This window comes from Zea mays, chromosome 4 (assembly GCF_902167145.1).
Source record: "Zea mays cultivar B73 chromosome 4, Zm-B73-REFERENCE-NAM-5.0, whole genome shotgun sequence".
Taxonomy (NCBI): Eukaryota; Viridiplantae; Streptophyta; class Magnoliopsida; order Poales; family Poaceae; genus Zea; species Zea mays.
Genome location: NC_050099.1, coordinates 46,884,548 through 46,956,636, shown reverse-complemented (window position 1 = coordinate 46,956,636; position 72,089 = coordinate 46,884,548). Strand labels below are relative to the sequence as shown.

Here is a 72,089-nt window from a genome sequence, read left to right as displayed (position 1 = left end):
GGTCGTCGTCAGGTCGGCCGGCGCGCGGCGGCCCAACTGATGATGCGATAGATGCATGGTGGTGTGGTGATGAGCTGCATGGTGGCGTACACACAACGACGACGAGTGACGACGCAAAGCTCCAGCTCCAGGGGAAGAAATTAAGACGAGACAGTCATGGACATGGCCAATTCTTGACGCTATGCTATGCACCAGCAGCCATAGCACCACCGCTGCTGGCCTGCTGCACTACCAACCACATACTTTCGCAGTACTGGGGTCTGGGGGGCACGAGCTAGAAGAAAGAAAGAGCTACGCGACAAGCACCACGTCACTCAAGGGTCATGTTCCTGTTTCTTCCCAGAGCTCCCCCATAGCAGTAGACTGTAGTGTGCTGTGTCCCACTCCCACCCAAAACCAATTAAGCGCGCGTGCCATCTTTTTTTTCTCTTCCATTTTTCTTTCCTTGAAGAGAAGGTGTAAATTAACAAATGCGTTTATTTGCAGCAGGTGCAGTTGGACGGTACTCCACAAAAGCCCGTGTTTTTCCTTTTGTTTCTGGGACAGTGTATATAGCGAGCTAGTTCTGCTCTAGCTGACGACGTAGGGATTACTCTAAACTCGGTTGCCTCGTGTCAAGCAACCGACGGTTCCTGGTGCTGCTTATGAACACATCCGTCTGCGGCTCGGACGACGGCACTTGCTGACTTGGCACTGTCACTGTGGTGACACTTTTCCTTTTCTTCCTTCTGAACTCAAACAAAAACTCGAGCTGCAAGCATTGTAATTCTAAAAGACAAAAACGTCAAGTCGGAGCTGGGACGGTGGTAGGGATGAAAACGATCGGAAAACACTAAAAATATTTTCGTTTTCATATTTTTTTTCTCAAAAACGAGATAAAAAACGGTAACTCTGGAAACGAAAACGATATCGATAATTCGAAAACATTGCAAACAAAAGTTTGGTACGAAAATTACATCGGTTACGATCGGAATCTAAAATTCGATCGGTAAAAACTGTAACATGTACCCTCAATTGACTTCAAAAATTCATGTAAGTCATACATTCTTATAAAATTAGTAATAATATATAAGGTAGGAGGTCACAATAAATATATGAAGCAAGAAGTCATACAATAATAAAATCATTATTATGTATTTAAATAAAGTAGAATCAAAATGTGTATAATGATATAACACTTATATTCTATTTGTACTCCTGCTACTTGGCATAGTCAATATAATTAGTGTCCTCTTGGTCTTTCATAAGTTCTCGTGTAAATTATGAATATATGTATCAAGAGTAATAATAGGTAAGAAAACATAAATAAGATTTATAAAAGTTTTAAACGGTTCTAAACTATATACCATTAAATAGATCTTGATTTTAGGAAAATAATAAAATTAGTTTCATAAAGATCAATTTAGATTTAATATTTTTCTGAAAAATACCGAATTTATTACCGACGGTAAAATACTGAATAAAAACGGTAATTTGCGGAAACGGACGGAAGAGACCCAAACCGTTTCTGTTTCCGATTTCGAAATTTTCTACCGATTCCGTATTTTTTGTAACTGTTTATGTTTCCGTTTAGACCTAAATTTCGGTAAAAAATCGAAAACGATTCCCGATATTCGAAAATTACCGTTTTCGTTTTCACCCCTAAACGGTGAGATAGACAACTATTATGTGAGAACCATCGTGATTCGGACCAAACAGACTCGGGCCTAGAAGGTCTAAATAAACTTTCAAGCCAAAGTATAGAAACTGTGATCTGGTCTGGTTCTAAAGCAGGACATGTCTTTGTCGGCTTAAACCTGATTTATATATTTGAACAATGTAAAGTTTAGATATTATAACTATATAAAGTCTATAGCTTGATGTGAATTAAAGATATTAATTTAGTAAGAGGAGTTCGAGAAAATAAACAATACATCAAGATAAATCCAATGATATGGCTGTCGAAATGGGAAAAGAAAAGAAGACCACGAAAACTATAGAGACACACTACTGACTACCCCAATAATTGTGGCGCAGCACATCATAGTCCCTTGCATGGCAGCGTGAACATGGCGGTGGGACCCGGCCCACTGTTCCTCCTTCCGAATACCTGTCAGGAATGGAAAGGTCGCGGCCCCATCATGTTGCCAAGTAATAATGCCCCTATTCGTTTTAGTTTTTTGGAGCTTCTGGCCACCAAAAGCTGATGCGGACTGCCAAACATTCAGCTTTTCAGTTAGCTTCTATAAAATTCATTTGGGTAAAAATCATTCAAAATTAACATAAACACATAATCGGTTGAGTCGTTTCAATAGTAGGAATTCGTCACTTTCTAGATCCTGATTCCTACGGACACCTTTATCTTCCTCCGCACGTAATTCTAATAATACTCAGATTCTCTATACAGCCAGATTTTCTCCATAGCCAGATTCCCAAAAAAACTGGTCAGAAAAAAGCTGAACCAAACAGACCCAATATCGTTGCCCTCGCTTCCACAACGAAATTGATGAGGACTAGAGGGGACTGTGAGGACTCTCCGATTCTCCTCAATTCAATGATCACTAAATCAGTTTATGTACAACTCATATAAATATTCAGTATTTTAAAGGGTATTAAGAGATAAGTGTAAAAAATAAAATATTTTGGTGAATGAACGTCTATAACACTGTTGTCTAAGTCTAGATACGGTTCTATCTATACAACCCACATAAATAAGTTGTATCTTAAAAGTTTCTAGTGAATAAGATATAAAACTTAAATATATTAAGTTATATGAAAGGATTTTTTAAATGTATCTAGTGCTTGGAGAACCACAACATAATATCTAGGTTGTACATGCCCTTAGGTGGTGTTTAATTGTAGAAGTAACATCAATGAAATCAAAAACTATACTTTGTTTGGCTCACGTCACTAACAAAACCAAATAATGTAAGCGAAAACATACTTTGTTTGGTTCCTCTGCACTCTGTGGATCTGAAATGTCCAATATATGACAGCTTAATTAGTCACGTTCACTAGTTGCCGTCAGGTGCTGATCAATCTCCTATGTCCGTAGCAGATTATATAAAATAAAAGATTTATACTATATATGATATTGTTTGGAGAATGAAGTTTTAAATAGAGGACACGAAAGAAAATGAGATAGGAAAGCTATTGGAGACCATCTCACAATCTTGTTTTCTCACTACACCAACTTCGTCCTGAGTTAGGGATGGCAATGAGCCCTATTCTCGATTCCTGCGCGGAAAATCCTTCTACCATGGGACAGCGATAGGACGAAAAATAGCCCGCACGGAAAAAGATACGGAGAAAAACAATTCCCATTAGATCTGCGCGGAAACGGATACGTTCCATTTACCCCATACCCCCATCCCCAAAAGTGCTCCCTCGCCTAGGCTCCTGTGATGCTGATGTTTTGAGTGTTTCTTCAAAGCCGGGCCAGTGCGATGCAAGTGTGAGCTTTGTGGCCACAGTTCACTACATTAAAATCATACACTTCCTACGGTTTTTAACTTCTTACAACTTTTATAATAAATCGTAAGAAATAAATAGCTTTCGAGAGGCAACTGGTAGCTCTAGGAAATAAACCTAACTTCCTACAATATTTTATAAAAGTTGTACGAAGTTAACTTTCACATGCGGACCCGTGTGTTCGGTCAAACGAGCCGCTAACTTACTAAAAGCAGCCGTAGGAAGTTAGCATGGGCATCTAACTTCCTACGGCCTCCTCTAGGAAGTTAGCTTTTAGTTACTGATCCACGGTTGTGGTCAAAAAAAAAGCTAACTTCCTACGGTCGGCTCTAGGAAGTTAGAATGGGTAGCTAACTTCCTACGGCCTCCTCTAGGAAGTTAGATTTCAGCTTTTGACCAGTCAAACAAAAAGCTAACTTCCTACGACCGGCTCTAGGAAGTTAGCTGTCCAGCTAACTTCCTATGGTATCCTCTAGAAAGTTAGATTTCAGCTTTTGACCAGTCAAACAAAAAGCTAACTTCCTATGGTCGGCTCTAGGCTTCCTACGACATCCTCTAGAAAGTTAGATTTTAGCTTTTGACCAGTCAAACGAAAAACTAAGTTCCTACGGCGGCTCTAGGAAGTTACTTAACTTCCTAGAGTACATATACAAACTCTAGGAAGTTATGTAACTTCCTACTGCTTTACTCTAGAAAGTTATATTTTTTATTTTAAACCTCTCATTAACCTTATGTCTTCTCTCACCTTTCTCACCCCGTCTCTCTCTCGCGTCTCTATCTGCCTCGGTCCTGGCCACCCCCTCCACCGGCCGCCCCAGCCCGCACCCGCCGCGGTCGCCCCTGGCCCCGTCTGCCGTGGTCGCCCCTGCCCTCGGGCTTTTCTTTTTGTACATCTTTTATTAGTGCATGCTTTCTGCTAGGGCTCAAGGATTGGAACTCTTTCAGTCTTCCCCATATATTTAGGTTCCTAGAGCTTGGAAATACATGTTGGTTCCTTCTTCCCTACAAAGCTTTTGAGAGCAAATACTTGTTTTCTATTCTCTTTAATTCATTATTTATGATGATGGTCTGAGTCACGTCTATGCATTTTCATTTTTTCTTCGTTTCCTTCATTTTGGACTTATCAATATCTGGGCACATGTGGATGGTCTGTACATACTTAGCTAATTTGATTGTTTGAGATATTAAAGTAAATAAGTAATGATTAGAGCTGAGATTTTATCGCATAGTGTGTTCCATATTTTGTGCATTTGGTCAGCTTGGTTTCATTTTTTATGCAGTGTATGAAAACAACATTATGTATCTTTAGTTTTCCTTTGTTTCCTTCAATTTGGACTTACCAATATCTGGGCACATGTTCATGGTCTGTACCTACTTAGCTAATTTGACTATTAGAGATATTAAGTAAATAAGTAATGATTAGAGCCGAGATTTTATTGCATAGTGTGTTCCATATTTTGTGCATTGGTTCAGCTTGGTTTCATGTGTTATGTAGTGTATGAAAATAACATTTTTTTGCCTTGGATCAATAAATATTTTTCTACATAATTTCTTCTTGCTTATTCTCTTAGGCAGTTTATAGCCGCTTGAATCCGATATTTACCTGTGTTTTGGACCTGTGTCTAAGTTCACTAATGTTTTTACCAATACCAAGATTCTTCATAATCGCTCTCTGATGTATTCTATTCTCTTATCTATATATATGATGTATTCTATTCTCTTATCTATATATAGCACGATATGTATGCACATTTTTCATTTGTAGATGGTCTAATTGTTAAAAATGTGTTAACCTATTAACTTTAGAGACTGGTAGGCTTTTCTATGGTAGCCTTAATTTATTAGATTTTGCTATTCATTAAATCTTACAATTTGTTGCCTTCACTTTTTTGCTTTCATTTACAGTACCAAATTTTCAAGGAGCTTCGTCTGAGAATGATCCTAACAATACCACTGTGTGTTCTTATTCTTTTTTCTGCATACCAGTCATTCATTTTCCCGTTTTTTGTTAACTTTATTCTTTTGTTCACTCTTCAGATATTTGTTGGTGGGCTTGACCCCAATGTCACTGAAAATGTCCTAAAACAAGCTTTTTCTCCTTATGGCGAAGTCATCCATGTTAAGATCCCTGTTGGGAAGAGACATGGTTTTGTTCAGTTTGTTACCAGGTTGGCCATATTTACTTGTTTGTTTCGTTGACATGTATTTGTAAAAGTATTTTTTCCATCTTAGTTACTATGACAATGAATTTCAGACCTTCTGCTGAGCAAGTGCTGCTAATGTTGCAAGGGGCCTTGATTGATGCACAGAATGTTCGGCTTTTGTGGGGTAGAAGCCTGTCAAACAAGCAGACTCATGTCTTTTCTTGCATACAGTTTTTATTCATGTCATGTTGTATGGTGTAGATGAAGTGGTTAATACTGCGATTTATAAATTCTCAGCCTCAGCATGAATCCATGCAATGGGGTGCGGGTGTGGCTGCTAGTGTTGGTGATTACTATGGTGGCTATGGACAAGGTTATGAGGCTTATGGCAGTGGGTCTGCACAATCTCAGAACCCTAACATGTATGGTTATGGCGCTTATGTTGGTTATCCCAATTAGCAATGGCAACCAGCTGCACATCAGCCACAACAACAACAGGTGAAGCTCCTATCTAATTGATGCCCTTTAGAGTTTAATTGGTGAAAAAATTATCTCTACTAATAACAAATGTATGCCAACGTCACAAGGCATTACTTATTCATGGGTTGAGTGCAATACATGTATTCTTAATATGTCGTGATGTTACTTGTTTTGTAGGTACACAATGTTTGCTAACGTCATCGACTCGAGCCAGGTGAAGGTTCAGCGTGGAGGTTCGTCGAGGTCTGCTGCTCGTAGCTCCCGTCGCTCCACTCAAGATCCAGCAGAAGTGGAGCAACTGCGAGAAGAACTTAGGCGACATTAGGATTACTTGAAGCAACAAGCTGCATAATATGAATATTATGGTACACAGATTCAACAACAGCAAACACTCATACAAGTAAGTTCAAAAGATAATAGCTTTCACTTTAAGATATGTATTGATTTAAAACGCTGATGTGAATGAGTTCGACAAATTTGTAGCAACTAGCACAGGCCCAAGGGATACACATCTCGGCGCCCCCACCTCCCGTTCATTATCCTTGGTCTTCACCTCCACCTACACCTACATCTCCATCTACCGAACATCAGGTATGCAAATTTATCATCATTTACTTGTTGTTAGTTATATTATGATGTAACTCAGCAAATATCATTTGTACATGTATATTAGACCCCTCCAGCTACCTTGCCGACGCATGAACGAGAAGACGTGTTAGACTTTGTCGAAACCCTCTTCGCTAGTGGAGGTATCGACCATCACTCATCACTGTAACCCGATGGTGATCGGCGACCGTAAGCTTCCATGTTATTGTGTTCTGATACTTGAGACTTTTATTATGACTATGTATGAGATATTGTCTCTTATTAGTACTGGATGATGAGATGTGTCTTATTATGACTATGGATGAGACTTTTGCGATGTAATTGATGAGACTATGGATTTAAATATTGTTATGTGATTATGTGTGAGATGTTTTATGTGAAAATATGTTGTGCTATATAGTTGTTGATATATTTGTTATGTTATGGAATGTGGTGTAAAATAAAAATAAACAATATTTATAATGCTGGTCAAATTAACTTCCTAGAGGCTTATTGGGTCATAGGAAGTTAGCCAGCTAACTTTCTAAGGGCTACAGTCAGCCGTAGGAAGTTAGCCAGCTAACTTTCTAGGGGCTACGATCAGCTGTAGGAAGTTAGTCGTAGGAAGTTAGTCAGCTGACGGCGCTAACGGCGTGAAGCTACTAACTTTCGAGAATCTACTAACTTCTGAGAGGCTTCTTTGGCTGTAGGAAGTTAGCTAACTTCCTAGAGGGCTCTAGTAAGTTAAGCTAACTTCCGACAAAAAAATTTCGAGAGCCAAACTTCCGACGGGATGACTTAACTTCCGAGAGTTTAGCTAACTTCCTAGAGTTTAGGCCTAACTTCCTAGGGTTTAGGCTCTAGGAAGTTTACTATTTTGGTGTAGTGGTTCATACACAAGCAACCAGTGTTCTCCAAGCAACCAATCATCATCTCCCCTTGAGTCTGGCTACACAGGAACTTGAACCAAACAAGACCTCCTTGCACCGTTGTAGCCTGGCTGATGGGAGCCTACGAGTACGAGCCAGTTTCAGTTTGGTTGGCTGATGGAAGCCTACGAGTACGAGCCAGTTTCAGTTTGGTTGGCTAAGACAACCAATCAGGCACTAGAGTCACCTCTAAAACTAGCAAACGAGCAAACGCCATATTGTAAGGATGACCTAAGATTAGATATCCCTCCTTCCACCACCTCCTGTAATCCCAAGACCTCTCTCTTTTCAGTTTTCGTTCCCGTGAAAATAGAAATGGTAATTTTAGGTTATGGGAATTATTTCACTGAAATTCAGGGCTAAATAGAAATGAAAACTGTTACAAAACACTACTACAGTAAACCTCTGCACAGGCGGTCCGGTTAGCCTCTACACAGGCGGTTCCAGGAATCGCTTGTGGTGCACCGCCTGTGATGTAAAACAACATCACAGGCGGTCAATAAAAAACCGCATGTGATAGACACACATCACAGGCGGTCCAGTTTAAAGAAACCTCCTATGATAGACACACATCACAGACGGTTTCTAATCCTAGCCGCTTGTGTTAGCCACACATCACAGGCGGTTTTAAATATAAGTCCGACTGTATTTCAATATACAGATTCCAGATTCATATTCAGATTCCAGATTCATATACAGAATTAATAACAGATTCAAACACAGATTCAAACACAGATTCAAACATAGATATGTTGCATAACAAGTTCCATACACAAATTCATCCACATATCAAGTTCCATCATACACAGATTTATACACATATCAAGTTGCATAACAACTCAACATCTCAAAGTTCCATAGACAACTAAACATCTAAAGTTCCTAACTAAAGATCTAAACACTGTGTGATATCGTGTACAAACTTAGTTCTGTGAATTGTTGCAAATTTCCATTTGTATTGTAGAATAGCCCTTGTTGATGAAGAACTTCACGGCGCATAAAGTAAAGCAAGTCTTTTACAACCTTAGCCATGCCGACGGAAACCATATCTCTTTCTAACCATTCAGCATTGATCTTAGATTTAGGAACCTGCAATGAAAGCAAAAGGCAAGCAGTGCTAAGAGTAATGTGATGAGCAACAATATAACATAAAAATTGCAACATAGACAATGACAGCGAACTTACGTCCTCACGATTGACCATGTAATGGAAGGTGACACGACACCATTCACATACATAATAACCGCACAGGACAGTACCGGAAGGTTGTTTATCACCATATGGAAATAATGATATTGACAAATTAGGCTTGTCCTCTGGATGTTCGCCGCCAAGATCTTTCCAATAAAAACGGTATGCACTGCATATAAGAATAGCATTGTGAGATTAAGAATACATTTGTTAAGTTGTAATAAGTACAAGTGTGCAATAATAATCATACTTCTCTAAAATCTTCAAGAAGTCATTATACGTAGCCTTTTCCATTCTCAGTGAGTCGAAGACCACGACTTTACCATGCTTTGGAAAGATCATGATACAAATGTAGTGATCACTATATAGACATAGACGAAAACACATGTTAAGATCACGATTGCCATAATTTGTAGTTCAAAACCATGTCGAGAACTTACTTAAAGTGGTGCGGAGCTATTATTAAGTCCTTGCCATGTTGTACATGATTATACATGGCTCGTCCAATGTATGCTGCCATTACCTTCATTTTCTTTCTCTGATTCTGTTTGACGGCTTTCTCAAATTCAGCATCATCCAAGTCTTCGTATTCTTCTCCATGTCTCCGAGCAACTTCTTTGTAGCGAGCTTGGGATATCGTCAACGGGTCAAGAAACCCTGTCTTAAGTTGTTTCTTCTTATCATCCATGTATTGCATCCTACGTGTAAAAGTGTTAATCGTTAGACTCTCGTTTATGTGTGCGTGTACAAAACTAACAAATATGAAAGTTTAGAGGTACTTACAAGCAAAAGAGGGTTAAGTAGTTGGTTTCCATCCTTTGTTGGTGGTACAACAACCAGAGATCGTCAAAGAATAAATGCCGCACAAGATCTATATTATCTTTGCTCCAAAATGCATCTTCTGGCACAACAAATGTGAAGTCCTCGAGTTTGTATTTGTTGCTAGCCACCATGTACCACTCATGCATTCTAATCTCCGGAGTCGACAACTTAGAAAGTTGCACCGTCGTCAAGAACGACCTCCCATTCACAAATTTAGGAGGAACATCCTCCTTCTTGTATATCGGGATATTGATTTTAAGACGTAATGATTCTCGAGTATGAATCATTCCATCTTCTTCCCATACTTCGAAATTGTCTATTTGGGACCGTGTGCGTACTCCACGAGATGCTGATTCCGCTTTTGATTGATTTGTCATAACTCTCCGCAATTTATGCAGGTAGCGTGCCACTGATTCTGACGGTTTCTTGACATCGTCAGTGGCGATTTGCTGATGAATTTTCTTTGAAATAGTTGGCCCTTCAACATTGGTGTCAACCTTTGCTTCCTTTTTGATGTTTGCGTCGACATTCTGAGGAACAATTTTGTCTATGTCCCCCTCGTCGAGTTCCTTCGCAAGAGGTGATATGATTGTTTCAACGATTTTTGTGGAAGTCGGTGCCATATTTTCCTGCACCATGGGGTATGGAATGATCGAACTATCTTTCTGTTGCATTGGTGTTGAATTCGGCGTTGGTGACTTATGACGCAATACACGGCTTAAGATCGGCTCATCACCCAACTTGATGTCGCGTCGATGCCAAAGGACCAACTCGTTCATTGCCTCCTGCAAAGTTATGATCCCCTCAACTGGAAAGTCTATCTCCCAATCTTCACAACCACTGTCTATGATCTCTACAACTTGGACCACAACATAGTGTGGCGGGACAGGATTATCCTTGTAGTTAACAAGTCCTGGTTTTACCAAACCAGTAGCAGCTTGTTTTGTTTTTGTCCCAGATCGATTGATTGGAATATGAAGAAAGCAAGGCTTGTCCTCAACAATATCGTCTACAGGGTACTTGGTGCCCGATACGAATTCTTGCACAGATCCTACGCTGCTAGGGACTATAGGTGGACTCATGTGGCCTGGCTTGAGTTCAAATGATATGCATTCTGTTTTCTTCATTTTGTTCATCACATCATTAATAGCCTTTTGTACCCTTTCATCAATAGTCTCTTCAAGGGTCCTTTTCGACTTCTCGTGTTTCCTATATGACGCCGCATACTCTGGAAACGCCTCTCTCCAGGAAATCTTAGAAGAGATTCCTCGAGCCCGTCTAGTGTGTTCAGGATTGCCTAGTGCTGCAGTTAGTATGTCATTCTCCCTCCGAGGCTTAAATTCGCCCTTCTTTCTCTTATCTGCATATTCTTAATTTTTGTCGAAACTTCGCCTACCAATTCTGGATGCAAAAGTTTGCCGTCCTCACTCAAACCTGCCCGACCTAAGATCCAACGAATAGCTCGCTCATCGATATCTTTTAATATTGGGTCCAAAGTGTCGTTAGCTATAGCTTCCTCGATTATCCTGTTCCACTGCACAACTTTATGGTGATATCCGGTTGACCCCAGGCGATGGGGGTGTTTGTTCATCTTCGCTCTCTGAGAATTAGTTTCGCCCATTTCTTTGGCCTTCAGTTCGGTCTTCTGACGAACAAATTCCTCCCACTGAGCTTGAGTGATTTCCCCCATTTTCTTGGGCGGAGGAACCTTATTCTTCTTAACAAATTCCCTATTCATCTCGGCCTTCCACCCACGAAACATCTTAGCCATAGCAGAGAGCATCGACTTCCTTACTGCATCCTCTATGCCTTTTGGGACCTTGAATGACTCAGACAACTTAGCCCATAGCTTATTGCGGGTGTCTTCATTTAAATCCTTCCATTTTTGAAGTGTGATTGGCACTATATCTCTAACAGTAGACCCGCAGGAATTTCGAAACTTTGTAACCACGTCAAGTGGTTCTTCAGGAAACCCCTCTGCATTTAGTTTTGTTACGTACATACCTGCACCTTCTTTCATCTGATTGGGACCTCGTCGCCCTCATTTTCGCTTATGTGAAACAGATGATTCAGGCATCGGAGCATCCTCCGTGTTTCGTGTAGAACATGCATCCTCTTTCTTCTCTTCATTTGAAATCTATATATTGAAACAATTAATGGCCTTTCATATATGAACATTATTTTAGAATATAGTCGGCATATTTCTATTTACCTCTTCATCGTTGGGAATATAGTCGGCATCAAGCTCATCTGATGTTTTTTTCTTCCTTGGAGGTATAGGAGGACAAGGATTGTCGTCACTAGAACTATCCTCCCCGCTCCCTTCACCGGAGCTGCTCGTTGTCTGCCATTCAAGTTTGGTCGCGTCTTCATCAACTTTGTTAGACGCACCGGTGCAGACCACATCCATCCTAGTAGGTACCTAGTGCACAGTTGGTTCCATCAATAAGGGGGTCGACTGAGGATATACTGTTAGTCTGATATACTGGTTCCATCAATAAGGGAACTTGGAGAAAAGGTGATTCAAAAGAAATTGAGCCCAAACTTGCCTCCGTGTCCCTCCTTTCCTCCCCAAACAGAAAGCCCAAACCCGCCTCCGGAGCAGGATCGGGCCGGGAAGCACGGAGCAGATAGAAGTGCACTTTCCAATGCAGTTAGACAGAGAAGGCATGGCTGTGATGTTATAATGCTGAAGGACCCCAAGAAGAGATTATGGCCTGTCGTTTACCACCACTGCCCGTTATTTGTGGGCTTCACCGAGGGCTGGAAACATTTGGTGACAGCAAACGACCTTCGAACTGGGGACGTCTACGAGCTTGTTAAGGGGCCAAACAATGGTGAGCTGGTGTACTCTGTCCGGATGTGTGGTCACAAAATTTAAAGCCGCCCCGGCTTCATCTGTGCGCTTCTCTTCTCTTATGTCGGCTACTAAGATTACTTAGCAGCCCACCTAAGAGAAGAGAAGCGCACACATGAAGCCGGGGCGACTTTAAATTTTATGACCACACATCCGGACATAGTACACCGACTCACCATCGTCTGGCCCCTTAACAAGCTCGCAGACGTCCCCAGCCCGAAGGTCGTTTGCTGCCACCAAATGTTTCCAGCCCTCGGTGAAGCCCACAAATAACGGGCAGTGGTGGTAAATGACAGGCCATAATCTCTTCTTGGGGTCCTTCAGCATTATAACATCACATCCATGCCTTCTCTGTCTAACTGCATTGGAAAGTGCACTTCTATCTGCTCCGTGCTTCCCGGCCCGATTCAGGCATTCAGCCGATGCCATTCTCCATATAAGTCCCAAACAGAGAATAGGGATGAGGTAGTCAAGATTGTAGGCGCTAGTGCTCAACTACTAGCATCTATAGATATGGACACAAGTCCAAATTTGGTGCTACTCGGCACCATCGATATCACTAGGGAAAACAAATACATCAAAGAGATCCACTTCCCAATAGTACTCGAAGATAGTTCATTGACTTGACACTCTCTAAGAGGTTCATACAAAATACATTATCTCTAAGAGTGAAACCTACGATACTCATATCGTGTTGTTTAGGACTAAACATCAACAACCCCTTGACTGGTCGCTATCATACTCAATTCCAAAATATTTTTCCAATATGTCGGCTAGAGTAAGGAGATCTGGGCTTGGGAGTTCCTCCAAATCATCTGTAGCTTCATCATCTTCAGCATATTGCAGGGCTTCATCTTGAATAATTTTAGCCCTCTTGGAGTCAGCATACTTTTTGATGGACAGAGCACACTTCTCAAGCATGTCGCATACATCTCCAATTTGAAACAAAGTGGTCTTAAGTGTGTACACTGATTCCGGTTCACTAGTATCCACAACCCCATCAGTCACTAGACTGCGAATGATGTCGACATGTGTCTCGATGACTCGAACTGAGCTCTCAACCATGTCAAGTGGCTCTTTTTCCATCTCTGAAACTGAAAATGACCAAGTCTCACAATCAAAATTGAGATTGCAATAAAGGCAGGGATCAGAGGGAAAACAAGGATGTGGCTTATAGGGCAAAAAGAGGGTAGCAGCAGATTATGATCTCCCCATTTAAGATTAATGAGTAACTTTGCTTTAAAAGGATGGAGAAGTTGCTTTTGATATGTGGATTAGAAGTGGTGAAGCACTTAGGGTGGTTGAGTATCTATAAGCAGATTATGATCTCCCTATTGACAGATTTTCTAGTTTTCAGACTTAAAACAGTAGTCTGAACATGAGTTTCAGTATTTTGAGCTGTTTTTGGAGCCCATTTGTACCTAATCCATGAGGTTTTAGGACATAGAGTATATAGAGGAATTCAAGACCACCTAATGGTGAACAACTTTATGAAAGGATGATGGACATGATCGCACATAAAAGTGAAGTATCAGCTTGAAAGTTCCCTTTGACCCGGGAACAGGATCTGGATGACGCCTAGAGGGGGGGGGTGAATAGGCGAATAAAACTTATTACTTTAAAACTTAAATTCTTACTCTACTCGAAGACTTAGTACGCAGTGGAGTGAGAAGACTCCTCAAGTAGGTTGCAGCGGAATAGAAGATCCTGTCTCAAAATGTCCTGCACTTCAAATAAAGCTTATACCACAGATAAGTATTGAAGTGCAGATATAAAGACGAGTAAGACAGAGAGTCAGGATACAATACAGAACAGAGCACACAGACGCAAGGATTTATCCCGAGGTTCGGCCAAGCCTGAAATGCTTGCCTAGTCCTCGTTGGAGTTAGCCACACCTGGGCTTGGAGTCTATTTCAACTCCTTCCTCCGTTTGCTCAGATCTGTCAGTATGACAGATAGAGCCTTTCACTATTGAGTGGGGTTACAACAGAACCGCGGCTGCTTACAAACTTCTTGGCAGAACCCCGGCAGAGTAACTATACGCTCAAGACCTTGCTCTAGCTCTTTGCAGCTCTTCTCCACTTTCTAAAGGCTTATAGTTGTGCCTTCTACACAAACTATAGAGTTACACACAAGAGGGAGAGCGAGAATTGATTCGAGTTAAGTCTATACTTGTTGGCTGCACTTGTTCCTTGCTTGAGGCGCCTAGGGGTCCCTTTTATAGGCACAGGGGTCCTAAGAGCCGTTGGAAGCAAACCAGGAAGGCAAATCTTGCCTTCTGTCGGGTGGCGCACCAGACAGTCCGGTGCACACCGGACACTGTCCGGTGCCCGATTTCTTTCCTTCTATGGCGAAGCCGACCGTTGCAGATGCGGGAGCCGTTGGCGCACCGGACATGTCCGGTGCACACCGGACAGTCCGGTGCCATCTTCTAGCCGTTGGCTCGGCCACGTGTCCCGCGCAGATTGCGCGGCCGACCGTTGGCCCGGCCGACCGTTGGCTCACCGGACAGTCCGGTGCACACCGGACAGTCCGGTGAATTTTAGCCGAACGTCGCCGACGAATTCCCGAGAGCGGTCTTTTCACCAGAGTTAGCCTGGCGCACCGGACACTGTCCGGTGCACCACCGGACACTGTCCGGTGCCCCACCGGACAGTCCGGTGCACTCAGACTGAGCAGAACCTTGGCTGTACACAGCCAAGCCTTTGCACCTCGTTGCTTTTCTTCTTCTTTCTGTTTCTATCACTTAGACAAGTATATTAGTACACTAAAACCAATGTACCAAGTCTAGAAACATACCTTCACTTAATTATTAAATCCATAGCATTTCACAAGCTTGAGCTTTGATGTTGGACTCATAAATCATCAAGTCGGCTTGACTTGATCTAGATTGACATTCCTTAGCTCCAACATCCTGCAAAGGTCACATAGAACATTTCCAAACATAGGAACAACCCAAACTAAAGATCAAGATGAACTTAGCTCTTTTGGGCTGCTTCCAGTTCTGGTTTTGACACTTGTTCTCCTTCTAGTGACCTTGATCTCCTTCTTAGAGCTTGATCTTGAGCCTTATGACTTACACCACATAACTGTAGCTGTTACCTCATTGGTTGTAAGTCACGTCCTTATATAGTGATCCTTGATGTGCCGTAGCTGTTCTCAACTCGATCACCCTTGACTTTGCAAGCCTTCTTCTTCACCCTTGGCTTTGGGTTCCTCAGCCTCCTTGACCTTCTCCCGTGCACTTGGTACCTCGAAGCTCTTCTTGCCTCCGTCCTTGGCTTGATCAGTTGTCTCCGAGCTACGCACCCGAGTCTCACTTTTGCAATGTCCATCTTACTTGTGCTGTCCATTATGTATCCATAATCCAGTTCTTGGACCATCACATTTGTTCACTTGTGTAGAACCCTGTAGGCTTTACTTTAAGCACCTGTTCAACACTTAGTACACTTGTTAGTCCTTTAATTGAGTTGTCATCCAAACACCAAAACTCACAAGAGAGCTTTCAATCTCCCCCTTTTTGGTGATTGATGGCAACACAATTAAAGCTTACATAAGAATAAGATTTGAAGCACAAATTTTCAATTCTAAGTTATAGAATGCTCCCCTAATTATGTGCTTACTTCAAAAACATAGTCTTGGCCTCAGACGCCAATTTGCACATACTTAGGCAATTCGAAACATTTCTACACCTTAGCACTTTTTAGGATGCATTGTGTCAAGAATCAAACCATGATGCTATAATACACAAATGCACATAATCAGAGTTTAAACACCATTCAATTTAGTGGATATATCACAGGAATATCAACCTACCACTATTCATCATTAAGATACCAATTCAAACTAATACCAATTTAAACTAAGACACTAATTTAAGACAATCTTAAAGCACCATTAACCACATGACTATCTATTACACTATAGAAGCCAAATAATTCATCGCAGCGGAAACACTAGTCCATATGAGCAACATTGCAAGAAACATATCACACTTGGCAAAGCTCAAACTAACACATCACCCATTAGGATAAGCTTTCCTCTCAGGTTGAGATAAGCTTTAATACACAAATTCTCCCCCTTTGACATCAAACACCAAAAACCATACTCAAGCAAGAACATATGATGATGTCAAGGGACAGCAGGGTGTTAAGGAGGAAAACGATTATCAAAACTCCCCCTTACTTATTGAGCATATGCACTATCAACATTAAGGAGAGATACATATATGCAAAAAGATTAATACTTCCTTTTGTACCTTTACCATGTTGTAGTGTACTTCTCATCTTGAAAGTATTTAATCTCTTGAGAGCTTCTCCACACTTGTGCCTGATTCATTTTCCTAACTTTTTCTTGTTGCTAAGACACCAAACTTAGAACAAGTTATAGTATTGGGCACAAGAAGAAACTTCTATTCTCATGATTATCAAAAGATATCAACTGAAGCGAACTATTACGGCTATCAATTGAAAGATACCAATTGCAAAGTTCATTTATTATCATGGCTCCATGATAATAAAGAATAAGCATCTAGTATCACCAAATTTTATAGAGCATGAGCAATCTAGGAATATGCAATTACTCGCGACTTAAGATACCAATTACTTGACTTACGGAGGTACCCAAGTCCCGATTGCTCCATTTCTTGCTCATCTTCTCTTTTCCACCTTGAGACTATACAAGATCGCTCAAGAAACAGTTAGTCTCAAGAGTCACAAGTTATGTGTGCTCCCCCTCAAGTTGTGCATCAAGAATTTGAATGACTTGCACTTTGCACATTCTAGCTTCCTCAGAGCTAGAGGGGATCACAATGTACCTTGGTCAAGGCAGACTCTCAATTTCATCACAAAGAAATACCAATTTTAGTACCAAATTAAGGATTGACTTAATACAGCAATGTATGCCTCAAGGAGTGTAACATTTTTCAAGCAATCTAGACATGCTTCATACATGTCAATTATTGTACCACATGTACCAATTGAAGAACAACACAATCATGCATATAAAGCGTAATGTCTAAGCATGCCACAATTAAGAAGGTTTCTTAGATGCACCAAAAGAAACAACATTTTAAGGGCATAAATCACCTAAACCAAGATACTACCGATTGAAAGACAAGAACATAGCTATGATCACAATGAATGGAATTTCAAGAATATTTAATGAAATTGCATAGCTTCATTTTCCATACCTTTGCCTTTATGAGAGCACTAGTTATCACCAATTCAGGACTCCTTACGCATCTCATAGCTCAAAAGGGCACGACATGGATTTGAAATTCACACAATACCAAACCAGGGTAATCATGTGAACATGGATTAAACAAAATGTCATATTTGCACATAGCATGACTTACACACAGTTACATGTTTATCCATATACACCAAGAGGGTTAATCGCTGTGGATATAACAAATGAAAGAGCTACCCATGAATGATTCAAAAGATATATCCTATAGTGCACTAGTCATGATTAAACAAACATCATTATGATTTATTTAGCACAGGCAATCATAAAGCATCACTACTCCAAAGACAGGTAGCACAACAAGCTAACTTAAGAGCAATACTAAATTGTAGTTATGTACTTAAAATACACGAGTACCGTCCTTTGGAGAGCACGTTGTAGATTCTCATCAAAGTCCTTTACTTGATTCACCAATAATGATTCAGGACCTATACACCTTATTTCACTTGAGATGAACATGGGATTAGTGTTTTACAATAAATCAACCTTGGGTCAATAAACACCAAAACAATTGACAGCTTAAGCATTTTTAGATAACTGTCTTAAGCTCTCCCATGGTCTCCAGTCCATCTCAAGGCACCTGCATGGTCTAGTTAGCACAGTTTGGTACCCACCTCGGGATGGGTCCATAACGATCAACTAAAAGTGCCTTTGGTATCCAAATAGTCTTTGTGCTAGTTCTAGGTGAGCTCGTTGTAGATCTAGCACAAGTATATGATTTGGGTCTCCTAAGCAAATGAGGTTGAGACAACTTTACTCGTTTAGGAGCCTTACCTTTATTACATACCTTGGATAGATGACCCTGCTCGCCACACTTGTAGCAGAAGCGTCGCTCAACTTGACATGACACTTGCTGTTTGTTATTTTCCTTAGTGGGGGTCATCTTGGAGAGTGCACGTGCTTGGTTCATCAATAGCGGACAAGAAGTGATCATGTGGTCCTTATTGTTGCATCCAAAACAACTCCTTGTCCCTTCATCCTTGTCTTTGTATGGACAAGATGCGATAAGGTGGCCTAGCTTCTTGCACTTGAAACACCTCCTTTTTCCTCTTCTCTTTTTGCTCTTTGATGACATAGAGAAAAGGTCAGTGCAAACAACATGATTAAATAAATCTTTACCTTTTTCCAAGCTCATGTTGATTTCTTCATCTTTAGGAACAATCTTTTTATGAAGCTCAACACTTGCTGCAGTTTTTCCTTTCTCAAGCTTCTTCACCACGCGCCCGTGGATATCTTGAGAGAGTTGAGCAATGCGTCTTCTCCTTAGTTGTCTTTGCTTCTTGTTCCCACACAATTTCTTTTGTGACCCTGCATCTTGATGCTTATTCAAACATTGGCTTTCTTTTGAACAGCAGGGGTTAGCACATGGTGATATACAATTCAAATGCGCACTCGTGCGAGAGTGAGGTTCACATGAATTTAAGTTCGCAATTATAACCTCATGAGCAACATTAAGCATGATATGGTCATCAATCATTTTATTATGAGAATATGACAACACATCGTACTCTTCACCTAGAGCAAGCTTTTCTAAATTTAGAATTTCTACTTCTCTCTCAAGCATGGCATTCTCCATTTTAAGTTGAGCAACACAAGATATAGCATCATCATTACTATTTTGCTCAATTAAAATTGAATCATACCGTTGGACCAAGACATCATGAGAGCACTTTAGCTCCTCATGTTCTTTGGTCATCTTCTCCAGGCTGTTGTTTGTTTTGATGAGAGTCTCCTCTAGCCTGAGAAGCATCTCGCTTTGTTCCTTGTTCCTTCTCAACAGCTTAATCAAGAGCGCTTTGTCTTCTTTGTTGAGATGGGTGTAGAAACGGCGAATCTCCTCTTCTTCCACATCATCGGTCTCATTTTCCCTGTCATTAACGTCAGTGGAAGCAATATAGGAAAATGTACCTTGTGGTGATGAGGATTCATCCTCGCTATCATCCTCATTTTCCTCCTCATCCTGGCTTTTGTCTCCATCATCATTGTTAGCAATAAAACACTTATTATTAGTGGAAAACAAACCTGTCGACGAGGTGGATTCATCGTTTGGTGCCCATCGTTCTTGTTCTTCTCCCTTGTGCAAGTTAGTATCACCAACAACAGAGGGAGCAGTGGAAGTGCATATGGACTTAAAAAATTTCAACTTGAGTTTAGTCCATAGATCATGAGCATCAAAAATTAAGTCACTATTACTACTCAAGATGGCAAAATAGGCACCTCTAGATAGAGAATCAACTAAGATGTTGCAAGCATGGTGATTTAGAGTTAGACATCTTAGTTCTTCATTAGAAGGATTTTTACTAACATTAGAAGGAAAAATACTTCTACTAAAGACCTGTCTCATTTCAGGATCAACACTCATGAAAGCATTATAAATAGAGACAGACCAAGACTTGTAATTAGAACCATCGCCTAAAAGAAGTTCTACAGTTACCTCTTGTGACGACATCGTCATCTCCGGACGGCTAAGCCCACACTGGAGAGGCCTAGCTCTGATACCAATTGAAAGTTCCCTTTGACCCGGGAACAGGATCTGGATGACGCCTAGAGGGGGGGGTGAATAGGCGAATAAAACTTATTACTTTAAAACTTAAATTCTTACTCTACTCGAAGACTTAGTACGCAGTGGAGTGAGAAGACTCCTCAAGTAGGTTGCAGCGGAATAGAAGATCCTGTCTCAAAATGTCCTGCACTTCAAATAAAGCTTATACCACAGATAAGTATTGAAGTGCAGATATAAAGACGAGTAAGACAGAGAGTCAGGATACAATACAGAACAGAGCACACAGACGCAAGGATTTATCCCGAGGTTCGGCCAAGCCTGAAATGCTTGCCTAGTCCTCGTTGGAGTTAGCCACACCTGGGCTTGGAGTCTATTTCAACTCCTTCCTCCGTTTGCTCAGATCTGTCAGTATGACAGATAGAGCCTTTCACTATTGAGTGGGGTTACAACAGAACCGTGGCTGCTTACAAACTTCTTGGCAGAACCCCGGCAGAGTAACTATACGCTCAAGACCTTGCTCTAGCTCTTTGCAGCTCTTCTCCACTTTCTAAAGGCTTATAGTTGTGCCTTCTACACAAACTATAGAGTTACACACAAGAGGGAGAGCGAGAATTGATTCGAGTTAAGTCTATACTTGTTGGCTGCACTTGTTCCTTGCTTGAGGCGCCTAGGGGTCCCTTTTATAGGCACAGGGGTCCTAGGAGCCGTTGGAAGCAAACCAGGAAGGCAAATCTTGCCTTCTGTCGGGTGGCGCACCGGACAGTCCGGTGCACACCGGACACTGTCCGGTGCCCGATTTCTTTCCTTCTATGGCGAAGCCGACCGTTGCAGATGCGGGAGCCGTTGGCGCACCGGACATGTCCGGTGCACACCGGACAGTCCGGTGCCATCTTCTAGCCGTTGGCTCGGCCACGTGTCCCGCGCAGATTGCGCGGCCGACCGTTGGCCCGGCCGACCGTTGGCTCACCGGACAGTCCGGTGCACACCGGACAGTCCGGTGAATTTTAGCCGCGACGAATTCCCGAGAGCGGTCTTTTCACCAGAGTTAGCCTGGCGCACCGGACACTGTCCGGTGCACCACCGGACACTGTCCGGTGCCCCACCGGACAGTCCGGTGCACTCAGACTGAGCAGAACCTTGGCTGTACACAGCCAAGCCTTTGCACCTCGTTCCTTTTCTTCTTCTTTCTGTTTCTATCACTTAGACAAGTATATTAGTACACTAAAACCAATGTACCAAGTCTAGAAACATACCTTCACTTAATTATTAAATCCATAGCATTTCACAAGCTTGAGCTTTGATGTTGGACTCATAAATCATCAAGTCGGCTTGACTTGATCTAGATTGACATTCCTTAGCTCCAACATCCTGCAAAGGTCACATAGAACATTTCCAAACATAGGAACAACCCAAACTAAAGATCAAGATGAACTTAGCTCTTTTGGGCTGCTTCCAGTTCTGGTTTTGACACTTGTTCTCCTTCTAGTGACCTTGATCTCCTTCTTAGAGCTTGATCTTGAGCCTTATGACTTACACCACATAACTGTAGCTGTTACCTCATTGGTTGTAAGTCACGTCCTTATATAGTGATCCTTGATGTGCCGTAGCTGTTCTCAACTCGATCACCCTTGACTTTGCAAGCCTTCTTCTTCACCCTTGGCTTTGGGTTCCTCAGCCTCCTTGACCTTCTCCCGTGCACTTGGTACCTCGAAGCTCTTCTTGCCTCCGTCCTTGGCTTGATCAGTTGTCTCCGAGCTACGCACCCGAGTCTCACTTTTGCAATGTCCATCTTACTTGTGCTGTCCATTATGTATCCATAATCCAGTTCTTGGACCATCACATTTGTTCACTTGTGTAGAACCCTGTAGGCTTTACTTTAAGTACCTGTTCAACACTTAGTACACTTGTTAGTCCTTTAATTGAGTTGTCATCCAAACACCAAAACTCACAAGAGAGCTTTCACAGTTGCTCAAAGGTTGGACTGTCAGGTGGCTAGTGACTTAGTCTACTCAGAATTAAGTCTGAAATCAGTAGTGATGCAAAGTTTAGAGCCCTATTATGACCAACTCTTGTGGTTTTGGACTATGAACTATGTGGCAAAGTTGGAGCCCATAGTATAGAGAATATGTTTTATAAAGAGGTTTGGACTTGGTTCTACATAAAAGTGGGAGTAAAACACCTCTAAACTTGCTCTGTCAGCCAAAAGGTATGCAGATTTAGTTGACTGTTTCTAAGTAATTTAGTGTGTTTTTACCCACATTTGGAGCTCTCTGGTAATTAATATATGGAGTATGAGCCCTACTTCATGTAGAAAAGTTAAATACCATTGTCATCATTGTCACAGGATTCCAGACACTACAAGCTCAAGCGATCGATCAGTGATCCTTGGGTTGTGGGGCTATGGTTTTTGGTTGAGGCTAATGCATTAGCTTAGGAATGCCAGCCCCAAAACCCCCTTTCTACAATACTCTAGAAAGTGCAGCTAACGTGTTCCACGAAGTACCCTACGTGAACATATTGAGTAGGCCATAAAATAAGCTTTATTGTCTTGTTAAATGAAATGCCATGAATCACTTAACAAAACATGGACCTTATTACCATGTTAAATTAAATAGTATGAATCTCTTAACAAACAAATGGACTCGGCTACCATGTTAAATAAAATACCATGAATCTCATGTAAAAAGTAGACTTCATCATCCCACTAAATCAAATACCTAAAATCTGTTATACCATCCTCAATGGAGAGTTTTGTAGTGTTGTTTACAACAATACGATGTAAAAGAGAACAAAATGATACAAGAATGAAATAATTACCCTTAATGCATTGGTTCATTCTATTATTTGATGATAATTAAATCCATGCATCAGAAGTGAACCAAATAAAAAGTAAGTAGTAGCTAGGCGGCAGCGAGCCACTCAGCCCAATCCGGTCGAGCAAGTATGCCGGAGCTGAGCTAGCCGGTCGGCTGGCTCGAGGTCCGGAGAAGACGAGGACGAAGTTCCTAGGCGGTCGTCTTCTTCCTCCCCGCCACCGTGTGGGTGGTGTGCGGCGATCGACACGGTGCTGGCAGACGGTGTGTGCGTGTGTGCGTACCTGGAGGAGGAGGTGGTGGCGGTGCGCGGCGGCGTTGGGCTCGGGGACGGTGGCGTGGCGGGCGCCCAGCTCGGAGATGGCGACGCTTGGGCTTGGGCTCGGCGACGGCATGGCGGGCGCTCACAGCTCGTGCGTCGCGCACCCCACGAAGAAGCGTTGGGCTCGGGGATGGCGGCGTTGGGCTCGGGGACGGCGGCGTGGCGGGCGCCCAGCTCGGAGACGGTGGCGCTTGGGCTTGGGCTCGGCGACAGCGTGGCGGGCGCTCACAGCTCGGAGATGGCGCAGTATCAGCCTGGCGACGTAGTATCAATCCGGGCGAGAGTTAGGGTTCCTGCTGGAACCACCGAGGCTTTTATACTATATACACATCACAGGCGGACTTCTAGAAAAAACCGCTTGTGATGTATAACATCACAAGCACTTTTCTATTTCGTCCGTCTGTGATATGTAAACTTCATAGGCGGTCGAAATAGAAAACCGCTTGTGATGCTATACATCACAAGCGGTTTTTATAAAAATCCGCCTGTGATGTGTATGTAGTATAAAAGGCTCGGTGGTTCCAGCAGGAACCCTAACTCCCGGAGCCCAACACGCCGCCAGGCTGCGCACTGTAGCGGCGGCGGATTTTTTGATCTATGGGGAGAAGGTTTTGTTTTTGAGTTTATTGATTGATTTCAAGAGTTTATGCATATATATGATCTCCGTTTGTTTTCTTTCTCATTTTGATACGATTTTTTGCCTCAATTTTATAATATAGACCGGAATTGAAGAAAAACTCAGGAATTCCAAGATTTGGACTTGTAGTTGATCTAATTTAAAGATTTTTTATGAAGATGGATGGAAAATCCACTATTGGACGTGAAAGTGACGATGACACTTTTGATGACATGGATGGGAAAAAGAAGTCAAAGATCCCAGCTTTGGTGATGTGGTATCTTCCAGTAATTGATCGTTTAAAACGTTTGTTCTCAAATCCTAGGGAGGCCGAGCTTATGCGTTGGCATGCTGAAAATTGCAAGCAGAATAATAAACAGATTCGACACCCTGCTGATGCATCACAATGGAAAAATTTCGACCTTATGAATCCTGAGTTTGCCAAAGAAACCAGAAATGTAAGATTTGCTTTGGGTACAGACGGAATGAATCCATTTAGTGAAAAAAGAAGTGTACATAGCACCTGGCCCATGACTTTAACGATGTACAACATTCCATCATGGCCGTGTCACAAAAGAAGTACATTATGTTGACTATTCTTATTCATGGTCCGAAATCAGCTGGTGTTGATATTGATGTGTTCCTAGAACCTCTTATGGAAGATATGACAAAGCTCTGGAATGAAGGAGTTAGAATATGGGATGAGTATTGCCATGAGTATTTCAACTTAAGAGCAATTATATTTGTTACCATCCATGATTCTCTCGGTGGCGCCACACTATCAGGGCAAAAGACTAAAGGAAAGAATGGTTGTGTAGTGTGCGTCGATGGAACTGCTTCCATGTACCTTAAATCATCCAAGAAGTTGGTGTTCATGGGACACAAACGGTTCTTGATGAAGCAGCATAAGTACCAAAAGATGAAAGAGGAATTTAACAATGAACTGGAAAGTGAAGGTGCACCAAAGCCTTATAATGGGAAACTTGTTTTTGAAATTGTAAAGAACATTCATGTTGTATTCGGAAAGGGAAAAAACAAAGGAGAAAAGAGAAAGAGAACTGACCCTTCAACTTACATAACTTTCAAGAAGCAATCAATTTTTTCAAGTACCTCCCATACTGGAAGGATATGGAAATTTGCCACAGCATTGATTTGATGCATGTAACAAAGAATGTTTTTGACAACATCATTGGAACCTTGCTGGGCATGCCGAGTAAGACAAAGGATGGACTTAAATAATGCAATGATCTAGTAGATCTTCAAATCAGACCGGAACTTCATCCAGTGGATAGTGGCAAAGGGAAGCCTTACCTCCCCCCAGCTAGCTACAACTTGTCAGTTGAGGAGAGAACAAAGATTTGCAAATGTTTGCGTGGGGTCAAAGTGCCCACAGGTTTCTCATCCAATACCAGCAAACTAGTCAGGATGAAGGACTTGTCTCTATTTGGCTACAACTCTCATGACTGCCATGTGATGATGACGGTGTTCCTCCCAATTGCGGTAAGAGCCCTCAAAACAGAGCATGTAAAAGTTGTCATCACACGCCTGTGTTACTTTTTCAATGCGGTTTCACAAAAAGTAATAGCTTTAGAAGACTTGGACTATCTAAAGGCATACATCATCGAGACTATGTGCAAGCTTGAAATGTGTTTTCCTCCATCATTTTTTGATAAGCAAGTACACCTAATCATACATCTCGTGGATCAGATAAAAATATTAGGGCCACTATATTTACATCATATGTTTCAGTTGGAGCGATACCTGAGAGTATTAAAAGGTTATGTGCGAAATTGCGCTCACCCAGAGGGTTCAATCATGGAGGGATACACTACAGAAGAAGTGATTGAGAGCTGTATAGATTACATCAGTGACGGAACAATGATAGGTGTGCCTGTACCTAAACATGAGGGTAAACTATGTGGGAGAGGGAGAATGGGCAGGAAAACTTTTCGCGTTGAGGATTACAAGCTAGTACATTGTGCTCATGGTAGTGTACTACAACATCTCACGATAGCCGAGCCTTACATAGAGGAACACCTGGATGAGCTTCGTAAAGAAAATCAGAACCGCACAGAGAACTGGATCATGAGGGAGCACAAACATCGTTTCAGCGAATGGTTAATGGACAAAAACATCCCATTCGAAGACTCTATGGAAGAGAAAACAATGAAGAATTTGGCTTCTGGGCCATCGTGTTTTGTGACATCATGGCAAGCATATGACATCAATGGGTACACATTCTACACTAAATCAAAAGACATGAAAAGTGTTGCACAAAATAGCGGTGTTCGTATCGATGCTTTTGACCTACATGGATAGAAGACCACATATTTTGGATTCATAGAGGAAATATGGGAACTTGATTATGGCCCAAGCATGAAAATACCCTTATTTAAGTGCCAATGGGTACAACATCCCGTGGGGGTGATAGTGGATAACTACGGACTCACACTGGTAGACTTAAATAAAGTAGGATATAAAGATGACTCATGGGTTCTCGCCGAATGTGTTGCACAAGTGTTCTATGTACTCGATCCAGCAGATGAGAAGATGCATGTAGTTATTTCTGGAAAGCAAAAAATTGTTGGAGTTGAGAATGTGGGAGACGGAGATGATACAATAAGTATGAAGAGATGTTCGTCTTTAACGGTCCAGAGAGAATCAAGCGTGTGGAAAAGAAAATTGATAAGAACTTAAAGCCATACATGCGGAAAAATGGTAGTTCATGAAAAAATGTATGAATCAAATTGTATTTGTTAGCATGTATGATCGACTATGCATTGTGGTTGCCAATTAATTTAAAATCTCTCTAGTTATCTATGTGTGCTATTAAAATTCATTTAAATTGTATTTGCATATTTCTGTTAAAAATTAAATATTAATTCATTTAATTTGTATTTGCATATTTTTGTTAAAAATTAAATATTAATTCATTTAAATTGTATTTGCATATTTCTGTTAAAAATTAAAATATTAATTCATTTAAATTGTATTTTCATATTTCCGTTAAAAATTAAAATATTAATATGGTAATCAAATCACAATCACAGGCGGTTTTTCATTACGGTCCGTTTGTGAAAAGAATAGAGAACCACAAGCGGTCCGATACAAAAACCGCTTGTGATACTAATACATCATAGGCGGTCCGAATAGCCTGAGACATCCCAGGCGGTTTTCTAACCGAACCGCATGTGATGTAAAAAGACTACCGCTTGTATTGAGCCAAATTGTACTAGTGAAAACAAAAACGAAATCTGTAAAAAAAAATTGGAAACAAAAACTATTTGCGTCTTTTCTAACTTTTTTCGGAAATTACCGTATTTATTCGGTATTTTACTGTCGATAATAAGTTCATTATTTTTCAGAAAATTTTAAATCTGAACTAATCTTTATAAATTCATAATAAATCTATCTTAATGTAGAAAAAAATATAAAACTAATTTTATAATTTTTCCTAAAATCAAGATCTATAGTCTAATAGTATATAATATACCTTAGAGTTGTTTGAAACCTTTTTTTGATCTTATTTATAGTTTCTTACCAATTATTACTGTTGATACATATATTCATAATTTGCACGAGAACTTGAGAACTAAGAAGAACTAGGGGGACAATTTGTCACTTGTATTTGTGAGATATTGCTTTAATGGTTTTGTGAGGCATGCTTTAATCCTTCATGATTTTTTGAATACCTATATATTATTACTAATTTTTATGTGCATATACAACTTGTATGAATTTTTGAAGTCAATTGAAGGTGAATATTATATTTTTACCAATTGTATTTTAGATTCCATACGTTTATTTTTATACCAAAGTTTTGTTTTTGATGTCCACGAATTACTGATATCATTTCCACTTCTTGAGTTACCGTTTCCAATTTCATTTTTTTAAAAAATATAAAAATAAAAATACTTTTAATATTTATCACTGTTTCCGTCCTGCCTCCCTTGCTACAGTCGCAACTGTCTGTGTCTGCAAAGTACTGACTGCTCCCACTCCACCCCCAGTTCCGGGCCTCTTGGGCATCGCTTCTGTTGCTGCAAATCTTTGGGCCTGTTTGGTTCAGCTTTTTTCTGACCAGCTTTTCTGAGAATCTGGCTGTAGGAAGAATCTGGCTGTGTAGAGAATCTGTGTATCATTAGGATTACGTGCGGAGGAAGATAAAGGTGTCCATAGGACTCAGGATATAGAAAGTGACGGATTCCTACTATTGCAACGACTCAACCGATTATGTGTTTATGTTGATTTTGAATGATTTTTACTCAAACGAATTTTATAGAAGCTGACTGAAAAGCTGAGCGTTTGGCAGTCCACAACAGCTTTTGGTGGCCAGAAGCTCAAAAAAGCTGAAACAAACAGGGGCTTTGTTGCCTGCTGCTGCCTTGCTATCTATCTATACACCGCCCGCACCTTCCATTCCTCCTCCTCCGAAGCAGCAGGCAGCAGCTGCATCGCACCTCACACCTCTCGTGTCCATCGATCCAGCCGCCCGCCGCAGCTGCAGCTCTCACTGTTGCTGTGCCACCTCCTCGTCGCCTGTAGTGTCGACAGAGAAACGCCCGCTGAATGAGAGGGAAGGAACGGAAGCTGCAGCGGGCGCGCGAGTGCAAGGACTAGGACTAGCGGTTGCAACGTCGGCGCGCGCGCGCGTGCGGCGTACGTCGGGCATGGATTGGGATCTCAAGGCGGTGGGCGCGTGGGACCTCGCGGAGCTGGAGCAGGACCACGCGGCCGCCACGGCAGCAGCGGGGCCGTCCGAGGGCCACGCCACCGATACTGCCGCGGCGGGCACGGGCACGGGGACGGGGACGGAGAGCCGCCCGCCCGGAGCAGGGGCACCCGCCGAGTGCTCTGTGGACTTGAAGCTGGGCGGGATGGGCGAGTGCGAGCTCGGCGCGGGCGCGGCGACGGCCTGCAGGGAGAGGGAGGCCGCGGCGGGGGCGACGAAGCGGCCGCGCCCCGCCGGGCAGCAGCAGCAGCAGTGCCCGTCGTGCGCGGTGGATGGGTGCAGAGCGGACCTGAGCAAGTGCCGCGACTACCACCGGCGGCACAAGGTGTGCGAGGCGCACTCCAAGACCCCCGTCGTCGTCGTGGCCGGCCGCGAGATGCGCTTCTGCCAGCAGTGCAGCAGGTAATAGCCCTTGTTTGTTCGCCTTCTTTTCCCATGGGGGGCAGCCGGGCAGGTGTAGCTCGTCCCTGTCTCGTTTCAAGGATGCACGACTTTACCTTTTCCGGCTTGCCTTTTTCTCTCATTTGGTGTTTTTTTTTTTCTGAAAAACAAAGAAAGAAAGGAAAAAAACCTTCATTTGGTTCGTTTCGTTTCGTTTGCTCCTGTAGCGCTGTTACGCTTTTCCGTTCCCTGCGGTCGCTGCTCCTGCAGTCCCCACACAGCAAACTGCTCAGCAGCGTTTCCTTCACTCTTCTCTCTGACGCCCTGATGCGAATTAAACATCTGCTGCCATTGCCAAAGTCTGGGCTCTGGAGACGGGGCGGATCCACGGACACGTGAGCTCCTGCCCTTGCTTTTCCGCGAGCGGATTCTTTCTTTCACGGCCTTCGGCGACGGGATGTCCCCCGGCCCCTACTCTGCCAGTGCCATTTTTTCTTCCTCGGCGTCGGCGCTGATTGCTTCCCGGCCACAGCTCGCCACCGCCGCCACGGTTTGGCGTGCCGCGTTGAGCGAGACAGGGGTGTACTCCCCAGCTTTGGCTACCACATCTGCTAAAGCAGCTGTCTGTCTGTACTACCTGCGTACTGTGTGCGTATTCTGTAGTACGTATGAAAGGTAAAGGCGGCGTAGCGCTAGTCGTATCTTATCTCTGCAGAATGTTCGTAGCAGTACCCACTGAAAGATGATAGTTGCATCGTGGATCTAGATGTAGCTAGTATCCTACAGTAGCCCTGTACACACGTAAAGCATTGTCTGGGGAGTATTTCTTACGGTCTTACGTTGAAGTGTCCCTGTGTGTTTTCATCTGCGTCGTTACTATCTACTACTAAGCTAGCAATGGCAACTCAACACACGGTGTTACTACTTGTGAGCTGCTAGCAATGGCAACTCAACATGGTGTTCAACTGGTCGCTGCTACGACCATCATGAGGCTTCATTAACCATCGCCGAAAAATCCATCCACCTCTCTGAACATCCATACGCAGCTTCCAGAGATCACCACAAGCATTCATCTGTTCACTGAACACCTGCTTTCATTTCATCCCTACCCTGAACGACGATCCATCCATTTCTTTTTCGGTCTCAGGGTAGTGGAGTAGCCATTAACCGTTGGCGACCTTAAAGTTTACAGTACAGCTAGCGCTGTGTTGGCGCCCAGTTTTGTCTTGCTCATCAACTGCAGACGGTCCCGCGGCTCGATACCCAGTTTTGTCTTGCTCATCGACAGCAGACGGTCCTGTGGCTCGATACCCGACCCGATGTTATTTATATGGACTAAATATTTTATCCATTAGTTTTTTATTAGGTAAAAATATTCACCTAAGGGATATAAAACGTTTCGCCCTCATTCATACATGTTATTGTGCTTCGGCCATCCATATATTTTGACTATTTTACTGACTTTTTTGTGATAATGTCATAGAAGGTTTAATGACTATTTTGATGACCACACAATGGAACATGCAATGTGTTATGTGGTACTATCCTAGTGTTGCTACTTTATCTAATTATCCATGGTGTTGTTGGATAGATGATTGAATGACGTTCGAAATTTTGTAATAGTATTTAGATTGATATCATTGACGTTTGTATAATGTATTATTTTGATAGATGTTTAATATTTGTAGGTACGAGTAATCTATACATACCCACATGAGTATATGAGTATAGATATAGGGGTAAATCTATACCCGGTTTATTCGCGATGGAATTATTATTATTTTTTGTCGTGGACGTAGGTATAAGACAGCCGGTGGGTATTGATTGCTATGTACTCCCGCCGCTCTGTCGTGGACGTAGGTATAAGACCATTCCTGGAGCGATCCTAATGCTCTGGACTCTGGTGACATGTTCTGTTTACGCGGGAATACCTTGCTCGGTGTGCGGACAACTCTCAATCATTGATCACTTTGTCTTTTGGTGCAAATTGCAGACTTCGTAGCTTTCTTTATCCGTATGGAGAACGAAACTGCTGTACAGTATACCATCGTGTGGTCCAAGGTTTGACAGGTCTCACAGTATTTTCCTGTCTCTAAGCGCTGATGGACGTACGGTACGGATTCATCGTCGACAGGGAACATTGGTCCCCGGCGTGCTGTGTATTAACTATAACAAGCATATATATGTGTGTGCGCCACAGTACATTAAATATTCTGACAATAATTATGTTGCTGTTTCTTCAGTGAGGAGCATCTTAGTATACGACCACTGGATCATGTGCCCACCTACCTAGGACCATCTATTCTTCTCCCCATTGGAGAAAAAAAACTGAGTACAGTATCTTATTTGTTCAGAATTATCCAAATTCAAAGAATCCTGTGGCCATAATTCATTGGTTCATGGCCATATGACTGTGAGAGTGGCACACTACACCTACTGCCACCAAATGTGCAAAACACTGCTAAGAAATAATAACCATGGGCTTGTTCATTTCGATGGGTTTAAATCCATACCAAGTCAAAATCTTTTAAATTTTTCAATCCCATCGAATACACGTGAGGTAGGAAGTCCTATAAGGTTTGTCTGATCAAGAGTTTTTGTTTGTTATTTAGATTCCATTTACTTGCGGAGTTCGACGCCGACAAGCGCAGCTGCAGAAAGCGTCTGGACGGCCATAATCGCCGCCGCAGGAAGCCACAGCCAGACACCATGGCTTCTGCTAGCTCTATCACAAGCCAGCAAGGTCATTTTCGTACACTCACCAATTCTGCTCTGGGTTTTTCCCCCCGGTCTGTACTTGGTTCAAATACATCTACATTGTTGTAGATCTTGCGTAGCATTTCAGCATGTTTCAGAACTCAAATTCGGTTCATAAGAAGGTCCTCACAGCCCCAACAAAAGATTAGTAGTGTGATATACTATGTTTCTTTGCCTTTAAGATGTGTTCTACTACAAATTATACTAGTATGCTTCACCACTTGTGGTGCTTACATAACTGCAAATTAATCGACAGCCGCCGTCCATATTATGAGTCCGAAACTTTCGCCACAGTTACCAGCAGAATTGGCATGTAGAACTGCAAGAAAATTCTGATTCACATTGAATGAAACGGGGCACAGAATCAATTTATCAGTTATGTCCCCTAATCGACATTTCTTCCCAATTGATCAGGCACACGATTCTCACCATTTGCGCCTCCAAGACTGGAGGCGAGCTGGCCGGGGGTGATGAAAACCGAGGAGAGTCCATATCGCATCACTCACCAAATCCATCTGGGCTCCAGCAGCAGCAGCAGGCAGCAGCATTTCGTGGGAGCCGCCACGTCTGCCTACGCCAAAGAAGGCCCGCGCTTCCCTTTCCTGCAGGAGGGCGAGATAAGCTTCGCCACCGGCGTGGTGTTGGAGCCGCCGGCGGCGGCTCCAGCGTGCCAGCCGCTCCTCAAGTCGGGAGCACCACCACCCGAGAGCAGCAGCGCCGGCGGCGGGAAGATGTTCTCCGATCAGGGGCTGACTCGCGTGCTCGACTCGGACTGTGCTCTCTCTCTTCTGTCAGCGCCGGCCAACTACTCCGGCATCGACGTCAGCAGGATGGTCCGCCCGACTGAACACGTCCCCATGGCCCAGCAGCTCGTGGTCTCGGGCCTGCAGTTCGGCAGCGCGTCGTGGTTCCCGCGCCCCCAGGCTTCCACGGGCGGCTCCTTCGTCTCATCCTGCCCCGCCGTGCAGGTGGAGGGCGAGCAGCAGCTGAACGCCGTGCTGGGCCCCAACGACAGCGAGGTGAGCATGAACTACGGCGGGATGTTCCACGTCGGCGGCGGCAGCGGCGGCGGCGAGGGCTCCTCGGACGGCGGCACCTCGTCGTCGATGCCCTTCTCGTGGCAGTAGTCGTCGTCACTTGTCAGCAGCCGCTGCGTTCTCTCATCTTTCGCGCTTCAGACGATCTGGTAGGGAGATACTGGCTTTAGTGATCACTGATCAGCATTGATCCCCCCCCCCCCCCCCCCACTTTTTGTCGAATCGGCTCTGCTAGCCAGCATTATTGTGGACATTTTTTGAATCGTCTCTAGAATAGTCGCCGATGCGTGCCTTAGCAGCGCACAGACATTGTTAGTTTGGTCGCAACGATCAATGGCATGTTTGCTCACTTTACATTCCTTCTGTTTAGCAAGAGACAACTGCTCTGGTCGGTATTCAGGAATAGATCAAGAGCCATTGCAAAAGGGGTAAAACCTCACGTATAGAACACCTCCAAAAAAAATCATTGACCCAACGTTGTATTGTATCCTAGCCTAGCATCGTGCATCAGAGCAGGGGGATGTTGGATTTCGTGACCACGAGCTTTCAAAGATCGGAGATGCGTTTCCCGCTGATGAAATCCACCACTTTGGTGACTGCCAGCTCCAGTGCCGTCGTCACGGCAATCAGGTTCTGCAGAAACTCCTCATACGTTGGCTTCACCCCATCCACGATATCAGTCACAGCTTTCACAAAGATCGCTGGTGTCGAGAACATGTCAGCGACATATGCTACAGCAGCTCCCTGCCAAAAGGTTAACGAGGGGAAATCAGACCATTTTGAAGCCTCAAGATCAGAACATAGCGTTAGCAAGTAAAGAGGAAGGAAACAAAGTAAGCCTGCTCAACTGCACAATGAGCACCAGTGCACTTGAGACAATTGCTCAATGCTGATTATTAAACTTCGCATCATGTGTTAGATTCAAAAGACCTCAGCTAACAACTAAACCCATTGCACATGGCTGCCATTTCAACTACCACAGATGTAGGTTTGTAGAAAACAGTCCTAGAATAAATGAAGGATGCTTTTTAACAAGAAATGTTATGCGCATAACTCCATTTTCAGGCTGTTTGCTTGTATTCATAAACTGATTGCTTGTTAGGAAAAAAAGTGCATACCTCCATGTCCTTTATTGTAGCATCATTGCGCAGTATCAACTCCTTATCCTGGGGACACATATCCAGAGAATCCCCAGTCGACAACTTGCCAACCTGAAATGAAGTGCTCGGTAAGACTTGTTGGAGATAACTCTGATTACTCATTTCTGTTAGCCAGAGGCTTTTGATTATATAGAGGTACAGAACCTTGGCAGCCGTACACCTCTTGGGCTGCCCAAGGTCTTTAAAGACCGTAATTAACTAACACAGTTATCTAGGAAATGCTTAGGAAGTAGGGCTTATTAACTACATTTCTCCCCCTAAGACCTGCTTCAACTAGTCTTGATCTCCTTGATCCCAATCCTGCTCATCTCTTCCAGCTTGGTCTTGCCCAAAGCTTTAGTCAATATATCAGGGAGCTGATCTGCAGTGGGAATGAACTCTGTCTTGATGCTACCTTCTTCCACACAATCTCTGATGAAATGATGCTTGATTCTAATATGCTTGCTCCTGTCATGGAAAACAGGATTCTTTGCCAAAGCCAGAGCAGACTTATTATCTACTCTGAGTTCCACCACTTCAATTTTTCTTCCCAGCAAATCTGCAAACAGCCTTGACAACCACAAAGCTTGGGTTGCAGCTGTTGTCATCGCCACATATTCAGCCTCACAGCTAGACAGAGCAACAACTCTCTGTTTGACAGACTGCCAGCTGACTAGGCTGGTTCCAAGGAAGAACAAACATCCAGTTGTGCTTTTGCTTGAATCAATATCTCCAGCCAAATCTGAATCACTGTAACCCACAAAACATGATTTGCCTGTTGTTCTGGTGTAGCATAGCCCATGATCTAGAGTACCAGCCAGGTACCTCAAAATCCTCTTTACAGCCTGAAGATGTTCAGTTGTTGGCTTCTCCAGGAATCTGCTAACATACCCTACAGCAAAAGCCAAATCTGGTCTTGTGTGCACTAGATATCTCAAGCTGCCAACCAGTCTTCGGTACTGAGTTGGATTTACTTCCTTTGCTGTACTTTCCTTGCTCAATTTCAGCCTTTCTTCCATAGGTGTAGTGGCTGGATTACAACCTGCCATACCACCAAGTTCAAGTATCTTCTTAGCATAATGGGTTTGCTTCAGGGTAATGCTCCCCTCTGATTGTCTTACCTCAATTCCAAGATAGAAAGACAGAAGACCCAGATCACTCATTTCAAAGGTTTGCTTCATCTTTGCCTTGAAGGATTCAATCTTCTGCTGATTGACTCCTGTGATGATCAAATCATCAACATAAACTCCAATTACCAGTAGGGAGTCACCTGATCCCTTCCTATACATAGCAGCTTCATACATATTCTGCTCAAAACCCATCTGCTTGAGAGTCAGATCAAGTTTAGCATTCCATGCCCGAGGGGCCTGTCTTAGGCCATACAAAGCCTTGTGTAGCCTATACACTTTCTTCTCCTCTCCTGATACTGCAAAACCTGGTGGCTGAGTAACATAAACCTCCTCCTTGAGTTCTCCATTCAAGAACGCAGACTTCACATCCATGTGATGTACTGCCCATCCTTCTTGTGCTGCTAAAGCAAGCAAAACACGTACTGATTCCATCCTTGCAACTGGTGCAAAAACATCTTCATAATCAATTCCCTCCTGTTGAACAAAACCACGGGCCACAAGTCTTGCCTTGTGCCTAATCACAGCTCCATGCTCATCCTTCTTCAGCTTAAACACCCATTTTAGTGAGATTGGGCGGTGACCGGGACGGGGAGAAACAAGTTCCCAAGTCCCATTCCGCTCTACTGATCTCAGCTCCTCCTTCATTGCTGCTTGCCAATCTGGATCATCCTTGGCTTCTTCAAAGCTTGTAGGCTCACCAGAATGGGTGAGATTCAGTTCTGCAAACAGCCGCTGCGCCGGCAGAGGGGTTGGCTGATCACCAATAATGTCATGAATTTTTCGATAACGGAGTTCTTCACCGTCATGGCAGGCATCCACCCTTTCATCATCATCATCCAAGGGGGTCACATGTTCTACCTGAGAACTTGCTGGAGCTGGTTTGGGTGTTCTGGGCGACGCAGACGCTTCCGCTGCAGACTCCTCTGCTTCTGCTGCAGGCTCTCCTGCATTCACCGGAGAGAAACCAGGCGATGCAGGATGTGGCGCAGGAAATGGTGAAGGCGACGCTGAACTTCCTGCTTCAGGGAATTCCTCCGCCCATGGGAATTCAACAACAAATTTGCTGCCTGATGTTTTTGATGTGCCTGTTGCCGGTGATGCCCAGTCCCAGCCACGGCCTTCGTCGAACACCACATCGCGGCTGACACGCACGCGCTGGGATACTGGATCATAGATACGATATGCTTTGGCTCCTTCCGCATAGCCGATAAACACTCCAGCCTCGCCGCGGTCATCAAGCTTGTGAAGTTGAGTGAGCCGTCGGGTATAGGTCACACAGCCAAAGACCTTGAGATGGCCGACTGTTGGTGCCCGGCCATGCCACGCCTCATAAGGAGTGACATTCTTCAGTGCCTTTGTCGGGGATCGATTCAAAATGTGCACAACTGTCATCACAGCCTCCCCCCAAAACCGAGAGGGCATTCGGCGTTGCTTGAGCAAAGCTCGTGCCATGGCCACCACTGTTTGGTTCCTGCGTTCAACAACACCGTTCTGTTGTGGTGAATAAGGGGCACTGAAATGCCGTTTAATACCTTCGTCAGCGCAGTATTCATCAAACTTCGCAGCGGTGAATTCGCCGCCATTGTCGGTGCGCAGGACCTTCAACTTGCGCCCGCTTTCCACCTCTGCTGCCACCTTGACCTTCTTGATTGCTTCTGTCGCTGCGTCCTTGGATGGCAGCAGCACAGCCCACATAAAGCGGGTGGCGTCATCGACGAGCAGCAAGATATAGCGGTTGCCCGCCGGTGTCGCTGGCGTGACCGGGCCGCACAAGTCACCGTGCACCAGCTCAAGCTGATTCTGGGCACGGTATGCTGCTGTAACTGGAAATGAACGCCGCCTCTGCTTGGTGGTAACGCAGGTGTCACACACCTGCTCAACATGGTCGACCACCGGCATCCCGCGCGCCATCTCTTCCTTGCTGAGTCGTCGGATTGCGTCGAAGTGCAGATGGCCGAAACGCTCATGCCATTGCCACGCCTCAACATCCTTGCGCGCCGCAAGACAGATAGGTTGTGCAGCCTCAAGATGCAGAATATATAATCTGTTCTTCCCTCTATGTACCTTGGTGAGCAGACGCCGGTTCTTGTCCCAAATGCGAAGCACACCATGGTCAATCACAACCTTGGACCCTCCTTCATCAAGCTGTCCCAGACTTAGGATAGAGTTCTTCAGCGCCGGAATGTAGTAGACGCCATGAAGAACCCTCTGTTCACCGGTCTTGGCTTGGAAGATGATAGACCCAACGCCCTTGATCTCTACCTTCGACGCGTCCCCGAAACGGACCGTTCCTCGAACGCTAGTGTTCAGATCAGCAAAGAACTCTTGGCGCCCGGTCATATGATGCGTCGCTCCGGAATCTAGGTACCAACCGCTGTCTACTTCTTCGTCCACGCCAAGATAGGCACAAGCACGTGGCTCGGAGAACTCGACGTGCTGTGCCGTGTAGCTGTGCGCCGGCGTGCTCTGTTCCAGGCTGATAAAGCCATGTGCCAGGAACAGAGCGCCATCTTCATCACACTCGGCGTACTGGACGCGTGCCTCATGCCTTCCTTGGTTCCCGCCACGCTGTCCAGCCCGATTTCTGCCGCCGCGGCCTCCACCACGATTGCCACCGCCGCGGCCAGCACGGTTTCCACCTCCATCGCCGCGCTCTGCATCTTCACGGCGCGGCTGGGGACACTCACGTGCCCAATGGCCCTCCTGGTTGCAGTTTAGGCAGGTGTTGGGGCCGACGTGGCCAGCAACATTGCCATCTCCTCGTCCGCCACCACGTCCACCGCCTTTGCCTCGTCCTCGTCCACCACCGCAGCTACGTCCACCGCCACCGCGCTGATTTCTGAAACCAGAACCACCTGCATCTTCTCCCTTCTTCTCCTTTCTGCAGCGCGCTCTCCACTGCTCTTCGGTGTACAGCAGCTTGCCGTTGATAGCCACCGGCTCGGTCAGCACTTGTTCCTCGCGATTGTCCACCGCCTTGAGCCTTCCAGTCACCTCCTCAAGAGTCAGCGCCTCGAAGTCGAGAAACTGCTCAATGGCGACAACAATCTGCGCGTACTTGGCCGGCACCGTGCGCAGAAACTTCTCCACCACACGCTCCTCAGTGATGTCCTTGTCACCATGGATGACAAGTTGCTGGTGCAGGGTTGATAAACGCATGGCAAAATCATCCACTTGCTCGCCGGGGTTGACGCTAATGTTCTCCCAATCGCGGCGTAGGCGCTGCAACGTTGCTCGACGGACCCGGTCCACGCCGATGCGGGTCGCAGCGATGGCATCCCACGCTTCCTTTGTCGTAGCCTTATCGAGGAGTGGAAGGCCCATCTCCTTGGGCACGGCCCCGACAATTACTTCCAGCGCACGCCTGTCATCACGAAACTGGACAGGGCCGCCCTCGATGGCATCCCAGAGATCGCGCGCCTGCATCCTCAGCTTCATGGTCTGGCTCCACTCGTAGTAGTTCGTCTTGTCCAGCATCGGCCACGACGTGCCGCTGCCGGAGTCGCGGTACACCACCCTTCCTTGCGGCGACTCGTAGCGACCGCCGCCGCGGCAGCGCCTCCGGTCCCGCAGTGGTGACTGCGAGCGTCTCCTGTCTCGCGGTGGAGTCCGCGTCCGCCTATTCCTCTCTGTCTCCTCTTCCTCCTCCCAGTCCTCCTCATCTTCTCCCTTCTCGGCGGCGATTTCGGCCCGTAGCTCCTGCGCTGTCCTTGCCGCCGCTTCTGCAGCAGCCGCCGCCTGCTTTGCTGCCTGGACTGCCAGCGCTGCTGCTTCCTCTGCAGCCTTCAAGCGCGCGGCCCGGCCGGAGGAGTCGCCCAGCTCTCCTTCGCCGGGACCCTTGGCCTTGAGCCTGGCAGCACGCTCAGCGGAGGTCGACATGGAGTGGAGAAGGTAAGGAGACGGCCCTGTGGCTCTCTGGTGTCTAACCAAGGCTCTGATACCAAATGTTGGAGATAACTCTGATTACTCATTTCTGTTAGCCAGAGGCTTTTGATTATATAGAGGTACAGAACCTTGGCAGCCGTACACCTCTTGGGCTGCCCAAGGTCTTTAAAGACCGTAATTAACTAACACAGTTATCTAGGAAATGCTTAGGAAGTAGGGCTTATTAACTACAAGACTGTAGGTTTGCCCATAGATTGCTACAAGCTCAGAACTAAAAATTTATGACAGAATTTATGTTCACTATAAGGAAATAGCAAGAGGCATACTTCTCTAAGCACAACATGCAAGAAAACGACTCAGCAGTTTGGAATCAGAATATAGCTGCGGCTCACCTTCAAATTGAGCTCCTTCAAGATATTAGGAGCTGCAAAAGTTTTGCGTGCTCCAGTTCCATACATGTCAAAAATCTAATGCATACACACCAAGTCCATATTAAAATGGCTGAAATTTTAAGACAGAAAAACTCAAAAAAGAGCAATGGTAGCTACAGAAGGCATCATATTAAAATAAAAAAGGAATCCATAATTATAGGCACAACCATGAACAAGTGATATACAAGATATATTGAAGTTATTGCTTCCCTGCCGACCCCCTAGGTTATTAATCATGATGGTGCAGCAGGGCAAGGAACCCCAATTAGATGGAGCTAATCAGATTAGTTCAGGATTATTAGTTATATCAAATTAGTTATGTATTGTCTGGCACATACATGACTTGCTCATCTCTAAGGATAAAATGGATATAACCCCAGGACAACACATATAGGAGAAATGTGAGACAATACTCACAGGTATTGGTATCCTCCTGTCATGGAATGCAACATCTGATGCAAGGAATACATCAGTAATGCTTGCTCCTTTGGCCTAAACGCAAGAAAGCAAACGTTCAAATAGAGTATTAAGCTAGAACATAGAAGGCAAACATCAGTAAAGTTCTGGTGCATACCTTGAAGCCACCAGCAGTGCCCGCATTAATGATAAGGTCTGGCTTCAATGTTTGAATGGAGAAACTAGTCACAACAGCTACTGGTACTGTACCAACACTGTCGACTCCTGCAAGGACGCAGCTCTTAGTAAGAAATGAAGTCAGTTGACACAGAATTATCTTGAAGAGAATTGCATAACATGTAGGCATGCATGCTATAGTGGTTGATCCTGAAAGCATCTAGGCCGTAGTTTGGTTTTGGTGACTACTGAGAATATATATAAGAATATAAGATTATTATGAGTTTGTGACTAACGTGTGTTTTGCAGAAACAAGATAAATTATACCACAATAATACTGGACGATTAGGCTTATGAGGCATTCATGCTCTTGATGGAGATCAATTGTCAGTTTTTAAAGGAACGAACGAAAAGATTAAGAACCAGCTAGTTGCGAAAGGGCGTCTAGCCAAGTTGGTTAGGTGGTCTGAGTAGCACTCCTCAGGTCCTGAGTTCGACTCCCCGTGGAGCGAATTTCAGGTTGTGGTTAAAAAATCTGCTCGTCTATCCCACGCCAAAGCACAGGTCTAAGGCCCGATCCTGGTCGCGGTCGTTCTCACATGGGCTACGGTGTCGTTGTGTATGGGTGGGGCAGGGGTTCGGAGGTTTTCTCGAGTTTTTTTAGAACCAGCTAATTCTGAGTGTCAATAGAGTCGTTGGACACTTAGAGTAGTGATAGGACCTTTGGGGTATGTTTGGTTGGGCTGTGACTATGAAAAAAACTGTTGTGAGCTGTGAGATGTGAAAAAAAACTGTTGTGAGCTACAAAAAACTAAAAGTCGTTTGGTAGAGTTGGCTGTGGATGTGGGAATTGCGATGAAAAAGAACGAAAGTTCTCCCACACAGACACATTAAAGCCGCTGGAAGCAGGCCCAGAGGTCCTTTCAATTTTCCACTCAAGAAAGCCAACTTTCGGAAAAAGCTACTAGCTGGAGCATGGTGTTTGGTTTGGCTTTTGGCTTGGGGGGGGGGGGGCAAAAGCCACAGCTAAAGCCAACACAAATAGGCAAACACGCCCTTATTCTCGTTTAGTTGTACTACAAAGAGGGGGCGTGAGATGGTTAACTTGACCTATGTGAGTCTAGTTAGGTGTGGTGATGCACACTTGTAAAAAATAGTGGTAGGTAAAACCATGAAAGCCCACAAAAAATATACAAAACTCAACTTGAAAAGCATTTGAAACGAGCAAGTGGGACAGTGTGCAAGCCCCATTTCATCTTTTTCTTCTTAATATACAAAGATGTGTAGTTCCCCTGCGCTTTCGGAAAAAATAAAGTCTGAAGTAACATCAGGCGTATCTGATGCTTCATCGGATACAACAGCAAATGGGAGAGTGCCCTGTAGTTTTTCAGAGTTGCATCGACATGTTCGGTGTGCACACGGCATGGTGCACCAGATAGGACAACTAGAGAGCTTGCAGAAGTGCTTCTAAATAGTTTGTACATACCGATGTATCTGGTGTGCCATCGCATATAGCAATGGACAGGACACCTAGAGATCATGTAAATTTGTTGAGAGACCAAGTACTCATCGGACGTGTCTAGTGTGCCACCGGATAAGGCACTGGACAAGATACTCAAAGAGGTCTGCAACTATGTATTTGACGGCCGTACTCAACAGAAGTGTCCGATGTGGCACCGATGTTGACACCGAATGCGATATACAGTAACGACTAATTCAAAAGCTGACCATTAGAGTGGCACTGACGTGTTCAGTGCGGTGGGAAAGTGAGCATCAGACACGTCTGACCCCCCCCCCCCCCCCCGCCACACACACACACTCAGCTTGTTGAGGTGTCTTGCCCCTTCCAATAGTTGAAACATCCACTTGAGAGTGAGGAAGACCCTTTGCATAGTGAGTAGGGGTGGGCGTTCGAGTTACCTGAAAATTTCAGGTCGGGTAATTCGGGTATTTAAAATTTCGGGTTTTGAAAATCGATACCCGAAATTACAACGGGTTTTGCAATACCCGAAAATTCGGGTACCCAGAATTTCGGGTTCGGGTTTGGGTATTCCCGAACTACCCGAACTGTTGTGTCGGATTCATAAAAACACATACACCCTATTAAATTAGTATAAAAATACAGTTTGAATAATGATATACATGGACATATAAAACACAAGCAATCTACAATCACAAGTTATACACACTTACACATAATTATAGATGTACAAATTAATAATTAAGCATGACATGAGTATGACACATGAAAGTTCGGGTAATTCGGGTACCCGATTGTGATACCCAAATTACCCGAAATAAATTCGAGTTTTGCAAGTTGGTACCCGAAATTCCCGAACAAAATTCGGGTTTCGGGTATTTCAGATTCGAGTTCGGGTATTCCGGGTTCGGGTTTCGGGTTACGGGTTTTTTGCCCAGCCCTAATAGTGAGGATATTAGGAAAATGATAATCATGGTTAGTGACCTCATTAGTGCATAGAGAGTGACTTGTGCGCAATGACCACCCTCATTAGACTTGGCATGGTCAAGTGAGAGTCTAGTGCTTGTTACTCTTGGTGATTGACATCATCTAGATGGTTCAGCGGTGACTAGAACTGTGGCAATCACCTAGAGAGCCTATGGACTTGTTCATGGTTGCGAGCGGTTCAATATGCCAGAGCGGCAAAGAACCAACTCGTAGAGAGCACTTGGTCCTTGCATGGACCAAAGGGAAGCAACATCGTTGCGTGGATGCTCCAACGAGAATTAATAGAGTGTCGATTTTCAAGACCTTGACAAAACATAGAGTCTTCTAACCCTTGATTTAATATACACATTTACATTTGAGCAATTTACTTCAAGCATTTACTTTCTAACATGTGGTCGTTTGGAGCAGGTAGCCAGGGAGTTCTTTACCCAAGCATCTGGTGGCAATCTAGTCTTAGGATTGGTCACAACTAGGTGTCAGAAATTGTCTTTTTTTCAGAGTTTTTGGATGTGTGTGTCTTTTGATACAAAGGCCGAGAGATTGTTTTCAAGAGAGTTGTAATCACTTGATGTAAATTTCTTGAATTTAATAAAACTAGCATATAGCTTGTGCTAACGCTTCGATTCCGGAGAGGCGAGGGGAGGGGTTGACGGTGGCTGCGACACGAGTGAGGGGAGGGTGAGGGGGCGGCAGGGTTAGGGTTGGGGGAGGCTGACAGTGGCGGGGTCACGGGGGAGAGGGATGAGGAATGATCCAAATAATATTGTCCATTGGATTTGAGTAAAGAGAGGGGTTATCCAGCGATCTAAACCGTTGGTTTTGATGATGTGTTAAGTCTAGGTGCAATTTGTTTGGTAGATTTAGGGCTAGTTTGAAAACTTAAATCCTCTCTTGGATTCCCGAAGATTGAGGGGAAAATGAACTCATTTCCCACTCAATACCCGGGAATCCCGAAGGGGATTTAAGTTTCCAAACTAGCCCTTAGTGGAGGTTATGAGTGTGGGGTGATTTGGTTGGGTAGGTTTTGCAACGTTTAAACATGTGGATTGTATAGTGGTATAGATCTTTCTTTTATAATAAAGGAGTCTCGGACTAGGAATGACTTGTCCTAAATGACTCCTACTGATCACGACTCGGAAGTGAAACAATACACACATGCAACTGATTATTCTAACATTCTCAGTCACAAGGTTACGGGTTCAAAGCAACCTCTCCACATTTGTTGGGGAAAGGATAGCCTCGATTTAGCCCTTCCCTAGACCTTGCTCATGTGGAAGACTACGACACTAGCTCTACCCTTTTTCTCATGTTATTACTTAGCATGACGAACGGGCCTCTAGTTTAGTTGGTTAGATGGCTCTAGTAGCACTCCTTAGGTCCTGGGTTCGACTCCCAATGAGAGCGAATCTTGGGTTGGGGTTAAAAAAGGTCACTCGTTGGTTCCCCTAGTTGTGTGCACACAAGATGAACTGGCCTATGGGGGCGGATCTTCATGTAGGGGCTAGGAGGCTCAAAGCTCGGGTAAAGATCTGGCCTATAGAGGGTGGATCCTCAGGCTGCATGAGGGCAAGCTTTCGTGACCTTTCTCAATTAGGCTCCGATTGAGCTTCTTAATATAATACCGTGGTGGCGGTCTTTCCACACCGGCCGAGTTTTTTTATTATTATTATTACTTAGCATGTTTCTTTTTTGCTGAAAATATAGCGAGCTCAATTACTTTTGATGCAGTTAATTATGTTGCTTCTCTTTTTTAGATGGATATGCTTCTAGAGTTGTAGTGCTGCTGCAGTAGTTGCATCTTCAGTGAAACAAGAAATAGAATTTTAGCTTTTTATCAAAGCTTCTAGCTAATATTTTCAGAGAAGATGCTGAAATATTTCAACGCCCACCGCAGCTTTCTCTCTACTTTGATACTTAACTTGCAGTTTGTCAGTCAGGCCATGTGGTCTTCATTTCTTCAGGTTCAGGTTTTGTGGCTTCATAGTTATGGTATATGATCTCCAGGTTCAGGTTCATGGCAAGCAAAATCAAGAAACTGTGCCACCTTCTATAGCTCCTTACGTTACACCAAGCAGAAGTTATATTCTCTTATCTATAATTTTGTTAGAGCTATATTAGTGTTGGGGACTTGTTCTCAAATGCTATGAATTAAGAACAAGGCAACATAAAATGTTAAATGTTAATGTCCTTCGTCCATGAAACATTATTCCCTCGAAGATAATGAGCCTTGGACGAAGGTTGATGAGAATATAATTACGAAGCTCAAGTCTTCGTAATAAAATTTTAATAGATTGTATAAGATAACATGAAATAAAGGGTATAAAAGGATAAATAAATCATAGACGAATTATATTATATTTACTTAATGTATTGAATCATTGAACACAATAATACCTCTGCCTTGGCAAAGGTTGGTTCCCGAAAGATGCGATTGCAATTACCAGAATGCGTGAACAGTAAAGGAATACTGTTCACTATTTATAGGCACAGGACACAGCCTGTGAGGAATTACAATTATGCCCCTCATAAAAGTTTACAACATTGACTCAGACCTTTATGGACTAAAAGGTCATTCTATCTTTAAGTCGGTTTGTAATACCGAAACTTCATGAAGAGGAACCTTCGGCCATCTCATACAAACAGCTTCACCCGAAAGCCGCTTCTTCCTAGAAGACCTTCGGCGACGAAGCATAGACCCAACAGTAGCCCCTTTCGCGGTGCTAGATCGTTTTTCGTAACGAGCTTGATCCGTGAAAAAAGTCTCTTAAGCTTCGGAGCGCCGAAGGTCTAAAAAACACCTTCCCTGAGCTCGTTGTCGAGAAACGATTCAATTTCCCAGCGCGTAGCGGCCCCACCTTGCAGAGTTAATGTTTGGTCTCTGCGGTCCACCACGCAGCGAGTGCGAGCGGGTGTCCGCCTGGTGTAAAAATCCTGGCGCTTCGCCTTCTTACCTGCAGTACTATATAAACAGACGAGTAGGTGTGAAGTTACCACAACATTCATTGCTATTTGCACTGTTTTGCTGCCAAAATTTTTAACCATCGCCGAAGCTTGTATCTCGGAATCGAACGAAACTCCAATTTGAAGCCTGCTTCGTCAGAAGAAAAAACTTTGGAAGAAAAAAGTATTAAATTTCCACAAATTCATAATTAAATGGCCAGAGTACGTTCTACCGCCAGGGTTGAGCGTGAGGGGGGCGAAACTGAAGCTTCGGAGACTGTTCCCATCTCCGAAGCCATGCAACGATCCGGGCTGGTGACTTCGGAAAAGATCCCTAGTGATGATGCAGAACAAGCAGAACAAGCAATCGCTGAAGCAGAAGAAGAAGATATTGAGGAGACTGATCCCGAAGATGATTATCGCATTGCCATGCCAAGCAAACCCAGCCACTTGGACTTCGGGAAATCTACTGTTTCGAAGGCTGATCTCTCCAAGATGGTAAAGTCGGGCTTTTTTAATGAAAATCAGAAGAAGCTATTACGCTTCGGGGGAGAAGAGACTACCCCAAAGCCGGAGAAGGATGAAATTGTTATTTTCAAAAGCTTTCTAAAGGCTGGATTAAGATTCCCCCTGTTGGGTCTATGCTTCGTCGCCGAAGGTCTTCTAGGAAGAAGCGGCTTTCGGGTGAAGCTGTTTGTATGAGATGGCCGAAGGTTCCTCTTCATGAAGTTTCGGTATTACAAACCGACTTAAAGATAGAATGACCTTTTAGTCCATAAAGGTCTGAGTCAATGTTGTAAACTTTTATGAGGGGCATAATTGTAATTCCTCACAGGCTGTGTCCTGTGCCTATAAATAGTGAACAGTATTCCTTTACTGTTCACGCATTCTGTTAATTGCAATCGCATCTTTCGGGAACCAACCTTTGCCAAGGCAGAGGTATTATTGTGTTCAATGATTCAATACATTAAGTAAATATAATATAATTCGTCTATGATTTATTTATCCTTGTATACCCTTTATTTCATGTTATCTTATACAATCTATTAAAATTTTATTACGAAGACTTGAACTTCGTAATTATATTCTCATCAACCTTCGTCCAAGGCTCATTATCTTCGAGGGAATAATGTTTCATTGACGAAGGACATTAACATTTAACATTTTATGTTGCCTTGTTCTTAATTCATAGCATTTGAGAACAAGTCCCCAACATTGGCGCCCACCTCCGGTGAACTCACTTCCACTTTTTGAGCTGATGGCTTCGTTCAATGATCAAGCTGGAGCTGCTTTGGACCCGAAGCTGGTGCTCCCGATTACAGGTGGTTCATCCTCAGAGCCAGCCAACAAGAAACAGAAGAAAGAAGCACAGAGAAGGGTACAGCATGTTGGGGTGCAAGGACCCTTCATCAAGTCAAGATGGTCTCACATTCCTATTACCTTCTCCCAAGAGGACCTTCAGCTCAAGGATTACCCACATAACGATGCCATGGTTATCTCTTGTGTCATCAAAGGATTTCTGGTCCACAATGTCTTGGTTGACACAGGTAGTGCAGCTGATATCATATTTGCTAAGGCCTTCAGACAAATGCAAGAGCCAGAAGATAAGATTCATGATGCTACACATCCTCTCTGTGGCTTCGGAGGAAGACAGATTGTAGCACTGGGCAAGATCACCATGTCAGTGACCTTCGGGTTCATCAACAACACTAGAACTGAGCAAGTTGTGTTTGACATTGTTGACATGGAATACCCTTACAATGCAATTATTGGTCGTGGCACCCTCAATGCTTTCGAAGCAATTCTTCATCCTGCTTATCTCTGCATGAAGATATCTTCGGATCAAGCACCCATCGCTATTCATGGAAGTCAGGAAGCTGCCAGAAGGGCCGAAGGAAACTGGACTGACTCAAAAGCAATCCATAACATAGATGGAGCTGAAGCTTGTGAACAATACAAATTCAGAAGGGAGAAAACAGCTTCAGCAGATCAGCCGAAGCCCATGCTCTTATGTGAGGACATAGCAGAGCAGAAGGTGCTGTTGGGCTCTCAATTATCCGAAGAACAAGAGAAAACCCTGATAAGGTTTTTGTTCAACAACAAAGATGTTTTTGCATGGTCAGCCAATGATCTCTGCGGAGTTAATAGGGATGTTATTGAACACTCGCTCAATGTTGATCCATCCTTCAGACCCAGAAAGCAGAGGCTTCGGAAAATGTCAGATGATAAGGCCGAAGGTGCTCGTAACGAAGTCAAAAGACTTCTCAGTGCAGGAGTTATCAGAGAAGTAAAGTACCCAGAATGGCTAGCTAACACTGTTATGGTAAAAAAGGTAAATGGCAAGTGGCGAATGTGTATTGATTTTACAGATCTTAACAAGGCTTGTCCGAAGGATGAATTCCCATTGCCAAGGATAGACTCTTTAGTTGATGCAGCAGCTTCTTCAGAGCTCATGAGTCTGTTAGACTGTTATTCAGGCTACCACCAAATCTGGATGAAGAAGGAAGATGAGCCGAAGACTAGCTTCATAACTCCAAGTGGCACATATTGCTATCTGCGGATGCCTGAGGGGCTCAAAAACGCTGGAGGAAGTTTCAGCAGAATGACTGCGAAGGTTCTCCAGTCTCAGATAGGCAGAAATGTGCTAACTTATGTTGATGACATCATTGTAAAAAGCACGAAACAGGAGAATCATATTGCTGATTTGCAGGAGACCTTCGCCAGTTTCAGACAAACTGGCTTAAAGTTGAATCCAGAAAAATGCGTCTTCGGAGTAAAGAAGGGGAAATTTCTTGAATGCTTGGTTTCAACAAAGGGAATTGAAGCTAATCCAAGTAAAATTGAAGCTATACTTCGGATGGAGCCACCAACTACAAAAAAGGGGGCTCAAAGATTGACAGGAAGGTTGGCATCTCTCAATAGATTCATATCCAGATCAGCAGAGAGAAACTTACCATTCTTCGAAGTGCTGAAGTCAGCCGAAGTCTTTCAATGGGGACCAATCCAGCAGAAGGCCTTTGAAGAGCTGAAACAGTATTTGGTAGATCTAACAACACTAACTCCACCTACGCCAGGGGCTCCTTTGTTATTATATGTGGCAGCTTCGCACTCAGCGGTAAGTGCAGCACTTGTCCAGGAGAAGCTTGATGGCCAAGTCAGGAAGCAGGTCCCATTGTATTTTGTATCTGAAGTTCTTAGTATATCAAAGAAAAACTACACAGAATTAGAGAAGGTGTTATATGCTGTTTTGATGGCATCCAGGAAGCTTCGACACTATTTTCAAGCTTACAACATAATTGTTCCTTCTTCACAACCTCTGAAGGATATTATGAGGAACCGAGAAGCTACTGGAAGGATTGGAAAATAGGCTGCAGAGCTCAACGAATTTTGTATTGAATATGTTCATAGGTCTTCGATTCAGTCCCAGGCGTTAGCAGACTTCATTGCTGACTGGACGCCAGGGGCTCAGGAGGAAGAAACAAATAAAGACGCCGAAGCATGGACAGTGTTTTGCGATGGGTCTTGGGGAACCTTCGGAGCGGGAGCGGCTGCTGTGTTGGTTTCACCTTCCAAAGTTAAAACTTGCTATGCGGCAAAACTTGATTTTAGTTGCACAAATAACATTGCCGAGTACGAAGCCCTGCTTCTGGGTCTTCGGAAGCTAAAAGCAATGGGAATCAGAAGGGCCATACTTAAAACTGATTCCCAGGTTGTTTCGGGTCATATTGACAAGAGTTGCAAGGCTAAAGATCCGAAGCTTGAAAAATATCTGGATATGGTTCGAAGAGTTGAAGCTTCCTTCGAAGGATTTTCTGTCAAAAATATCCCTCGAGGACAAAATGAGCATGCTGATTTGCTAGCTAAGTCAGCAGCACAGGGGCTGCCCTTACCTTCGGATGTGTTCTTCGAAACAATAAAAGCACCTTCGGTGAAACTTCTTGAAAGAGCAGTCCTCAATATATCTCCTGTTTATAGCGAAGATTGGAGAACTGAGATCATCTCTTACCTTCAGGGTAAATTCCTTTCAGATGACGAAACTTATAACAGGAGGATAGAGGCAAGAGCTCGTCCATATGTCATGATAGAAGGGGAGTTGTACAAGCATGGAGTTTGTGCTCCGCTACTCAAGTGTTTATCTAGAACCGAAGGTTTAGAGTTGATGAAAGAAATACATGCAGGCCTGTGTGGATCTCACATTGGATCTAGGCCGTTACTTGGAAAAGTTTTCCGTCAGTGGTTTTATTGGCCGAAGGCAGCTTCGGATGCGGCGGAATTAGTTCAAAAGTGCGAAGGTTGTCAGAAATGTGCAAGAGATCAAAAACAACCTTCGTACTTGACACAGCTCATACAACCCATCTGGCCATTGCAAAGGTGGGGCCTTAACTTGTTGGGTCCATTACCATCGGCCCAAGGGAACTTAAAATATGTTGTAGTGGCTGTGGAATATTTTTCCAAATGGATTGAGGCAAAGCCTTTAGCCACAATAACTTTGGCCACCATTCAAAAGTTTTTCTGGCAGAATATTGTTTGTCGTTTCGGGGTACCAAAGGCCATCACTGTGGATAATGGAACACAGTTCGACTCCGAAGCTTTCAGAGATTTCTGTGATCAAATTGGTACGAAGATCCATTTTGCATCAGTCAGGCATCCGGAGTCAAATGGGCTCGTTGAAAGAGCCAATGGCATTATAATGACAGGAATAATGAAGTTAATCTTCAATCAACCTAGGGAAAAGTGGCCAGATCAGTTAACCAAAGTGGTGTGGAGCCACAACACAACAACATCAAGGTCTACAGGCTTTACTCCATTCAAGTTATTATTCGGTGACGAAGCAATAACTTCGGAGGAAGCTAAAACTGGATCAATAAGAGTAGTAGCTTCGGCAGAATCAGGTTCTGACGATGCTTATTCTGTGGAAAAAGATGCTTTAGAAGGGATCAGGCTTCAAGCTGTGGAGAATATCAATAAATATCAAGCCGAGACAATCAAATGGCGAGATAGAAAGGTTCGGCTAAAGAATATTGAGCCAGGACACTTGGTGCTTCGGAGAGTGGCCAACCCAGAAACAGTGGGCAAGTTCCAGTTGAAATGGGATGGACCTTTCTTAGTAGCATCTTCGTCAAGACCCGGTTCATACAGATTGAAGGATATGGACGGCAACGACATTATTAGATCTTGGAATGCGGATGAACTTCGGCGGTATTATGTGTAACTTGATGTAATTTTTGTTTTTTCTTTTTCATGGCACCCTTTTCCTTTCTAAAGGGGGAGAAAGGTTTTTAATGGGACCATCACATGTAATTTCCTTTTTTAGTTCTATAAGAGCAAAATCCCCCAAGGAATGTAAATGTAAAAGCTGAGAGCGCACCATCGAGTGCCGAAAAGTAAAAAGCGAAGAAGCTCCAAAGTCGTTACTAAGGGAATGCAGAGCTTACAGCGAAAAGTCAACGCTGATTCCGCCAAAAGTAAAAGGCGAAGAAGCTCCAAAGTCGTTCCTAAGGGAATGCAGAGCTTACAGCGAAAAGTCAACGCTGATTACGCCGAAAGTAAAAGGCGAAGAAGCTCCAAAGTCGTTCCTAAGGGAATGCAGAGCTGATGTGTGATTGTCTCTAAGAAAATAATGGCTAAGAGTATGGCTTCGGATATGAGTTTGGACATTCATTCGCACATTACATTACATCATAGCATTTGCACTCATAAACATTCATCCAGGCATATGTAGGATAATCATCATCATGGCATAAGTGGTTGCTTCGGCATAATAGAAAAGCTTCTTCGCGTACAAACAGGAGAGCTTCGAAAAAAAGGGGAAATGTTGTTTTCTATGCTTCGCTGTGTACGAAAAGAAGGGAAGGTGTTTTTTCGCCTTCGGCTTGAAAAAGATAATTTCGTCCACAACAAAGCACTTCACATGCATTAATGGAAGGGTAAGAGCATAATACAAGGTATGAACAGAACTCATTAAAGGCAAGTTTAGTTACATTCACAAAAAGTTATCTCAAAAGTTTCCTAAGTCTGTCTACAGTCTACTCCTACTTAATCTTCGGGGGATTTTAGCTTCGTCGTCATTCTTTCAATCATCGACTTCGGCTTCGTCATCCTACATGAATTAAATTGTTGTAAGTCAAAATCGAGCTTGAAGGAAGAGGTAAGCACAAGGTATGATTTCTTACTGGTTGAAGATGACTCCGAGCTTCGTCTCCAGCCTTTTCTCGTTCACCTTTTGTCCATATCATTTTTATAAATCTATTGGAGATACTTCGGGCGAGATCAGGAATGTCATCTTGGATTGATGGTGATAAAGTGAAATTTGGCCTATTGACAATCTTTCCGTGATCGCAGCCAGCTTTTAGGAAAGCTGCAGCAGTGCCCCGAGAAGCTACCCAGGCACAGAAGTCACTGTGCCCAGCTATAACTTCGTCGAGCTCGTCAATTTCACCCCCAATATGTTCGAAGGTCTTCGGTAAATCTTCAGCTGAGGGGGTGAATTTCTCACTGCTGGCTCCAACTGAGTGGAAAATCTTTCTTAATCGTTGAATACATTTGTTGCTGAATTCCAAACATTTTTCTTGAATACCCGTCAATAGTTTTTTCAAGTCTGAATTTTGTTGAGCTTCGTCTTCAAGTTTTACATTAAGATCTTGCTTTTCTTGTTCAAACTGCTCAGATTGGCGGAGAAGCTTCGTGTTCAGTTCTGTTATTTTAGCTTCGGCCTCCGCCAATAAACCTTCAGTTGCTTGCAGCTCAAAGTTCTTCTTCTCAACAGCAGCTGTTTGCTCCTTTATTTTGCTTTCTAAATTTTCAATTATAACTTCGTGTTTCTTGTCTTCAAAATCTTGCTGCATTTTCAAGGCTTTGCTCAACAGCATGCTCTGTACGAAAACAACCTTCGTTAGACATGTTTTCATTATCAAAAACAATAAAAGTTAAGGGAAAAGAAGTTCACCTTAAAATTAGAATAAAATAAACTACCAACGATATGTTGTCGTCGGTAGCGGCTGATGTCTGTTTCTAGCTTCGGAAAACCGATACTCTTTGACAGAGTACCGATAACTTTGGCTCCAGTTTGATCTCGAATACAATCTAATTTTTCATCATCAATGCCTCCGAAGAGGAGTGCTCCAGGTTTGTATCCGCAGGATTTGGCATACTCTCTAAGCTCTTCTATTTCAGCTTTTGACAGTTTTTCTCCAACTAAATTCTGGAACATGAAGGCTTCGTGTTCTGAAGCTTCGTTAGCAATTTCCTTTCCTTTCCCCGACGCTGCGGCCGTGGCCTCTTCGGCGGCAGTGGTGGCTTCTTCTGTGGCCATGTCTAGCAGTATTTTGTCAATATGTTCAATTGTGCTCTCCAGGTTCAAATCTTCAACTGAGGCAGCTTCGGTAGCTGCAACCTCCGAAGGTGTGATTTCAATATCTGTCCTTTCTTCAGCCGCTGGTTCAAATCTTCAACTGAGGCAGTATTTTTCGGGCTCCTTTTCCTTCTGAAAAAACTTTGTCAGTTGAGGCCTCAATGGAGGCTTCGCAGGCAGGGATTCAGTCATTACCTTCAAAATTTCCTCCACATTCAGTCATTACCGATGATTCTCTGTCTCTTTACTTTAGTTGTTTTCTTCATTTTTTCGGGCTCCTTTTCCTTCTGAAAAAAACTTTGTCAGTTGAGGCCTCAATGGACTTAGCTGCCTCAGTTCAGAAGACACCAGCGGCTGAAGGAAGGACAGATATTGAAATCACACCTTCGGAGGTTGCAGCTACCGAAGCTGCCTCAGTTGAAGATTTGAACCTGGAGAGCACAATTGAACATATTGACAAAATACTGCTAGACATGGCCACAGAAGAAGCCACCACTGCCGCCGAAGAGGCCACGGCCGCAGCGTCGGGGAAAGGAAAGGAAATTGCTAACGAAGCTTCAGAACACGAAGCCTTTATGTTCCAGAATTTAGTTGGAGAAAAACTGTCAAAAGCTGAAATAGAAGAGCTTAGAGAGTATGCCAAATCCTGCGGATACAAACCTGGAGCACTCCTCTTCGGAGGCATTGATGATGAAAAATTAGATTGTATTCGAGATCAAACTGGAGCCAAAGTTATCGGTACTCTGTCAAAGAGTATCGGTTTTCCGAAGCTAGAAACAGACATCAGCCGCTACCGACGACAACATATCGTTGGTAGTTTATTTTATTCTAATTTTAAGGTGAACTTCTTTTCCCTTAACTTTTATTGTTTTTGATAATGAAAACATGTCTAACGAAGGTTGTTTTCGTACAGAGCATGCTGTTGAGCAAAGCCTTGAAAATGCAGCAAGATTTTGAAGACAAGAAACACGAAGTTATAATTGAAAATTTAGAAAGCAAAATAAAGGAGCAAACAGCTGCTGTTGAGAAGAAGAACTTTGAGCTGCAAGCAACTGAAGGTTTATTGGCGGAGGCCGAAGCTAAAATAACAGAACTGAACACGAAGCTTCTCCGCCAATCTGAGCAGTTTGAACAAGAAAAGCAAGATCTTAATGTAAAACTTGAAGCCGAAGCTCAACAAAATTCAGACTTGAAAAAACTATTGACGGGTCTTCAAGAAAAATGTTTGGAATTCAGCAACAAATGTATTCAACGATTAAGAAAGATTTTCCACTCAGTTGGAGCCAGCAGTGAGAAATTCACCCCCTCAGCTGAAGATTTACCGAAGACCTTCGAACATATTGGGGGTGAAATTGACGAGCTCGACGAAGTTATAGCTGGGCACAGTGACTTCTGTGCCTGGGTAGCTTCTCGGGGCACTGCTGCAGCTTTCCTAAAAGCTGGCTGCAATCACGGAAAGATTGTCAATAGGCCAAATTTCACTTTATCACCATCAATCCTAGATGACATTCCTGATCTCGCCCTAAGTATCTCCAATAGATTTATAAAAATGATATGGACAAAAGGTGAACGAGAAAAGGCTGGAGACGAAGCTCGGAGTCATCTTCAACCAGTAAGAAATCATACCTTGTGCTTACCTCTTCCTTCAAGCTCGATTTTGACTTACAACAATTTAATTCATGTAGGATGACGAAGCCGAAGTCGATGATTGAAAGAATGACGACGAAGCTAAAATCCCCCGAAGATTAAGTAGGAGTAGACTGTAGACAGACTTAGGAAACTTTTGAGATAACTTTTTGTGAATGTAACTAAACTTGCCTTTAATGAGTTCTGTTCATACCTTGTATTATGCTCTTACCCTTCCATTAATGCATGTGAAGTGCTTTGTTGTGGACGAAATTATCTTTTTTGAGCCGAAGGCGAAAAAACACCTTCCCTTCTTTTCGTGCACAGCGAAGCATATAAAACAACATTTCCCCTTTTTTCGAAGCTCTCCTGTTTGTACGCGAAGAAGCTTTTCTATTATGCCGAAGCAACCACTTATGCCATGATGATGATTATCCTACATATGCCTGGATGAATGTTTATGAGTGCAAATGCTATGATATAATGTAATGTGCGAATGAATGTCCAAACTCATATCCGAAGCCATACTCTTAGCCATTATTTTCTTAGAGACAATCACACATCAGCTCTGCATTCCCTTAGGAACGACTTTGGAGCTTCTTCGCCTTTTACTTTCGGCGTAATCAGCGTTGACTTTTCGCTGTAAGCTCTGCATTCCCTTAGGAACGACTTTGGAGCTTCTTCGCCTTTTACTTTTGGCGGAATCAACGTTGACTTTTCGCTGTAAACTCTGCATTCCCTTAGGAACGACTTTGGAGCTTCTTCGCTTTTTACTTTTCGGCACTCGATGGTGCGCTCTCAGCTTTTACATTTACATTCCTTGGGGGATTTTGCTCTTATAGAACTAAAAAAGGAAATTACATGTGATGGCCCCATTAAAAACCTTTCTCCCCCTTTAGAAAGGAAAAGGGTGTCATGAAAAAGAAAAAACAAAAATTACATCAAGTTACACATAATACCGCCGAAGCTCATCCGCATTCCAAGATATAGTAATGTCGTTGCCGTCCATATCCTTCAATCTGTATGAACCGGGTCTTGACGAAGATGCTACTAAGAAAGGTCCATCCCATTTCAACTTGAACTTGCCCACTGTTTCTGGGTTGGCCACTCTCCGAAGCACCAAGTGTCCTGGCTCAATATTCTTTAGCCGAACCTTTCTATCTCGCCATTTGATTGTCTCGGCTTTATATTTATTGATATTCTCCACAGCTTGAAGTCTGATCCCTTCTAAAGCATCTTTTTCCACAGAATAAGCATCGTCAGAACCTGATTCTGCCGAAGTTACTATTCTTATTGATCCAGTTTTAGCTTCCTCCGGAGTTATTGCTTCGTCACCGAATAATAACTTGAATGGAGTAAAGCCTGTAGACCTTGATGTTGTTGTGTTGTGGCTCCACACCACTTTGGTTAACTGATCTGACCACTTTCCCCTAGGTTGATTGAAGATTAACTTCATTATTCCTGTCATTATAATGTATTTGGCTCTTTCAACGAGCCCATTTGACTCCGGATGCCTGACTGATGCAAAATGGATCTTCGTACCAATTTGATCACAGAAATCTCTGAAAGCTTCGGAGTCGAACTGTGTTCCATTATCCACAGTGATGGCCTTTGGTACCCCGAAACGACAAACAATATTCTGCCAGAAAAACTTTTGAATGGTGGCCGAAGTTATTGTGGCTAAAGGCTTTGCCTCAATCTATTTGGAAAAATATTCCACAGCCACTACAACATATCTTAAGTTCCCTTGGGCCGATGGTAATGGACCCAACAAGTCAAGGCCCCACCTTTGCAATGGCCAGATGGGTTGTATGAGCTGTGTCAAGGACGAAGGTTGTTTTTGATCTCTTGCACATTTCTGACAACCTTCGCACTTTGAACTAATTCCGCCGCATCCGAAGCTGCCTTCGGCCAATAAAACCCCTGACGGAAAACTTTTCCAAGTAACGGCCTAGATCCAATGTGAGATCCACACAGGCCTGCATGTATTTCTTTCATCAACTCTATACCTTCGGTTCTAGATAAACACTTGAGTAGCGGAGCACAAACTCCATGCTTGTACAACTCTCCTTCTATCATGACATATGGACGAGCTCTTGCCTCTATCCTCCTGTTATAAGTTTCGTCATCTGAAAGGAATTTACCCTGAAGTTAAGAGATGATCTCAGTTCTCCAATCTTCGCTATAAACAGGAGATATATTGAGGACTGCTCTTTCAAGAAGTTCCACCGAAGGTGCTTTTATTGTTTCGAAGAACACATCCGAAGGTAAGGGCAGCCCCTGTGCTGCTGACTTAGCTAGCAAATCAGCATGCTCATTTTGTCCTCGAGGGATATTTTTGACAGAAAATCCTTCGAAGGAAGCTTCAACTCTTCGAACCATATCCAGATATTTTTCAAGCTTCGGATCTTTAGCCTTGCAACTCTTGTCAATATGACCCGAAACAACCTGGGAATCAGTTTTAAGTATGGCCCTTTTGGTTCCCATTGCTTTTAGCTTCCGAAGACCCAGAAGCAGGGCTTCGTACTCGGCAATGTTATTTGTGCAACTAAAATCAAGTTTTGCCGCATAGCAAGTTTTAACTTTGGAAGGTGAAACCAACACAGCAGCCGCTCCCGCTCCGAAGGTTCCCCAAGACCCATCGCAAAACACTGTCCATGCTTCGGCGTCTTTATTTGTTTCTTCCTCCTGAGCCCCTGGCGTCCAGTCAGCAATGAAGTCTGCTAACGCCTGGGACTGAATCGAAGACCTATGAACATATTCAATACAAAATTCGTTGAGCTCTGCAGCCCATTTTCCAATCCTTCCAGTAGCTTCTCGGTTCCTCATAATATCCTTCAGAGGTTGTGAAGAAGGAACAATTATGTTGTAAGCTTGAAAATAGTGCCGAAGCTTCCTGGATGCCATCAAAACAGCATATAACACCTTCTCTAATTCTGTGTAGTTTTTCTTTGATATACTAAGAACTTCAGATACAAAATACAATGGGACCTGCTTCCTGACTTGGCCATCAAGCTTCTCCTGGACAAGTGCTGCACTTACCGCTGAGTGCGAAGCTGCCACATATAATAACAAAGGAGCCCCTGGCGTAGGTGGAGTTAGTGTTGTTAGATCTACCAAATACTGTTTCAGCTCTTCAAAGGCCTTCTGCTGGATTGGTCCCCATTGAAAGACTTCGGCTGACTTCAGCACTTCGAAGAATGGTAAGTTTCTCTCTGCTGATCTGGATATGAATCTATTGAGAGATGCCAACCTTCCTGTCAATCTTTGAGCCCCCTTTTTTGTAGTTGGTGGCTCCATCCGAAGTATAGCTTCAATTTTACTTGGATTAGCTTCAATTCCCTTTGTTGAAACCAAGCATCCAAGAAATTTCCCCTTCTTTACTCCGAAGACGCATTTTTCTGGATTCAACTTTAAGCCAGCTTGTCTGAAACTGGCGAAGGTCTCCTGCAAATCAGCAATATGATTCTCCTGTTTCGTGCTTTTTACAATGATGTCATCAACATAAGTTAGCACATTTCTGCCTATCTGAGACTGGAGAACCTTCGCAGTCATTCTGCTGAAACTTCCTCCAGCGTTTTTGAGCCCCTCAGGCATCCGAAGATAGCAATATGTGCCACTTGGAGTTATGAAGCTAGTCTTCGGCTCATCTTCCTTCTTCATCCAGATTTGGTGGTAGCCTGAATAACAGTCTAACAGACTCATGAGCTCTGAAGAAGCTGCTGCATCAACTAAAGAGTCTATCCTTGGCAATGGGAATTCATCCTTCGGACAAGCCTTGTTAAGATCTGTAAAATCAATACACATTCGCCACTTGCCATTGGCCTTTTTTACCATAACAGTGTTAGCTAGCCATTCTGGGTACTTTACTTCTCTGATAACTCCTGCACTGAGGAGTCTTTTGACTTCGTTACGAGCACCTTCGGCCTTATCATCTGACATTTTCCGAAGCCTCTGCTTTCTGGGTCTGAAGGATGGATCAACATTGAGCGAGTGTTAAATAACATCCCTATTAACTCCGCAGAGATCATTGGCTGACCATGCTAAAACATCTTTGTTGTTGAACAAAAACCTTATCAGGGTTTTCTCTTGTTCTTCGGATAATTGAGAGCCCAACATCACCTTCTGCTCTGCTATGTCCTCACATAAGAGCATGGGCTTCGGCTGATCTGCTGAAGCTGCTTTCTCCCTTCTGAATTTGTATTGTTCACAAGCTTCAGCTCCATCTATGTTATGGATTGCTTTTGAGTCAGTCCAGTTTCCTTCGGCCCTTCTGGCAGCTTCCTGACTTCCATGAATAGCGATGGGTCCTTGATCCGAAGGTATCTTCATGCAGAGATAAACAGGATGAAGAATTGTTTCGAAAGCATTGAGGGTGCCACGACCAATAATTGCATTGTAAGGGTATTCCATGTCAACAATGTCAAACACAACTTGCTCAGTTCTAGTGTTGTTGATGAACCCGAAGGTCACTGACATGGTGATCTTGCCCAGTGCTACAATTTGTCTTCCTCCGAAGCCACAGAGAGGATGTGTAGCATCATGAATCTTATCTTCTGGCTCTTGCATTTGTCTGAAGGCCTTAGCAAATATGATATCAGCTGCACTACCTGTGTCAACCAAGACATTGTGGACCAGAAATCCTTTGATGACACAAGAGATAACCATGACATCGTTATGTGGGTAATCCTTTAGCTGAAGGTCCTCTTGGGAGAAGGTAATAGGAATGTGAGACCATCTTGACTTGATGAAGGGTCCTTGCACCCCAACATGTTGTACCCTTCTCTGTGCTTCTTTCTTCTGTTTCTTGTTGGCTGGCTCTGAGGATGAACCACCTGTAATCGGGAGCACCAGCTTCGGGTCCAAAGCAGCTCCAGCTTGATCATTAAACGAAGCCATTAGCTCAAAAAGTGGAAGTGAGTTCACCGGAGGTGGGCGCCAATGTTGGGGACTTGTTTTCAAATGCTATGAATTAAGAACAAGGCAACATAAAATGTTAAATGTTAATGTCCTTCGTCCATGAAACATTATTCCCTCGAAGATAATGAGCCTTGGACGAAGGTTGATGAGAATATAATTACGAAGCTCAAGTCTTCGTAATAAAATTTTAATAGATTGTATAAGATAACATGAAATAAAGGGTATAAAAGGATAAATAAATCATAGACGAATTATATTATATTTACTTAATGTATTGAATCATTGAACACAATAATACCTCTGCCTTGGCAAAGGTTGGTTCCCGAAAGATTCGATTGCAATTACCAGAATGCGTGAACAGTAAAGGAATACTGTTCACTATTTATAGGCACAGGACACAGCCTGTGAGGAATTACAATTATGCCCCTCATAAAAGTTTACAACATTGACTCAGACCTTTATGGACTAAAAGGTCATTCTATCTTTAAGTCGGTTTGTAATACCGAAACTTCATGAAGAGAAACCTTCGGCCATCTCATACAAACAGCTTCACCCGAAAGCCGCTTCTTCCTAGAAGACCTTCGGCGACGAAGCATAGACCCAACAATTAGTCTCCATGGTTATTAAAACGACGTTTAAACGTCGTTGAAACTATAAAACGCTGATAGAACAGCGAAATGTTGAAACGTTTTACACTTCCTCGTAAAACGTTTAAACATCATGTTTTGACGTTTAAACGCGATATATAGTTAAACGCCGTGTTTCGAGCGTTTAAGTTGCCTGCTTATAAAATTTGGCCCAGCCCAATTAGGGATTCCGCCCAGGTTACAGCCCCTCTCGCTCAACACGTCAGGCCGAGGGTGACGCCAGTCCGCCACTCCAGTGCAGCCGCCGCGGCTTCCAGGCCGCCACTCCAGGCCGCCATCGCCTGTGCCCGGCCGCGCCGTTGGCTCAGGCTCCTCCCCCGTGCAGCCGTGTCCCGCCCTCCTGCGCGGCTGCGCTGTCCCTGTCCGCCCGTCCGCCGCCGCCACAACAGGGACCGTCTGCCGCCCGCCACAACAGCGCCTATCCACCGACCGCCACTCTAGCCCGGCCCGACGTCTGCTGTTCCTCAGGCCTCTGAACATATGCATTTCATTATTGCAGAATAGATTGGAGGAGAAATGGCTGATTTTAGCACGGAAGCATCTGCAGCTGGCTCTCAAATACGAAGTGATGGATATGATCCGCTGAAAGATCCAAAAAGGAAGCCCAAATCTGATGATCCAGGCTAGAAGTATGCCTATTATGTATAGCCTAGCAAGAGAGAGTTGATCCAATGCGCCCTTTGCCCGAGGTAGATTAAAGGACGAATTCTGAGGGTGAAGAAACATCTTGTGGGCGGATACAAAGATATCCTCAAGTGTCCCAATACCACAACTGCAATTGCTACAGAGTTAAAGGCGGCTTTGGATGAAAGAAAAAGGGATAGACCAAAGGGACAATACTTATGTTGGTTGTTTGGTATTTGACTTTATATAATTGTCTGAAATTATGATATATTGAAATTTCCCTATGTTGTTTAAAACTACGTTTAAACTTTGTTTAAACCGTTTAAAAGTTAAAACTCCACCCATGAGCGTAACGTTTCGTCGTTTTAATAACCATGTTAGTCTCTGTCTCTGCGTAATTTCCCCCCATTCCATTCATACAAGTGACCAGATAGTGTTCTACTGAACCTTATTGAGTTGCTCTGAGCCTCTGACTTATCCTGCAATTCGAAACTTTTCTGGCTCTGGCAGAGCAATATGAAAGAATTAGGGCTTGTTTGGTTCGTGTCTAACTGTGCCACACTTTGTCTAAGGTTAGTCGTTCGAATTGAAGAACTAACCTTAGGCAGAAAAATTAGACAAAGTGTGGCAAGTTAGGCAGCAAACCAAACATGCTCTTAGTTTTCTAGCGTCATGTAATATTATGAAATTCAGTTGCACATTTTATTTGGTAAATACTTCGGGTTTTTTTATAGCATTACCATTTGTCCATGTGATGTGACAGAAAGCGCATAAGTTTTTTTGAAGTATAAAGGCCACTGGCAGCAAGCAGTATAGGGGTACTTGTTGGTCAACTGGTTTGTGGATTGTATTGGGTCAAGTCAACCCAGAGCCCCAAAATAATTAATTGGGTGGCATTTGTGGGTCAACCAATTCCAACCCACCTGCAAGGCTAATCACACAGAGTAAAGAAAGGAAGACACTGAAGTATTACTGCCGGAAGTTCTACGAGCTACTTGGGGCATGATAAGAATGTAACTTGACAACCAACTAATCAAAATGTAAACCATACAGAACTTACCAAGAACAGCATCCATTCCAGGCAATACAAGGTCAATGTGGAGGCCTTTGTAGCTGCCATGGTACCAAACCCATGGGGCACCTTTAGGAAAACTGCAAGGTACATATAGCAAAAAACGGTGTCAGCTTCAGGAAATCATTCAGGTAGTATGTATTATGAATTTATGATAATGGATGACATCCCAGTCAAGTCCCACCACAGAATGGCTTAGTTACTTCAGTAAAGCCAGGTACTGGCCAAATGCTGACACTTGGTTCATGTATCATACATAGACTTTGTGAGCACAGAATGCATAAGGCTAGAGAGCATCATACTAATAACATGGCCTGTCTGCCTAGATGAACAAGTCATTCACATACAACAATCAGACTGGGATCGAGGTGGGAGATGGCTTCTCTTGCCCCCACTGCGGTGTTCCTAACTGCAGTCCTCCACTCCTGCAATCCTCCACAACGTAACAAGGCTGCTCTCCTGTAGTCAAAAGACTGAAAAGAAAACCAACAAGGACTGTGCTGTCCTTCCCACAGACCACGAGACTTATTCCAACAGGCGCTTCGCTCACTTCTCCCTCTCTACCAGGCTATCATCTACTGTGACGTCGTGGACGGCACGGCCACTGCCTTCTGGCTCGACGAGTGGTATGGGGATTGCGACTTCGCCTCCCGCTTCCCCGCCCTGTTGTCACATTGCACCGACGTCGACACCAGTGTGCACGACGTCTTGACCACCGGCATCAACGCCTTCTTGCAGCCTCGGCTCTCCGCTGCGGCGGCCGCCGCTGCTCCTCCTCCGTGCTGCGACTGCCGGAGTCCGCCTCCATGGGGCATGACATCCGTCGGTGTGCTCTCATGGACGTCGACGTCAAGCTCCGCACAGGCCCACTATACCATATCCTCTGTGTAAGCTCCGCGGGAGCCGCGGCTTCGGAACACCTGTTCGCGTTTGGCGCAACCGGGCGCCTCAGCGTCTGGTTCTTCGCCTGGCTTACCGGCCGCAAGCGCCTCCAGACGGGGAACAACCTACTCCGCAAATGCATCGTATTGGATACCTCGTGCGCAATCTGCGGCGCCGACCTTGAGGACGCCTCCCATATCCTCCTCCGCTGCAGATTCACCCGCATGTTCTGGGACCACATTGGTGTCATTGTCCCCAACAACGCCTCGCTCGGCCTCCTGCGCCCCCCGCCCCCTGAAGGAGTTCCGCACGCTCATGCTGCTGTGCTACTGGATGTTATGTAAGGGAAGAAACTCTGTGATCTTCGAAGGCGTGCACCTCTCCACCACTTCTGTCCTCCGACAGTGCAAGGATGAGGCCGCCCTTTGGCGCATCAGACTCCGCAGTGGCTGAACTCTGGTGGTGCCGTGCGTTCACCGTGGCTATGCTCTGATCAAATCTCTCCTCCCCCCCCCCCCCCCCCCCCCCTCACTTTGTACTCTGCTAACTTGGTCATTTGAGGCTTTACCAAAATCAATATATTCAGGTCCGTCAATACTAATAACATTTTGTTAGCTCCAGGGACGGTTTGCATTTTGTACAGAACGACATAGTTGCCACTAATTGCGTAGTAATCCATGTTGCCCGCACACAGAAATCTGAACAGAAGGGAGAAATCGTCCCAATCCATTCCACAGAAGTCACACTAATCCATTCCACACAAATCGCACTGAGAGCACATGCGCAGAAGAACCAAAAGAGGAGGGGAGAGAGAGAGAGAGCAGTAGAGCACTGACGTGGATTGGTGGGCGGGCGCCTCGACGAGATTGAACTTGTGGACGAGCGGCGTCGCCTCCTTCTGCATTGCTGCAACGAGTCCCGAGCAAAGCCGCAATACCCGCGGAGTAAGCGAAACGAGAAACGGAGCAGAGCAAAACCTTCGGAAGGAGGAAGCGGCAGGGGATCAGGTTACCTATGACGATGAGGACCTTGGAGATTGGGCCAGCTTCGGCAGCCATGACCGGAGGTGCGAGACCTACCAGGCAGATTGGGGGCAGCGGATTGTCGCCGACGGGTAGGGAATCCGACAGTCAATAGTTAGTGGGGCGGGCTGCGGTGACGGTGAACAGGTTTCTTCCGTCTGTATTATAGTTTGGACTAGTGTGGCCGGGTTGGGACCGACCAACAGTGCGGGCGGCATAACTTGTGGCGGCGGCGAGATGTACTTGTTACTCGTTAAATTATTCGTGGTTAGCTCGACTTGATTATTTTTGTCACGAGTTGAACTAGTATCTTATCTTATTTTATTAACGAGCCAGCTCGAACGAGTTAGCATTTGTCAGTAAAACAAAGCCTTCACTTATATTAAATAAACTAATAAATGAGTTTTGTTGTGGCTCGTGAGCTAAATAAGCCAGCTCGAGCTCACAAATGAGCGAGTCTATAAGCTCATTTCCTTCGTAAGTCGAGCTACACTGATATGTTATCTTTCGTGGACCTCTCACTTGAAACGATTTCTGGGTTGTTTGTTGAAGTGATCAAGCCACATATGTCATCAATGTTGGATCAAAAGAGTATATAACTCTGATTTATTCCTTAGTAAATTTCCTACTAATTCATAAGTCTCCATCGAAAATCAAAGCCTATCTGTGTCTAATCGTGTAATAAAAATCACCCCTTTCATGTGTGGTCTTTTTTCTCTCGACTTTGGTGGTGAGTGCATGCATACAAGTTCCCTTCACATCCTTGTACAGGTGAAGCCTTGGAACTTTTTAGTGTTGAAAGACAACTGATTAGTTCTCAAAATGGACATTGACTCCCCCTGCTGCTGAAATGCAGGAGTTTGTCCTTTCGCTCTTTTATTTGATTCATATTATTGGGGCCTTCCTCTTCCGAAGGTCCTCAAAAACATAATTAATCATTTGTTTTCAGCATAAGCTATTACAGGGAGCTTTGTCTTCAAGATGCAAGTCTTTTCCTCATGATGAAGGCACACGAGATGAAGATATGATCTAAAGATGATAAGAATAAACGTTGAAGCTATCGCCAGATTGACAGCTTCGGCTCGTGATGGAGATGAAGTATGATGATGATACTGACCGAAGGGGGAAAAGACTACTTATTACTTAATGACTTATATTACGATCATAAGTGAATGTCGGGGACATAAATGTACTTTTACATGGGCTGCGTCTTGTGCCTATAAATAGATGAACAGTAGCACCATACTGTTCACGGTGATTTGTAATCTCCCTTGCATCAACACATGAAAGGGGTGGCCAACATTGGCTCTGGCTCGAAGGTGTTGATGCAAGGGATATTACAAATCAGTGTGAACAGTATGGTGCTACTGTTCATCTATTTATAGGCACGAGAGACGCAACCTGGGTAAAAGTACATTTATGTCCCCGACATTCACTTATGATCGTAATATAAGTCATTAAGGACTAAGTAGTCTTTTTCCCCTTCGGTCAGCATCATCATCATACTTCATCTCCATCACAAGCCGAAGCTGTCAATCTAGCGATAGCTTCAGCGTTTATTCTTATCATCTTTAGATCATATCTTCATCTCGTGTGCCTTCATCATGAGGAAAAGGCTTGCATCTTGAAGACGAAGCTCCCTGTAATAGCTTATGCTGAAAACAAATGGTTAATTATGTTTTTGAGGACCTTCGAAAGAGGAAGGCCTCCAACACATATGTCTTCTAAGTGAGTAGTTTGTCTCACGTGGAAGAGATGGGTGAACAACCTGATGAAATGGATTTCTATCCAAATATACGACCTCCTGTTAGCAAAGTTGAACTTCAAAACCTTGGTTTGCCAATTGATAATAAGAGGACTTGCTCAATGTTAAAAGTAGTTCAACAAGTTAGGTTTTACTAACTTGTAACTGTATCGTGAACAAAAGTTGAGTTTGGAGATCATTTTGTTAAGTTGTCTAAACTCACTTTAGTTCAACCTATCCTGAGGAAGCCATTACAAAGAATAAGTGAAAGTTAAGAACATATGTGTGGACCTTATGCCACATTGGATTGGATTATGAGCAATGCATCTTAGCTCTACGTTGTTGCCCAGAGTATTTTGCCATCCTCATCTGACTGGTAACAACCTAGTCATAGCTCTAGTCATGCCTTGATTGTCTTACATGTGATTTTCCAACATGTGTGGTTAGACAGAGTCATGCTAGTGCTGGATGAAGCAGGTCCATTGTGAAGTCAAAATTTGTTGGTCGCCTTCACTAATGTATTCCTCAAAACTCTATCATCTTTCTTGAACTTGAATCCCCTAGCTAACAGCATGTCGACCATGGTGTGTTTGGCATCCACTGATCCATAGTTCTAGTCTTTGGCACTGCGGCAAATCACGAGTTAGCAAATCGACCATAAACTAAAGGTCAGACTTCAGAATCAACCCGGTATTGGAAGCTTGTTAAGAGCCTACACACTTCCTCCCAACATTTTGTTAGGAATGGTTATCACTAGCAGCAATATTTTACAACCACAGTTATTAAAAAAGCGCCAACAAAATCACCTTCTGAAGTTCATATGGTTAACCAGATGAGAGCTTGTCTCATGTGATATAGACTTCCAATGTTGGCTTGTTGTTAAACCTCTTTTTGTGTGTTTTACCCAAGAAGTTGCATTCGGTTCTTTTTGGATGAAGTCAACCCCCATATCTGCTACTCGCTCAACAGACTCAAGTTGTCTGAGAAAGAAAACTGCACACATGGAACCTTATGTGTTCTTCTAGCAGATATTGTCTCTATTATTGACATCTCTAATTATCTTAAAGGTGATATATGTTATACCCACTAGAGAAACAACATCATGAGATACTCGTCTTCGCATGAAACTACCTTATGTTATCACTGGTATGGACATGAGTTACACACTTCTCTACTCTTAAAAATCTTTTGTTCCAAATCTCGGGACGAGATTCTTTTAAGGGGGGAGAGCTATAACACCCCAGGTGTTTGTCTTATGTTTCACAACGGGTATGGACTTAAGCATGGGATATCGGTGAATATAGCTGGTCACTAAAATTCTAATCATCGTCACCTATCATGATTTCGATATCGCATCTATCAATCTATCTAAACTGCCTATTGGGGGCCTTCATCTTCTGAAGGTCCTCAAAAACACAACTAACATGTTTTCCAAGTATAATACATTCACAGGGACCTTCGGCCTCAGAATGAAGTTGTACACGATATGAAAAGCATGGTCTAGGAGAAGGATGAACCAGTTGAAAGTCGCCTAGAGGGGGAGTGAATAGGGCGAATCTGAAATTTATGAACTTAAGCACAACTACAAGCCGGGTTAGCGTTAGAAATATAAATGAGTCCGAGAGAGAGGGTGAAAAACAAATCGTGAACAAATAAAGCGTGAGACACAAGGATTTGTTTTACCGAGGTTCGGTTCTTGCAAACCTACTCCCCGTTGAGGTGGTCACAAAGACCGGGTCTCTTTTAACCCTTTCCCTCTCTCAAACGGTCACTTAGACCGAGTGAGCTTCTCTTCTCAATCAAACGGAACACAAAGTTCCCGCAAGGACCACCACACAATTGGTGTCTCTTGCCTCGGTTACAATTGAGTTTGATCACAAGAAAGAATGAGAAAGAAAAGAAGCAATCCAAGCGCAAGAGCTCAAATGAACACAAACGTCGCTCTCTCTAGTCACTATTTGATTTGGAGTGATTCCGACTTGGGAGAGTTTGATCTCTTTGGTTGTGTCTAGAATTAAATGCTATAGCTCTTGTAATGTGTTGAAGATGGAAAACTTGGATGCCATTGAATGTGGGGTGGTTGGGGTATTTATAGCCCCAACCACCAAAATGTGGCAGTTGGAAGGCTGATGTCGCATGGCGTACCGGACAGTCCGGTGCGCCAGCCACGTCAGTCGGCCGTTGGGTTCTGACCGTTGGAGCTCTAACTGGTGGGGCCTCTGGGCTGTCCGGTGGTGCACCGGACAGGTCCTGTAGACTGTCCGGTGCGCCTTCTGCGCGTGCTGACTCTGGCGCGCACTGTAGCGCATTTAATGCGGTTGCAGTTGACCGTTGGCGCGAAGTAGCTGTTGCTCCGCTGGCACACCGGACAGTCCGGTGAATTATAGCGGAGCGCCCTTGAGAGCACCTAGAGGGGGGGGTGAATAGGTGATCCTGTAAACTTCAAAACTTAAGCCACAAAACTTTGATTAAGTGTTAGCACAGTTAATGCCAAGTGGCTAGAGAGAAGATCTTGCACAATATGATAATCACAAGGAGTTCAACACAGAGAAGACACAGTGATTTATCCCGTGGTTCGGCCAAGTACAAAACTTGCCTACTCCACGTTGTGGCGTCCCAACGGACGAGAGTTGCACTCAACTCCTCTCAAGTGATCCAATGATCAACTTGAATATCACAGTGTTATGCTTTTCTTTCAATATCCCGTTTGCGAGGAATCTCCACAACTTGGAGTCTCTCGCCCTTACACTTGAGATTCACAAAAAAATACGGAGTAAGGGAGGGAAGCAACACACACAAATCCACAGCAAAACGCGCACACACACGGCCAAGAGTCGAGCTCAAAAGACTATCTCAAGGTTCTCACAAGAACGGAGCTCGAATCACTTAGAATGACAATCGGATGCGCAAAGACTGAGTGTGGATGATCAGGAATGCTCTAAGGTTGCTTGGTTATCTCCTCCATGTGCCTAGGGGTCCCTTTTATAGCCCCAAGGCAGCTAGGAGCCGTTGAGAGCAAATCCAGAAGGCCAATCTTGCCTTCTGTCGTCGGGCGCACCGGACAGTCCGGTGCACACCGGACACTGTCCGGTGCCCGATTTATTTCCATAAACAGTGCAGCCGACCGTTGCCGACCGTTGCAGATCTGGCGCACCGGACAGTCCGGTGCACACCGGACAGTCCGGTGCCTACTTCCGACCGTTGGCCAGACCATGTGTCGCGCGCAGATTCTGCGGCCGACCGTTGGCTCGGCCGACCGTTGACTCACCGGACAGTCCGGTGCACACCAGACAGTCCGGTGAATTTTAGCCGTACGCCGTCGGCAAATTCCCGAGAGCAGCGTCTTCAGGTCGAGGCAGCCTGGCGCACCGGACACTGTCCGGTGCACCACCGGACAGTCCGGTGCCCCAGACTGAAACAGCCTCTTGGCTGTACACAGCCAACTCTCTTCTTTTCTTCTTCTTCCTGTTTCTAATACTTAGACAAGTATATTAGTACACAAAACCAATGTACTAAGACTTAGAAACATACCTTTGCTCTAGATTTGCACTTTGTTCATCCATGGGCATTGATTCACGTTTAAGCACTTGTGTTGACACTCAATCACCAAAATACTTAGAAATGGCCCAAAGGCACATTTCCCTTTCAATCTCCCCCTTTTTGGTGATTTATGCCAACACAACATAAAGCAACTAGAACAAGTGCAAAATCACTTCAAATAAAACTCAAATTGATTTTGATTCAATTTTGGCATATATGGATCATCCTTTGCCACCACTTGGTTTGTTTTTGCAAATCAAACTCAAATCTCTATCTCTAAGTCAAACACACATGTTGGAGCATAAAGAGAGTCATCCCAAAAGAGATTGATCAAAGATTTCAAAAACTCCCCCTATTTCGCATAATCAGCACTTCTCCCCATAAGAAGCCAACTTTTGACAAGAGAGACAATAAGAGACAATAAAAGCGTTTGACAAAACAAAAACTCTATTCTACTATTTTCAAAATCTCTCAAGTGGTAGCTGATCCATTTATCGCTTTGGCCTTTATTTTCTCCCCCTTTGGCATCAAGCACCAAAATGGGATCAATCTTGGCCCCATAACCCCATTGCCTCACCAAAGTCTTCAATTAAGAGCAAAAGGCAATAAGATTTCATGAGATGAACTTGGAATAAGTTACCCTCTCATCGGAGTGCAGTGGAAGTCTTTCATGGTCCAAGTCCACCTTTTCCCTTTCAATCCTCCTTCGAGACTAAATCATCAAACTCAAGCACATGGTTAGTCTCAAAGGGTCAAGTTGTAACACATCTCCCCCTAAACATGTGCATCACTTTGCAACGGACTTGTGAGGTCCAGGGAGTGTTTTTACAACTTGAGCACCATAATAAACAACAAAATGCAAAAAGGAACATGATCAAAAGCATAACTACATGTATGCTACAATTCAGTCCAGGTTCCGCGAATCTAAGACATTTAGCTCACTACGCAACCTGCAAAAGGTCTTCTCATCTAGAGGCTTAGTGAAGATATCGGCTAGCTGGTTCTCGGTGCTAACATGAAACACTTCGATATCTCCCTTTTGCTGGTGGTCTCTCAAAAAGTGATGCCGGATGTCTATGTGCTTTGTGCGGCTGTGCTCAACAGGATTCTCCGCCATGCGGATAGCACTCTCATTGTCACATAGGAGTGGGACTTTGCTCAGATTGTAGCCAAAGTCCCGGAGGGTTTGCCTCATCCAAAGTAGTTGCGCGCAACACTGACCTGCGGCAACGTACTCGGCCTCAGCGGTGGATAGGGCAACGGAGGTTTGTTTCTTAGAGTTCCATGACACCAGGGACCTTCCTAAGAATTGGCACGTCCCCGATGTACTCTTCCTATCGACCTTACATCCAGCATAGTCGAAGTCTGAGTATCCAACTAAGTCAAAGGTAGACCCCTTTGGATACCAGAGCCCGAAGCAAGGCGTAGCAACCAAATATCTAAGAATTCGCTTCACCGCCACTAAGTGACAATCCTTAGGATCGGATTGAAATCTAGCACACATGCATACGCTAAGCATAATATCCGGTCTACTAGCACATAAGTAAAGCAAAGATCCTATCATTGACCGGTATGCTTTTTGATCAACGGACTTACCTCCTTTGTTGAGGTCGGTGTGTCCGTCGGTCCCCATCGGCGTCTTTGCGGGCTTGGCGTCCTTCATCCCAAACCTCTTTAGCAAGTCTTGTGTGTACTTCGTTTGGGAGATGAAGGTGCCATCCTTGAGTTGCTTCACTTGGAACCCAAGGAAGTAGTTCAACTCGCCCATCATCGACATCTCGAATTTCTGCGTCATCACCCTGCTAAACTCTTCACAAGACTTTTGGTTAGTAGAACCAAATATTATGTCATCGACATAAATTTGGCACACAAACAAATCACCATTACAAGTCTTAGTAAAAAGAGTTGGATCGGCTTTCCCAACCTTGAAAGCATTAGCAACTAAGAAATCTCTAAGGCATTCATACCATGCTCTTGGGGCTTGCTTAAGTCCATAGAGCGCCTTAGAGAGCTTACACACATGGTCGGGGAACCGATCATCCTCGAAGCCAGGGGGTTGCTCTACATACACCTCCTCCTTGATCGGCCCGTTGAGGAAAGCGCTCTTCACATCCATTTGGTACAACCTGAAAGAATGGTGAGCGACATATGCTAGCAAGATTCGAATTGATTCTAGCCTAGCCACAGGAGCAAAAGTCTCCTCGAAATCCAAACCTGCGACTTGGGCATAACCTTTTGCCACAAGTCGAGCCTTGTTTCTCGTCACCACCCCGTGCTCGTCCTGTTTGTTGCGGAACACCCACTTGGTTCCCACAACATTTTGCTTCGGACGAGGCACCAGTGTCCAAACTTCATTGCGCTTGAAGTTGTTGAGCTCCTCCTACATGGCCAACACCCAGTCTGGATCTAGCAAGGCCTCCTCTACCCTGAAAGGCTCAATAGAAGAGACAAAGGAGTAATGCTCACAAAAATTAACTAATCGAGATCGAGTAGTTACTCCCTTGCTAATGTCACCCAGAATTTGATCGACGGGATGATCCCTTTGAATCATCGCTCGAACTTGGGTTGGAGGTGCCGGTTGCGCATCTTCCTCCATCACATGATCATCTTGTGCTCCCCTTGATCATCCGCCTCCTGTTGATGAACCTGTTCATCGTCTTGAGTTGGGGGAAGCACCGTAGTTGAGGAAGATGGTTGATCTCGTTCATCTTGTTCCTGTGGCCGTACTTCCCCAATCGCCATGGTTCGTATAGCTGCCGTCGGAACATCTTCTTCATCTACATCATCACAATCAACAACTTGCTCTCTTGGAGAGCCATTAGTCTCATCAAATACAACGTCGCTAGAGACTTCAACCAAACCCGATGATTTGTTGAAGACTCTATACGCCTTTGTATTTGAGTCATAACCTAACAAAAACCCTTCTATAGCTTTGGGAGCAAACTTAGAATTTCTACCCTTCTTCACTAGAATGTAGCACTTGCTCCCAAATACACGAAAGTAAGATACATTGGGTTTGTTACCGGTTAGAAGCTCATACGACGTCTTCTTGAGGAGGCGGTGAAGGTAGACCCTGTTGATGGCGTGGCAAGCCGTGTTCACGGCTTCCGACCAAAAACGCTCGGGGGTCTTGAACTCTCCAAGCATAGTCCTTGCCATGTCGATTAGCGTCCTGTTCTTCCTCTCTACCACACCATTTTGCTGTGGTGTGTAGGGAGCGGAGAACTCAT

General features: G+C 44.0%; 2 protein-coding genes across 4 annotated transcripts; one reads left to right on the top strand and one right to left on the bottom strand.

Annotated features, from left to right (window-relative positions):
• Window positions 1-28,328: 28,328 nt before the first annotated feature.
• not1 (neighbor of tga1) lies at window positions 28,329-43,101 on the top strand. Of its 2 annotated transcripts, XR_002269082.3 has the most exons (4): window positions 28,329-29,093; window positions 31,685-31,815; window positions 32,244-33,015; window positions 42,900-43,101. XR_002269082.3 is itself a non-coding variant. In NM_001362260.1 (3 exons), the coding sequence occupies exons 1-3, from the start codon at window positions 28,630-28,632 to the stop codon at window positions 32,954-32,956; spliced, it is 1,308 nt and encodes a 435-aa protein (NP_001349189.1). In that variant the 5' UTR covers window positions 28,378-28,629; the 3' UTR covers window positions 32,957-33,181. The 2 variants fall into 2 exon arrangements, 1 of the variants encoding a protein (NP_001349189.1); NM_001362260.1 differs by lacking the exon at window positions 42,900-43,101 and having other exon boundaries at window positions 28,378-29,093; window positions 32,244-33,181.
• On the bottom strand, window positions 33,126-63,756 carry LOC100286299 (MTA/SAH nucleosidase). Of its 2 annotated transcripts, NM_001159186.1 has the most exons (8): window positions 63,566-63,700; window positions 63,390-63,459; window positions 61,660-61,751; window positions 40,026-40,132; window positions 39,869-39,943; window positions 39,413-39,487; window positions 33,985-34,077; window positions 33,126-33,610 (listed from the first exon to the last, which is right to left on the bottom strand). In NM_001159186.1, exons 1-8 carry the CDS (start codon window positions 63,609-63,611, stop codon window positions 33,413-33,415), a joined length of 756 nt encoding a protein of 251 aa, NP_001152658.1. In that variant the 5' UTR covers window positions 63,612-63,700; the 3' UTR covers window positions 33,126-33,412. The 2 variants fall into 2 exon arrangements, with proteins under 2 accessions (NP_001152658.1, XP_035822865.1); XM_035966972.1 differs by lacking the exon at window positions 39,413-39,487 and having other exon boundaries at window positions 33,129-33,610; window positions 63,566-63,756.
• Between the last annotated feature and the right edge of the window lie 8,333 nt (window positions 63,757-72,089).

What these genes read in the sequence shown, in the direction of transcription:
- not1 (NM_001362260.1), top strand. Translation starts at nt 28,630, where the DNA reads ATGGATTGGGATCTCAAGGCGGTGGGCGCGTGGGACCTCGCGGAGCTG. An exon ending in TTCTGCCAGCAGTGCAGCAG is followed by an intron (nt 29,094 to 31,684) that starts GTAATAGCCCTT and finishes TTTGTTATTTAG; the next exon opens with ATTCCATTTACTTGCGGAGT. An exon ending in CTCTATCACAAGCCAGCAAG is followed by an intron (nt 31,816 to 32,243) that starts GTCATTTTCGTA and finishes CCAATTGATCAG; the next exon opens with GCACACGATTCTCACCATTT.
- LOC100286299 (NM_001159186.1), bottom strand. Translation starts at nt 63,611, where the DNA reads ATGGCTGCCGAAGCTGGCCCAATCTCCAAGGTCCTCATCGTCATAG. An exon ending in CAAGGTCCTCATCGTCATAG is followed by an intron (nt 63,460 to 63,565) that starts GTAACCTGATCC and finishes GACTCGTTGCAG; the next exon opens with CAATGCAGAAGGAGGCGACG. An exon ending in ACAGGAGGATACCAATACCT is followed by an intron (nt 39,488 to 39,868) that starts GTGAGTATTGTC and finishes TGTATGCATTAG; the next exon opens with ATTTTTGACATGTATGGAAC.